Raw genomic sequence first — 72,089 nt, forward strand, 5'->3', positions numbered from 1 at the left:
GGTGTATATGTACCACATATTCTTTATTCAGTCCATCACTGATGAACATTTGGATTGATTCCATTTCTTTGCTATTGTGAAGAGTGGAGCAGTGAAAATAAGTGTGCATTCATCTTTATAAAAGAAAGATTTATATTCATTTTGGTATATATCCAGTAATGGGATTGCTGAGTCAAATGGTATTTCTGGTTCTAAATCTTTGAGGAATTGCCACACTATCTTCCACAATGATTGAACTAATTTACATTCCTGCCAACAATGTAAAAGTGCTTGTGTAAATTTGTTCTATCTGCTTGTGTAAAAGTGTTCCTTTTTATCTGCAACCTCACCAACATATGTTGTTTCTTGACTTTTCAAAAAATTTTTTTATTGTACTTTTGGTTCTGCGGTACATGTACAGGTCATGCAGGATTGTTGCATAGGTACAAACATGGCAATGTGGTTTGCTGCCCCCATCCCCCTGTCACCTACATCTGGCATTTCTCCTCATGTTATCTCTCCCCGACCTCCTCACCTCCCCCCGCTGTCCTTCCCTTGGCCCCCTCCAACAGACCCCAGTGTGTGATGCTCCTCTCCCTGTGTCCATATGTTCTGATTGTTTATCACCCGCCTATGAGTGAGAACATGCAGTGTTTGAGTTTCTGTTCTTGTTTCAGTTTCCTGAGAATGATGTTTTCCAGATTCATCCATGTCTCTACAAGGACACAAACTCATCATTTTTTATGGCTGCATAGTATTCCATGGTGTATATGTGCCACATTTTCCTTGTCCAGTCTATCATCGATGGGCATTTGAGTTGGTTCCAGGTCTTTGCTATTATAAACAGTGCCACTATGAACATACGTGTGCATCTGTCTTTATAATAGAATGATTTATAATCCTTTGGGTATATACCCAGTAATGGGATTGCTGGGTCAAATGAAATTTCTATTTCTAGGTCCTTGAGGAAGTGCCAAACTGTCTTCCACAATGGTTGAACTAATTTATACTCCCACTAACAGTGTAAGAGTGTCCCTATTTCTCCACATCCTCTCCACCATCTCTTGTCTCCAGATTTTGTAATGATTGCCATTCTAACTGGCGTGAGGTGCTATCTCAATGTGGTTTTGATTTGCATTTCTCTAATAATCAGTGATGATGAGCATTTTTTCATGTTTGTTGGCCTCATATATGTCTTCTTTTTAAAAGTGTCTTTTTATATCCTTTGCCCACTTTTGGATGGGTTTGTTTGTTTTTTTCTTGTAGATCTGTTTTTTTCTTGTAAATCTGTTTTAGTTCTTTGTCGATTCTTGATATTAGCCCTTTGTCAGATGGGTAGATTGCAAAAATTTTTTCCCATTCTGTTGGTTGCTGATTCACTCTAATGATTGCTTCTTTTGCTGTACAGTAGTTCTGGAGTTTGATTATGTCCCATTTGTCTATTTTTGCTTTTATTGCAATTGCTTTTGGTGTTTTAGTCATGTAGTCCTTGCCTACGCCTATATCCTGAATGGCTTTGCCTAGGTTTTCTTCTAGGGTTTTTATGGTGTTAGGTTTTATGTCTTTAATCCATCTGGAGTTAATTTTAGTGTAAGGTGTCAGGAAGGGGTCCAGTTTCTGCTTTCTTGACTTTTTAATAATCACTATTCTGACTGACACGAGATGGTGTCTCATTGTGGTTTTTATTTGCATTTATCTAATCATCCATAATGTTGACCTTTTTTTCATATGTTTGTTGGTTGCATGTATGTCTTGTTTTAAAAAATGTGTCCATGTACTTTTGCTCATTTTTTAATGTTGTTGTTTATTTTTTTTCTGTAAATTTGCTTAAGTTCCTTGTAGATTCTGGATATTAGACCTTTGTCAGATGGATAGATTGCAAAAATGTTTTCCCAATATGCAGGTTGTCTGTTCACTCTGGTGATAGTTTCTTTTGCTGTGCAGAAGTGCTTCAGTTTAGTTAGATCCTATTTGTCCATTTTTCCTTTTGTTGCAATTGCTTTGGTGATTTCATCATACAATATTTGCTCATGCCTGTGTTCTGAATGGTATTATCTAGATTTTCTTCTAGGGTTTTTATAGTTTTGAGTTTTGCATTTAAGTCATTAGTTAATCTTGAGTTAATTTTTGTATAAGTTATAAGGAAGAGGTCTAGTTTCAATTTTCTGCATATGGCTAGCCAGTTCTTCCAGCACCATTTGTTAAAGAGGGAATCCTTTCCCCATTGGTAGTTTTTGTTAGCTTTGTCAAAGATCAGATAGAGTAGATGTGTGGTAAATTGCTTTGGTCAGTATGGCCATTTTCACAATATTGATTCTTTCCATCCATGAGCATGGCATGTTTTTCTATCTGTCTGTGTCCTCCCTGATTTCCTTGAGCAGTGGTTTATGGTTCTCCTTGAAGAGGTCCTTCACATTTCTTGTTAGCTCTATTCCTAGGTATTTTATTCTCTTTTCAGCAGTGTGAATGGGAGTTTATTCATGATTTGGCTTTCTGCTTCTCTGTTGTTGGTGTATAGAAATTCTTGTGATTTCTGCACATTGATTTTGTATCTTGAGACTTCTGGAGTTGCTTGTCAGCCTGAGAAGCTTTTGCTGAGTCAATTGGGTTTTCTAGATATAGGATTATGTCATCTATAAATAGACAATTTGGCTTCCTCTCTTCCTATTTGAATATCCTTTATTTCAGTCTCTTGCCTGATTTCCATGGCCGGAACTTCAAATACTATGTCGAATAAGTGTGTTGGGAGAGGGTATCCTTGTTTTGTGCTAGTTCTTAATGAAAATTCTTCCAGCTTTTGCACATTCAGTATGATACTGTCTGTGGGTTTGTCATAAATGGTTATCATTTTGAGGTATATTACTTAAATATCTAGTTTATTGAGAGTTTTTAACATGAAGCACTGTTGAATATTATCCATGGCTTTTTCTGCATCTATTGAGATTATCATGTAATTTTTTTTTGCCTTTAGTTCTGTTTATGTGATGAATTACATTTATTGATTTGCATGTGTAGAACCCCCCTTGCATCCTGGGGAACAAGCCAACTTGATCATGATGAACAAGCTTTTTGATGTGCTGCTGGATTCAGTTTGTCAGTATTTTATTGAGGATTTTTACATCAATGTTCTTCAGGAATATTGGCCTGAAATTTTTTTTTTTGGTGTATCTCTACCAGTTTTTAATATCAGAAATATTCTTGCTTTATAGTAATCTTTGATTGTAGTTTGTATTTCTGTGGAGTCAGTGGTGTTACCACCTTTATCATTTTCTATTGCATCTATTGGATTATTTTCCCTTTTCTTTTTTTATTAACCTGGCTAGCAGTCTGTCTATTTTGTTGATCTTTTCAAAAAACCAGCTCCTGGATTTATTGAGTTTTTGAAGGATTTCTTCGTGTCTCTGTCTCCTTCAGTTCTACTCTGATCTTAGTTATTTCTTGTCTTCTGCTAGGTTTTGAGTTTTTTTGATCTTGCTCCTCTAGCTCTTTCAATTTTGATGATAGGGTGTCAATTTTAGATCTTTCCTTGCATCTCTGGTGGGCATTTAGTGCTATAAATTTCCCTCCACACACTGGTTTAAATGGGTCCCAGAGATTCTGTTACATTTTGTCTTCGTTCTCATTGGTTTCGAAGAATGTCTTTATTTCTGCCTTCATTTCAATGTTTATCCAGCAGGCATTCAGGAGCCAGTTGTTCAGTTTCCATGAAGTTGTGTGGTTCTGAGTTAGCTTCTTACTTCTGAGATCTAATTTGATTGCATTGTAGTCTAAGAGACTGTTTGTTATGATTTCTGTTATTTTGCATTTGCTGGGGAGTGATTTACTTCCAATTATGTGGTCAGTTTTAGAGTAGGTGCCATATGGTGCTGAGAAGACTGTATAGTCAGTGGATTTGGGGTGGAGATTTCTATAGATGTCTATTAGACCTGCTTGGACCAGATCTGAGTTCAAATCCTGGATATCCTTGTTAATTTTCTGTCCCATTGATCTGTCTAATATTGACAGTGGAGTGTTAACGTCTCCCACTATTATTGTGTGGGAGTCTAAGTCTCTTTGTAGGTCATTAAGAACTTGCTTTGTGTACATGGGTGCTTCTGTTTTGGGTGCTTATGTATGTAGGATCGTTAGTTCTTCTTGGTGCAATGTGTGCTTTATAAAATGAGTTAGGGAGGGGTCCCTCATTTTCATTTTTTTTGGAAATTATTTCAGAACAAATGATACCATCTCCTCTTTTTACCTCTGGTAGAATTCAGCTGGAAATCCACCTGGCCTGAGTATTTCATGGTTGGTAGGCTATTAATTGCTGCCTCAACTTCAGCCCTTGTTATTGGTCTATTCAGAGGGTTTTGACTTCTTCCTGGTTTAGGCTAGGGAGGATTCAAGTGTCCAGGAATTTATTCATTTCTTCTAGGTTTACTGGTTTATGTGCATAGAGTTGTTTGTAGTAATCTCTGATGGTGGTTTGTAGTTCTGTGGAATCTGTGGTGATATCCCCTTTATCGTTATTTATTGCATCTATTTGATTATTTTCTTTTATATTAATCTGGCTGGTGGTCTCTCTATTCTGTTGATCTTTTCAAAAAAGTAGCTCCTGAATATATTGATTTTTTGAAGGGGTTTTTTTGGTGTTTTTATCTCCTTCGGTTCTGCCCTGATCTTATTTCTTGTATTCTGCTAGGTTTTGAATTTTTTTGATCTTGCTCCTCTAGCTCTTTCAATTTTGACAATAGGGTGTTCATTATAGATCTTTTATTGTTTCTCATGTGGGCATTTATTGCTATATATTTTCCTCTAGACACTGCTTTAAATGTGTCTCAGAGATTCTGGTATGTTGTGTCTTCATTCCGTTGATTTCAAAGAACATCTTTATTTCTTCCTTCATTTCATTGTTTATCCAGTCAACATTCAAGAGCCAGTTGTTAAGTTTCCATGAAGTTGTGCAGTTCTGAGTTAGTTTCTGATTTCTGAGTTCTAAATTGATTGCACTGCGGTCTGAGAGAGTGTTATGATTTCCATTCTTTTGCATTTGCTGAGGAGTGATTTACTTCCAATTATGTGGTCAATTTTAGAGTAGGCATGTTGTGGTACTGAGAAGAATGTATATTCTGTGGATTTGGGGTGGAGAGTTCTGTAAATGTCTATTAGATTTGCTTGGTCCAGGTCTGAGTTCAAGTCCCGGATATCCTTGTTAATTCTCTGTCGTTGATCTGTCTAATATTGACAGTGGAGTGTTAAAGTCTCCCACTATTATTGTGTGGGAGTCTAAGTCTCTTTGTAAGTCATTAAGAGCTTGCTTTATGCATCTGAGTGCTCCTATATTGGGTGGGTATATATTTAGGATAGTTAGCTCTTCTTGTGAAACTGATCCTTTAACCATTATGTAATATCCTTTTTTGTCTCTTTTGATCTTTGTTGGTTTAAAGTTTATTTTATCAGAGACTAGGATTGCAACTGCTGCTTTTTTTTTGCTCTCCATTTGCTTGGTAAATCTTCCTCCATCCCTTTATTTTGAGCCTATGTGTATCCTTGCATATGAGATGGGTTTCCTGGACACAGCACACTGATGGGTTTTGACTTTTTATCCAATTTGCCAGTCGGTGTCTTTTGATTGGGGCATTTAACCCATTTACATTGAGGGTTAATATTATCATGTGTGAATTTGATCCTGCCATTTTGATGCTAGCTGGTTATTTTGCCTGTTAGTTGATGCGGTTTCTTCATTGTGTTGATGCTCTTTACCATTTGGCATGTTTTTGGAGTGGTTGATATTGATTGTTCCTTTCTATGTTTAGTACTTCTTTCAGGAGCTCTTATAAAGCAGGCCTGGTGGTGATGAAATCTCTGAGTAATTGCTTGTTCTGCTTGTTTGTAAAAGATTTTATTTCTCCTAGTTTGGCTGGTTATGAAATTCTAGGTTGAAAGTTCTTTCCTTTAAGGAGGTTCAATATTGGTCTCCACTCTCTTCTGGCTTGTAGGGTTTCTGCTGAGAGAGATCCACTGTGAATCTGATGGGCTTCCCTTTGTGCATAACCTGACCTTTCTCTCCGGTTGCCCTTAGCATTTTCTCCTTCATTTCAAACCTGGTGAATCTGACGATTATGTGCCTTGGGGTTGCTCTTCCTGAGGAATATCTTTGTGGTGTTCTCTGTATTTCCTGGACTTGAATATTGGCCTGCCTTGCTAGATTGGGGAAGTTTTCCTGCATAATATCCTGAAGAGTGTTTTCTTGCTTGGATTCATTCTCTCTGTCACGTTCAGGTACACCTATCAAACGTAGACTAGGTCTTTTCAAATAACCCCATATTTCTTGGAGGCTTCGTTCATTTCTTTTTACTCTTTTTTTCTCTGATCTTGAATTCTCATTTTATTTCATTGAGGTGATCTTCAATCTCTGATATTCTTTCTTCTGCTTGGTCAGCTGTTGAAACTTGTGTATGCTTCGCGAAGTTCTCCTGTTGTGTTTCTCAGCTCCATCAATTCATTTATATTCCTCTCTAAGCTGTTTATTCTCGTTAGCATTTCATCAAACCTTTTTTCAAGGTTCTTAGTTTCTTTGCATTGGGTTAGAACATCTTCTTTTAGCTCAGAGAAGTTTCTTATTACCCACCTTCTGAAGCCTGTTTCTGTCAATTTATCAGACTCGTTCTCCATTTAGCCTTGTTCCCTTGCTGGTGAGGAGTTGTGATTTCTTGGAGGAGGAGAGGCATTCTGATTTTGCTTGTTTTCATTCTTTTTGCACTGGTTTCTTCCTGTCTTTGTGCATTTATTTACCTGTGGTCTTTGTATTTGGTGAATTTCAGATGGGGTCTCTGAGTGGACGTCCTGTTTGTTGATGATGAAGTTATTTCTTTCTGTTTCTTAGTTTTCCTTCTAACAGTCAGGCCTCTCTTCTGTAGGACTGCTGAGGTCCACTCCAGACCCTGCTTGCTTGGGGATCACCTGCAGTGGCTACAGAACAGTAAGGATTGCTGCCAGTTTCTTCTTCTGCTATTTTTGCCCCAAAAGAATACCCACCAGATGTCAGCCTGTGCTCTCCTTTATGAGGTGTCTCTGGATATATGGTGGTCAGGGAGCTGCTTGAGGAGACAGTCTCTTCCTTATAGGAGCTCAAGTGCTGAGCTGTGATCTCCTTTTTTCTGTTCAGAGCTGCTGGGCAGGTACTTTTAAGTCTGCTGCAGTGGAATTCATAACTGCCATTTTTCCCCCAGGTGCTCTGTCCCAGGAAGGTACGGCTTTACTTATAAGTTTCTGTCATGCTGCTGCCTTTTTTCAGGGATGCCCTGCCCAGCAAGGAGGTAGCCTAGTCACAGTTAACCAGCAGAGGTGTTGCTGAGCTACCATGGGCTCTGCCCAGCTGCTCTGTGAACTTCCTTGCAGTTTTGTTTATAGGAATATAGTTAGAGCTGCCTTGGTAATGGCAGTCTGCCTCTGTAATGGCAGAGTCTTTCTAATGGCGGACTGTCTTGGCAATGGCAGACTGCCTCAGTAATGGTGGACTGCCTCAGTAATGGTGGACTACCTCGGTAGTGGTGGACTACCTTGGTAATGATGGATGCCCTTCCTCCACAAAGGTGGACCTTCCTAGGTTCAGCCTTGCTTGCTGTGAAACTCTCAATCCAGAGTGTTTCAGATTGCTGTACTTGTGGGGGTGGGACTGGCCAAGCCAGGTCACCTGGTTTCCTGTTTCAGTCCCCATTTTTTTCCATCGAATAGGCGACTCTCTCTCCGTGGTGTTCCAGTCATCAGTTGAAACGGCCCCCAGATTTGTGTGAGTTTATGTGTGGAGACCCACTGCTATCCCTGAAACAGTTGCTCTGGAGACTCGTGGTATGTTTTTGCCCAGGAATCTCCTGGCCTGGCTCCCTGTTTCAGCCTTCTTTTTTTTAGTTGAATGGGTGAGTTTGTCTCCCAGGCGTTCCAGTCACCAATTGAAAAGGCACCAGGATTTGTGTGAGTTTTTGTGCAGAGACCTGCTGCACTGGCTGAAACAGCCACACTGGAGACTTGTGGTGCTTTTCCGCTGGGCATCTCCTGGCCTCGCTCCCCATTTCAGTCCCCATTTTATCAATTGAATGGCAACTCTGTCTCCCAGGCATTCCAGTCGCCTCTTGAAATGGTGCCTGGATTTGTGTGAGTTTTTGTGTGGACACTCACCGCACAGCTGAAACAGCCTCACTGGAGACTTGTGGCACTTTTCCACCTGGGAATCTCCTGGTCTGTGGGCAATAAAAATTTATTTGAAAATGTGGTGACCACTCATCCTCTGCATTTTCACTGGGAGCTGCAATCCAGAGCTGTTCCTATTTGGCCATCTTGGATCCCTCCTTCCTCACATTCGATGAATGTTCTTTTTAATGTGTTGTTGAATTCAGTTTGTTACTATTTTTTTGAGAATCCTTACATCAATGGTCATCAGAGATTTTGGCTTGTTTTCTTTTTTTTGAAAAGTCTTTGGATTTTTGTAAATCAAGATAATACTGATCTTGTAGAATGAGTTTGGAATCATCCTACTCACCTCTATTTTATGGAATAATTTGAGTAGAATTGGTATTATTTATTTAATTGTTTGGTAAATTTCAGCAGTGATAACATTGTGTCCCAGGCTTTTGTTTGCTGGGGGACTTTATATTGTAATTTCAATCTTGTTACTTGTTACTGGTCTGTTTATGTTTTGGATTTCTTTATGGTTCAGTCTTGGCAGATTTTATGTGTCTAGAAATTTACCCATTTCTTCTAGGCTTTCCAATGTATTGGCATATAGTTGCTCATAGTAACCTCTAATAATCTTTGAGTTTCTGCAGTATTGGTTGCAAAATCTCTTTTTATCTCTGATTTTATTTATTTTGGTCTTCTCTATCATTTTCTTAGTCTCATTAAACTTTTTTATTATTTTCATCTTTTGAAAATACTAAATTTTTGTTTTGTTAATCTTTGTATTATTTTCTCTATTTTAATTTTCTTTATTTCTGCTTTGATCTTTTTTATTTGTTTTCTCCTATGAATTTTCCCTTTCTGTTTTCATTGACCCACTGATCATTTAGGGGAATAATGTTTAAATTCCATGTGATTATATAGTTTTCAAAATTATTTTAGATTTCTTATATATATAGTTTTTTTCTATATATATATTTCTACTATATATATTTCATATATCTTTCTCTATATATAGTTGTATTCCATTGTGATCAGGGTAGATGTTAGTATTATTTAATTTTTTGGATGTTTTAAGACTTGTTTTATGGCCTAACATAATGATTTATCTTTGAAAATAATCCATGTGTTGAAGATAATGTGTATTCAACACCCATTAGATGAAATGTAAGTCTTTCTACATCTATCTCTTTCTTTACCTTCTCTTTAAGTCCAATAACTCTTAGATTTGCCCTTTTAAAAATCTTTTAGGTGTGCTTCATTCTGTTTTGTTTGTCTTATTGTGTATTTTGAAACAGCCTGTCTTAAAGCTTACTATTATTCTGCTTGATCCTTTCTGCTATTACTAGACCCCAATATGTCTTTCAGCATGACACTCACATTTTTCACCTCCAGAATTTTTGCTTGATTCTTTTAAATTATTTAAATTTCATTGTTCAATTTATCTCATGGAATTCTTTTTTTTGTTTGTTTGTTTTTGTTTACATCACAACATCATTTATTATGTGAAGTTTTTACAATACAAACAAAAAATACAGAAATGCAATATATGAATACAGCTAAATGCAAAATGGTGACTTTTTTTCTTCAAGAGGACATGATTCCCATTTCTAGTAAAATAAAGAGACTCTATATAGGTAGAAACAGGTTGGTCATTAGCTATCTCATGGAATTCTAAATTTCTTCTCTGTATTATCTTGAATTTCTTTGAGTTTCCAGAAGACAGCTATTTTGAATTCTCTATATGAAGAGTTGCATATCTGTGTCTCCCCAAGGTTTGTCCCTGGTACTTTATTTAGTTTATTTTCTGAGATTATGTTTTTCTGGATGGTCTTGATGCTGATAAAATTTTGGTGATGTTTGGGCATTGAATAATTACGTATTTATTGTAGTCTTCACAGTCTAGGCTTGTATGTATCCATTCTTGGGAAGGCTTTCCAGGTATTTGAAGGGACTTAGCTGTTGTGATTAAGTTTGGGGGCACTATAGCTGTATTTCCATTAGTGGCACTCTAAGCCCAGTAACATCATATTTCTTGCAGATTTGTAGAGTACCACCTTGATGGTCTTAGATAAGATCTGGAATAATTTTCTGGATTTCCAAGAACAGACTCATTCTCTTTCCTTTCTTTATCCCAAACAGTCAGAGTCTCTCTCTCTCTCTTTTCTGAGCTTCCTGAAGCTGGGGGAGGGGTAACACAAACATCCCTGTGGCCACCGCCACTTGGACTGTGCTGGGCCTGATTTGAAGCCTACACAGTACTGGGCCTTGCCCAAGGCTAGCCGTAACTACTACCTGGGTACTACCTATGTTTGTCCAAGAACATAGGACTCTATAGATACCAGGTGGTTAAGCCAGATAATCTTGTGTCCTTCCCACAAGGAAAGCAAGTTCTTCTAGGCCCCGACAGGTCTAGAAATGCCATCCAGGAGCCAGTGCCTGGAGGCAGGAAACTTTGATTTTACCTGGTGCTGTATTCTATTTTGGCTAAGATGGCACTGAGAACACAAGACAAAGTCTTTCCCACTCTTTCTTCCATTTCCTCAGGCAGAGGTGTTTCTCCCTTCTTCCACCACCAATACCAGTCCAGAAGCAGTACTGTCAATGTTTCCTTAAAGTGCAAGAACTCATCAATCAGTTTTTGCTAGGTCTGTGACTCACCTTCACAGCAGTGGTCTCCTCTCTTGCTCAGGGAAGGTCCAGAAATGTCATCCAAGATCCAAGACCTGGAATTGAGTACCCCAAGAGTACACTTGGTGCTCTCTTCCAGTGTGGCAATGCTAGTGCCCAAATTGTAAGAAAAAGTTGCCTTTATTCTTACCTCTCGTTTTCTCAAGCAGAAGGAATCTATCTATCTTCATAGCCATCAAAGCTGTGAACATGCTGGGTTAATCCTTATTCCAGCATGTCTCCTAGTCTCACCCAAGGCTCATGATATGTGTTCTCTTGTTATTGGTACTGATTATTCAAGGCCCAATCAGGGTTTTAATCATCAGGTAACAAATCTGGTCAGGACACGGTTCCTACTTGTAAGAGAGCAGATTCCCTTCAATTTCAAAGTGTGTCTAGAAATGTCATCCAGGAGTTAGGGCTGGGAATTTGGACCTCTTGCCTCTGCCTAGTGCCCTATTCTATTGTGGCTGAACTGGAATCCAAGTTGCAAAACAATGTCCTTTTTATTCTTCCTTGTCCTCTCAAGCAGAAGAAAGGGGTTGCTTTTGGATCTGGTGGCTGCATTGCCTGGGGTTGATGTAAGCACTCCCTTAGCTGCCCCAGCTAGTATCCCACTAGGCCATGTGACCCCCAAGTCCGTTGGCTTCTAGTCCAGCACAGCACTACAAATTGCTTAGAAATTGCAGTCCTTCTGGTCTAGACAGCTTTTGAACTTTATTTAGGATCCTAGAGCACTTTAGCCCACAGTGGTGAGTCTTACCAAAACTCAGGTTCCAACTGCTAGGATGAGCAATTCCCTTTTGTCTAGGGCTGGTCTACATGCTCCCTTCACAGGCATCAGCTAAGTTCTTCCCAATGTTGGCAGCACTGCATTGCAATGTTAATTCCACATTCACTGTGCTCACTGTCTCTCAAATGCACAGATTCCCTCTCCATGCCGTGAGGCCACTGACACTGGGTGGGGGAAGGATGGTGTTGGCAATTCAAGACTCTCCTTCCTACCATCTTCTGGCCTCTTTCACTAATATGAAGTTAAATAAGGTGCTGAAATCTCATCTGATTTTTGGTTTTTATGAAGATGGTTTTTGAATAGGTAGTTATAAAAAAATTGTATTCTTGCAGGGAGGATGATCAGTGGAGGCTTCTATTTGGCCATCTTGCTTTACCTCATTCTGCATTTTTTTGTATGTACATTTTACCACTCAGCAATTTGCCCCCATATATTCTGCCTGAAAGAGGCTCTATGTCTTCCTTTCTTCAGTCAGGTCTCTGAGTAACCTAATTTCTCTCAGATGCCAGCATTTTTTTTGTCCTCTTCTCTCAGCAGTGCTGCTCTCTGAGGCTATCATGTACCACCTGTTTTGACAGCTGGGGACTAAGATTAACCGAGGGGAGTGTGATGTTGTTGGAAGGGGCTGAGTACACATAGAGCTCTGGCCTAAGTCCAGTTAGCATGGCTGTATCTGACCAGATACTGCAAACCCAACGCCTTGTAGCTTAAGTTTACTCGAAGGTAAATAACAACATGAGAGCCTGGCAATGTAATCCAGAGGAAGAAACATTGGAATGGCCTTAATCTCTTAAGTCTTTTTTCTCCAAGCTTCAGTTAAGACAAAGATTTTATATGTGACTTTTGGCAAATCACTTTTCTTTCTGTACTTCAGTTTTCTCATCATGCTTACAGAATTTTTAAAACTTGTAGTCAATTTCACCTGATGTCAAATTGGCTCTTCGATAAGCTCTGTGATCTTAGCTCCAACATTCTATAATTAAGTGCTGACAACAAAAAGCAAGGCCCAGGGGTACTGATACTAACAAGAATTCCTAGGGTTGACAGCAGGTCAGTTTCAAGAAAGAAAAAGAAACCTGGGACAAACATCACCAGAAAATACGTGGTGAAATGACAGTAGATATGGGAGAATAGAGGGCTTTGGATAGGAATGGACTAGGGCAACCTGACACCTAAACAAGCATTTTAATGCTTTGCAGTATTGTTCTGGCCTATAGTAACACTTTATTATTCAGAGCCTTGCAACATCTCACCAGACTTCTTGCTGCTGTCTTCCCTGCCCAACCACCACCCAGTTCTCTGTGCACATGACCTCAAGGTTGGATTTCCTGAAGTACAACCTCATTCATATCAACCACTTTCTTAATAATATCAACCACTGGCTTTTTATGGCCTACAGAAAAAAAAATACACTTTTTCACCTTGCATTCAAAGTCCTTCATAATCTGCTCTCAACTAGTTTCTAAATTTTAGACACTTCTACCCTGCAGGTACTGAATTAACAAGTCACATTGGATTCTTTTTCCTTCAGCATGTAGTGTCTATACTCATTTTAGTAAAAAATCCTGTCCACCCTTTGTGGTCCATTTTAAATGGTCTCATGGTGCTGTACTCTCCTCTGCATCTTTGGAGTACTCTGTTAGTGGTCCTTAATAGGCACTTTCCATATTTTGACTTGTGTATTTTGATATTTCTATTTTAGACTTCTCTTGCTTTGGTGTACCTTTCCAGAGGGTAGTAGCTTTATGTAATTTATATCTGCATTTATTTCCTCCACTCGGCCCCTACCACTGTTCCTACTATGATGCTGTGTACATTGTGACTCAATAAATATTTTTTGAATAAAATTCACTGATTTAAATATCTGTTCCCTTCCAACTCAATTCTTATTTGTTCTGTTTTCTAAGTAATAGAGATGGATTTTGAGCTATAAGTCTTTTAGAAAGCTATTATCTGGAAGGGTACTTGGATACCAATTTTAAGAGTATATTCCAGCTTTAGCCTGATTTTGACCCCTATTAAAACCTGCAAATCCTTTAATATGCTGTGAATAGCTAAGAGTAGAGTTGGAAAACAACTGAAATAGGGTCTATTGAGTTACAGCAAAGTCTATTGGAATTGAAATTAGGACAATAACCATAATGACTTGCTTTCAGATGTTTTATATATTTCCCTCTTCTATTTTTCCCATACCAAGTTTATAGGATCTCCACACAACAAGCCAGCCTATTGAAAGATGACAGGCAGACAGGGTTCCAGAAGTCTTGTCTATGCCATACATTTCATTGTGCCAATATCCCAAGGAAAATCATAGTACATGCTATTCATAAACTTTTATTCTAGAGCAGACTAAATAGTTTTTTGATGGGACAACTGATAACATTTTCTAAAATATAAAGAGGTAAAAGAACATGTGTGATCACCTCTATAGGGCCCATTATCTACTTAATACAGAATTAAGTTGTGTGTCAAGAAAAGCAGATGAATCTTGGGAAGAATAGTGAGTTTTGTGGCTCTATAACTTGTCCTATTTCAACTCTCTGCTTCCATCTCTCCAGCAGCCATGAAAATCAGAAACTCAAAATTAGGGTAAAACCCAGCAGCCTGGCAGCCACGAGAAGTGGACATTTGGAGATGGAGCTCTTTAACTTTCATTTTCAGAGAATTTTTACTATTTGACTTGTGTGATGGTTTGCTGGAGGACACCCCTTTGGAAGACTATATTTGACTTGAATCAGAGTTTATCCAGTAGAAAAAGCCCTTCTCCTCAGGGGCATTTGTTGAAAACAATTACAGACAATGGTTTAACTTCACAGGTGCATACGGCAGTGGATAACAGATGGAAAAGCCAATAAGATAACCAAACATCTTGAAAAGAAAATATGTAGAATTATGTGTCTGTAGAGGCTTTGAAAAATTCTAACATATTTCTGAGAATCTAGGAGGGTACAGGCCTCTTTTGGGCTGTGTGCATCACAAGGATGTGTGAATGCTCAGAGAAGACCCAAGGAGATTCTACTTTAACACTTACAGAACTTTTACACTTTGTGCAAGCAGGAAGTAAAGAAGTTGTTCCAACACACACACACACATACACACACACACACACACACACACACACAGACACACATACACACCCCCCCCCCCAACACACAAAGAATCTTTTGAAAAGACTGTGGGACTTATTGGTTTAACATGTTTGGGGAAATCTGTTTTTAGTAATTAGCTGATTATTAAGCTAATTGAGCAGAGACTTCAGTGACAATTCAAGACAAAGAATACAGGCCTTTCAAAATTAGTTTCAAAAAGACAGAAAACAAACTAACACAAACAACAATAATCTCCAGGGAAGTGGGAGGAGAATCTAACATCCAAAAATTACACATAATATTATTTGAAATGTTCATTTTCTCAGATGAGACATGCAGAGATATAAGAAAGTATGGCTTATACGGAGTTAAAAAAGATATTTCCCCTGAGGAAGTCCAGATGTTGGACTCACATGACAAAGATTTTAATTTAGCTATTATAAACATGTTCAAAGAATTTAAGGAAAATATGTTTAAAGAACTAACGAAAATAATTATAATGTTATTTTACCACACAGAAAAGATAAAGCAGAAATCATCTATCAACAAGTAGAAATTCTGGAATTGAAAAGTACAATGACTGAAATGAAAAATTCATTACAATGGCTGAGCAGCAGATTTGAGCAGCAAGAAGGAAGAATCAGCATACTTGAAGATAGGTCAAAGAGAATTATTCAGATCAAAGAATAGAAAGAATAAAGAATTTAAAGAATGAAGAAAAATGAACAGAGTCCCAGAGACCCATTGGACATGATCAAATGCACCAACATATGTATAATGTGAATTCCAGATGGAGAGGAAGGAGACAAAGAATACAGAATATTTGAGTGGTTTATGGTAAACGCTCTAAACTTTGATGAAAAACATTGATCTGTACATTCAAGAAGAACAATGAACTCCAAGTAGAATGAACTCAAAGACAGCCACACCTAGATATAGCACAATAAAAGTGTTGAAATTCAATGATAACAATAATACTGAAAGCAGCTTATGAGAAGATGTTTATTATGTATAAAAGGATCTTCAAAAAAAGATTATGAGAAATTATAGAGGCCAGAAGGCAATGAAGTAACATTTAAAGTGCTGAAATAAAGCAATTATAAACCAATAATTTTATATCAAGAAAAACAGCCCTTCAGAAATATAAGAGAAAATAAGACATTCACCAATTAACAAAAATAAAATCTCTAGAAAGTCTTACCTACAATAACTACAAAAAGAGTCTTTAGGTTAAGATGAATCAGTGCTATACAATGACTTGAATCCCCATGTAGAAATAAATAGCACGGATAATAGTAACTAAATTGTAAGTGATGGTATAAATGTATTATAAGACAGCTGTATAAAGCAATAATTTTAAATCTGTTTAATGGGGACATAATGTATATAGATGCAATTTACATTACAATAATGGCATAAAGGAAGGGTAAATAATGGAATTCCATATGATAAAAATGTTTTGTATACTATTGAATTAAATTGGAATTAATATGGACTAGATTCTGATAATATATAAAATTGAATCCCTATGCATATCACAGAGAAAACAAATTTAAAAATATGGTAGGAGAGGCAGAGCAAGATGGCAGAAGAGAGGGCTCCATTGATTGTCCCCCTACACAAGGACACCAATTTAACAACTATCTACAGAGTAAAAACACCTTTATAAGAACTAAAAATTACATGAGGCCTCAAATTACATGGTTTTAATTTTGTATCACTGAAAGAGGCACTGAAAAGCTAGAAATAACTGCATTGAATTGCTGATGTCACTCTTCCCTACCCTTCGGCAGTGGCACCCTGGTGCAGAGTGTCTCTGGATGCTGAGGAAGGGAGAACACAGTAATTGTGAGTCATTGAATATAGTGCTGTCTTGTTAGAGTAGAAAGGAAATCTGGACCAAACTTAGCTGATGCCTACCCATAGAGGGAGCATGTAAACCAGCCCTAGCCAGAGGAAAATCGCTGATCCCAGCCCTCTCAACTTGAGTTCCTGCAAACCTTGTCACTGAAGGCTAAAGCCCTCTGTGTCTCTAAGCAAACTTGAAAGGCAGTCTAAGCTATAGGGACTGCAACTTTTAAATGAATTCTAAGGACAGTGGATATAGGAGGTGGGGCATGTGATCTAATGAGATATCAGCTGAGGTAGCTAAGAGAGTGCTGGCATCACTCCTTCCTTAACCCCAGACTTCACAGCTCATAGCTCCAAGAGACATCTTTCTTCTGCTTGAGGACAGGAGAGGGAAGAGTGGAAAGGACTTTGTCTTGCATTTTGGTTACCAGCTCAGCCACAGCAGAATATATCCTGGGTCATAAGGGAACCTGCTGCCTTGAAGGAAATAGACTATTCCTGGCAGCACTAATAACCTGCTAATTGAAGAGCCTTTGCAAACTGAATAACCAGCAGCTATATTAAGGTACTACATTGTAGGCCTTTGGTAAGCCTCTGAATCTTACTGGCTTTAGGTGATACTCAGCACATTACCAGCTGTGGTGGCTACCGCACAAAACTCCTCCTTGAGAAAAGCAGAGGGAAAAGTAAAGAAAACTTTGTCTTGCACTGTAGGTAACAGCATGGCCACAGTAGTGTAGAGCACCAAGTGAGGTTTTGTGGTTTCTGACTTCAGGACTTGACTTTTGAGTGGCATTTCTGAGCCTGCTCTGGGTAAAAGTGAAGCCCCTTGCCCTGAAGCATGAGTCTTAGGCTAGGCAGAATTCACCACAAGCTGACGTAAGAGAATTTGGGTCTTAAGGGAAAATCACCAAGTAGTCTGGTGCCAGCCGTCTGGCAGTACTTTTGTGGCCTCTGATGTCAGTGGCTATGGAGTGAGGCTTCTCTGCCTTTGAAAATAGGAAGAAGAGTGAGAATAACTGTGTCATGTGATTTGAGTGCCAGCTTAGCCACAGTTCCATAGAACACTGGGTAGTCTTCTAAGGTTTTTGACTCTAGTCCCTGAATCCTGGCTGGCTCCTCTGGGCCCACTCAGGGCCTGGAGGATCTTGCTGCCCTGAGGGGAAAAACACAGGCCTACCTGGCTTTGCCACCTATGGATTGTAGATCCTCCAGCTGGTAACTTAGTACAATGTAGTGCTAAAAATGAATAAATAATGTATCAAAAATAGTGAAACACAGCAAAAACATCTCTCAAAGTGACATTTATGGCTGTGAATGCCTACATTTAAAATAGAAAGATCTTAAATTAATAACCTCTTAAGTGGGAGTTGAACAATGAGAACACACGAACACAGGAAGGGGAACATCACACACCAGGGCCTGTTGGGGGCAAGGGGAGGGAGAGCATTAGGACAAATACTTAATGTATGCAGGGCTTAAAACCTAGATGCTGGGTTGATAGGTGCAGCAAACTACCATGGCATAGGTATACCTATGTAACAAATCTGCCTGTTCTACAAATGTATTCTAGAACCTAAAGTAAAATTTTAAAAAAGAAATAGGCTATTGTATAAACAGTAATACACTAACAAATTATATAACTTATGAAAATGGAAAAGAGCCCTACTGAAACTGACTCAAGAAGCAATAGAAGCTTGTAACAAGTAAAGAAATTCGATTGATTGTGAAAAACCTCTCCATAATAAGAAGTCCATGAAAAGATGACCTTGATACAGTTTGGTTATTTGTCTTCATCAAATTTCATGTTGAAATTTAATCCCCAAATTTTGATGTTGGGTCTGGGGGAAGATAATTGGATCCTGAAGGTGAGTTTTTCATTTAGCACCATCTTCTGGATGCTGTGCTCGAGATACCAAATAATTTCTCTTGAGATCTGACTGTTTAAAACGGTGTGGCACCATCTCCTTCTCTCTTGTTCCTGTTCTTTCCATGTGATAAGCTGGCTTCCCCTTTGCTTTGTTACACGTAGAAGAATCTTAGGTTTATAGCTTAACATATGAAAAGGGTCTCGGTTTACAGTCTCAGGAATTACATATGAAAACGATCTCGGTTTACAGTCTCAGGAATTACATATGAAAACTATCTCGGTTTACAGTCTTAGGAATGAAAAGGGGAAGTTTACAGTCTTCGGAATGAAAAGGGAACATTGATCTGAGATGCCTGGGTGTCCCTCTTCACCCAGCCCTTTGAGGCTCTCACCATTTTATAATATTAGTGAGAGGTCTCACTTTCATTCTCACTTTCCAGATTTTCTGAAGAAACCGACTGATAATATTTTATATAATACATTTATGATGTCATTCTTTGGCTAACTACAGTAGTGATGAATCCCCTAATCATCTGAAGGAACAGGGGGAGTAGACAAGGGAGCAGTAAACAAACACCTATTATTATTATAACACTTATGACGAGGGTTTTGAATCCTCCCAAGGATGAGAACCAACCTCCAAAGAAGGACTCAGGGTTAAATCCGTGCCACACCTGTACAGGCACGTGTGCCAGTTTGGTAGTGTCTCGCACAATATCCTCTAATGCATGCCCCTGGTCATCTATGTGCAGACAGCAGTTGGTTAGTTTGAATTTTCCACAGACTCCCCCTTCGGCTGCTAGCAAATAATCTAGGGTCAACTGGTTCTGATAAATTGCGTTTCTCATTTGAGTTTCTTTTTGGGCCAAGAGGGACAAGCTATGCACGTTTCATTAGTATTTCCAAAACAGCCTACGACAGGATGATCTGGTTGAGCATGTAAATAGGGGTCTGGTATCCCTATGAGCCATCCTCAGCCCATGTGGCTGGTCCATAGTACTCAATAATTCTCTCCGGTAGCCACTCATCATCTGTCCAATCCCCTATTTTTAGGTCTCTCTTCTGCCTAGCGGAGTAGACTTGGTACCCTAACAGCTCACCTGTCTTAACAGATAATAGGAAGAAAGAGGGCTTAATGATGCCTATGACACAGCTACCTGTCCATCTCATGGATTGCACACCTTATATTGAGTACCATTATATAAACAGGTTCCTTTTTGTGTCCCTGTACATTTATATGAACTGCAGGACAGAAGAATGGCAGTAAATTTTACATCCTACCTGGTGTACATACTGAAGGCATTCTTCAAAATTAGTTAATGTTCCTACTGTGCAAGTCCAAATATTAAGAAGAACAAGTCCCACGATGAATTTCCTCATGCTTCAGCCATGCGTGGACCAGCCAGCTTCCGGGATGTGGCTGGAGCAAGGCTTGTTGTCCTTTTTAAGGTGATTCTGCAGTCCTTGCCTTGGTCTAAGTCTCAGCTGTTGCTGGTTTTTACATGGCTGTGGTGGATTCAGGCTGGGATTCCCTCTACCTTCATGGCTGTGGGATTGGTCAGGTCTGAGGTCCTTTCCATTGTGGCTTTAGAGGGGCTGTACTCACGTCCTTTATCCACACATGATTACCTAGTGAGAAAGGGTGAATTGGGAAGAAAAAGGCTTACAGGACATTTGTTATTTACTTAGGTTGAAGTATCCTAAGCGATTCTCCTTAGCGCTGGTAACTAGCATCCTAACTCAATTATCTCCCCACTCCCGAGGAGTTCCTAGGAGTGCCCAAAGTAGGGGAGGGGGCCTATGGTATAAGACTTAATAGGGGAATATCCTGTTTTTCCTAAAGGGGGTGCCTCTAATTTTGAATAACCCCAAGGGAAGTGCCTGCACCCACTCTAATCTTGTTTCCTGACACACATTCCCTAAGCTGTTTTTGATGGTCCGGTTCATTTTTTCCACTTTTCCGGAACTCTGGGGTTGGTAGGCAGTGTGCAGTTTCCAGGTAATACCCAAGGCCATTGCTGTTTTCCAGACTAAAACTGCCACAAATGCTGGTCCATTGTCTGCTCCGATGTGCAGTGGCAGTCCAAACCTAGGGATAAGATCTCAAAGCAGCAAATGAGTTACTTCATGGGCTCTTTCAGTCCCACCCAGAGTATCTGCACACAAGGACCAACAAATACTTATGTCCCCCACACTTGGACATTTCAATAAAGTCTACCTGGAGATCTTCAAATGGAGCTGCTCCATAAGCTTGAATTCAAGGGGGAATAGTTGGTCCCTGCCTCGTGTTGTGTTGCCAACATGTAATGCATCGCTGTGCCACAGTTTTGGTCAAGGCTGCTAAGTGTGAGATGTAAAAGTACCAGCTCAACATCTTTTCAAATGACTCTTGACCTAAATGAGTGGTCTCATGTATGGCTTGTACAACTGCTGCCCCCAGCAACTGTGGTACTGCTATTCTTCCATTCGGCAGTTGGATCCATCCTTCTTTAATCAGTTGTCCCCTTCTGTCTGGAGAAAGTCTCTTTCCTCTTTAGAGTAAGTAGGTATTAGATCAGGGATCTGGGGAATCAGCAGGGCTGTAACTGCTATTCGATAGGGGGCAGATGCTGCCCTACGAGCTGCTGAATCTGCTCGAGAATTTCCCAGGGCCACAGAGGTGTGGGCCCATTGATGTCCTTAGCAATGCACGACTGTCACCCTCCAGGGCTTCCAGACTGCTTCTAGCAGCTGCAAACTTTCATGCTGATACTTTATTTCTTCTCCCCCTGAAGTTAACAGGCCTCTCTCTTTGTATAGTGATCCATGTACTTGGAGAGTCAGGAAGGCATATCGAGAGTCAGTGTAAATGTTTACAACCTTATCTTTACTCAGCTCTAAGGCTTGAGTTAAAGCAATAAGTTCAGCCTCCTGAGCTGAGGTGCCCTGAGGCAGGGATTTGGCCTCGATTACAGTGTCCAGAGTTACCACAGAGTAGCCTGCACATCTTTCTTCTTGTGGATTGACAAAGCTGCTCCCATCCACATACAACTCCCAGTCTACTATGGTCCGTGGCTGATCCTGAAGATCAGGCCTGCTGGAATAGACTGTCCATTCTATAGACAGTTGTGTTCAATGGGACCCTCTGACATTGGAAGCAAAGTGGCAGGGTTTAAGGTGTTGCAGAATTCAATGGTGATACAGGGATTTTCATATAGCAGGCCCTGGTATTTGGTGGCCTAACATTTGATAACCAATGGTGCCCTCTGGTATTCATTAGAGTCACTACTGTGTGGGCTGCCTTGATATTTAAGTTCTGTTCCAGAGTTAGCTTGTCTGCTTCTTGTGCCAGCAGAGCAGTTGCTGCCAGGGCCCTTAAGCATGGGGGCCATCCTTTGGAAACTCCATCCAGCTGCTTGGAGAGGTAAGCTACAGGCTTAGGGCCAAGGTCCTACTGTTTGGACTAGGACCCCAACTGCCACTTTTTCTCTTTCTGCCGCATATAATGTGAAGGGCTTTGTTAAATCAGGCAGCCCCAAAGCTGGAGCTGACACTAGTTTCATTTTCAGTTCCTGATAGGCCTGACGCTGCTGGGATCCACATTCAAAGGTCTCCTTGTCTGCCCCCTTTGTCACATCATAGAGGAGTTTGGCTAGCACTGCGAAGTTTGGAAATCCACAATTTACAAAACCCACTGCTCCCAGGAGCTCTCTCACCTGACCTTTAGTCTCAGGTTCTGTCACTTTGCAAGCAGCTTGCTTCCTCTCTGCTTCTAGGCTGCGTTCCCCCTTCTGGATGGTGAGCCTCAGATATTGCATTTGCTTTTTGGCAAATCTGGGCTTTCCTTTTAGACACTTTATACCCACAGTCCTCCAGGTGCCGAAGTAAGGCATTTGTTTGTGCACCCAATGGCCATGGGGTGTCGCAATAGAAGGTTATCAGTATACTGGGGCAGCACTCAAGCAAGAAGCTTCTGGGGGGCAGTCACAGGCTGATGCCTCCCCAAGGATGATGAGAGAGTTTTTGAGCCCCTGGGAAGCTGGGTCCAGGTGTATTGAGTGTTTACACCTGCTTCTGGGTTTCTCTCATTGAAATGCAAATAGTTTTTGACCCTCTGAGGGCAGTCCAATGCTAAGGAAGTATTCTTTAAGTCCAATTAAGTGAACCAACTATCCTCTGCTGGCACTAATCCCAACTGCATGTATGAGTTGGGTGCAAAGCCATGCAAGCCCTGCATGGGCCGGGGAGTTAATATCAGTCTTCTGTGTCTGGCTAGGAAATCTCCACCCTCTTTCCCACGGGGACAATGAGAGCCTGGATGACCCCTGCCTGAGGCATTTTTAGCTGCAGGGAGTCTCTTTGTTGAATGGGATAGTGGCCCTTGATTTGCACAACAGGTTTTGCTGAAGAAGGGGAACAGGGGCAGTCCATTAAGTACAAGAAAGTCTGTTCTCTTAATACCTTAATAGCTCTAACAATATTGGTTCTGTTTTTTTCCATGGGGGAATACAGGGCTGTTGTCTGGATTGTGAGCTCTTTGGGGGCATATGAGTCTGGCCCCCCTCTCTTTTAGTCCAGTGGCCCTTCCATTAGATTGAACAGAGCCCCTTCACTTTTTATCTGGATCCTTGTGCTTAGGATCACCCTGTTCTCCCATTAACTGTGGGCATTTTTTTCCCAATGTCCTATTTCTCGACAAAATGCACACTGATCGCGTTGCAGGCGTGAGCGGGCAGACTGTGGGGCTTTCCAGGAACCCCCTTTTTTCCACGCTTTTGGGGGCATTCCTCTCATAGCAGCAGCTATCAAGTCAGCCTTCTGCTGAGCCTGACATTTCCTTTCCCTATGATTTTCCCTCTGGCTTACCGTCTTTTGGTTTACAAACACCTGGTTAGCTACTTCCAATAACTGGAGTATTCATGCATGCAAATCCTGCCTCTTTCTGCCACTGAATTTGCCTGGACTTGGGAGTCCACGTTTCTTAGCGGCGAGGGGGATGGTGGTTTCTAGCAGCCTGTCCCTTGGCTACTAAAACAGTTGCTGCCTGCTCTCTTAGCAACTTTGGAGGGTTTAACACTAACTGCAACCACGAGTCTATGTATGGAAATTGATCAAGGTGTTCTAGCTCACCGTATATAACCTCATGCCTTACTTTGGAGACAAGGGGCCTGTCTAGGGTCCCCTCTGGGGGCCAACCTACCCTAAATGCTTGCCAATCTTCTCTACATAAAACACTTAATTTCTCAGTTGTCATAGTTACTTTATAATTCCCACTAAATCCCTTCTTGAAATTTTTCAACATGGTTTCTAAAGAGGTGGGCTTTCTATGGTAGCGACTCATATTAACACTTCAACGAAACAATTCCAACAGTTAGGAGAATGTTAGTTCACTCACAGCAGTTCCTGCCTAGCAAGATGCAGCACAGAGCACTCTCCGATTTATATTCACTTCAATCCTTTTACAATGCCCAGAGGCTTCTTCACTCAGCCTTATGTGGCTGTCTCTAATTCTTACAAATTGCTCAAAGCTTGAGGCCCTTCCTAATGGGCCTGATACCTTTTACTACTGATGAGTCCAGTTGGACATATCTACACACACAGACACACATCCAATTGCTCTCCTTCCAATTCAAAACCATAAGCAAAAGCTTCCAAGGTTAGTTACAGAGAGAGCTACCTTCAAAAGTGCCGATCTGGCACCTGTGGGTGATCAGGCCACGCTTCCACCCAAAATGGGGTGGGCTACTTTCCCAGGTTCAATCTTACCAAATTCACAGACACACATCCAATTGCTCTCCTTCCAATTCAAAACCATACAGAGAGAGCTACCTTCAAAAGTACGGATCTGGCACCCGTGGGTGATCAGGCCATGCTACCACCCAAAATGGGGTGGGCTACTTTCCTGGGTTCAATCTTACCAAATTCAGTGGTCTGGACTTGCCCAAATACTCGTTCCTCCTCAGTGTTCAGCCACTGGGTAGAGCCACACTGCAGGACCTCACTGCTCCACTCTGGCGAGGCTTTTCCACTGGGCAAATACCTGCCCAGGAGTGCTCTTAGGATGCATCACCCTAGCGAGCAGGAGTCCCCCTGCAGGGATGCTCCACAGGGCTAGGCAAACCACCTAAGAGGCTTTTTTCCACCATCTGCTATCTGAGACTTGCTTCCTGGCCAACACACCAAAAATGTAGCAGGAGCGGCTGTGGGAAACAGATCTCTCAGACACTGAATACAGGAGGAAGGAAGGTTTATTCGGCTGGGAGCAAGGTGGCATAGTTGCCTAACAGCCAATTCTGTTTTTTGTTTTTTTTTTTAATTTTTAACAAAAGACATATCATAGTTTCATAAACTCTCATGTTTACTTCAGCATTATTCATAATAGCCAAGGAAAAAAACAACCTATGTTCATCTACAAATTTTTAAAGAAAAATTAATACCAATTCTTCCCAAAGTCTTTCATAAAGTAGAATAGGTAAGAACACATTTAAACTCAGTTTGTGAAGCCAATATTATTCTGTTATGCAAACCTTACAATAGTAAGACTAATATACTTCATGGACATAAATTCAAAAATTTGTATCATAACAATAGTAAACTGAATCCAGCAACATATAAAAAGAATTATACACCATGACAAAGTCAGATTTTATTTGTACATGCAAAGTTGGTTAAACAACTAAATATCTATAATGTAGTATACTATATTCTTAAAATAAAGAACACAAACCTCTGATCATTTCAATAGGTGTTGAGAAAACAGTTAAGAAAATTCAATATCAATTCATAACAAGAATGTTTAAGAAGTTAAGAGAAGGGAAATTCCTGACTATGATAGAGGGCATTTGAAAATTTTACAGCTAACATTATATTTAATAATAAAAGATGAATGCTTCCTCTGTAAGATTAGAAACAAACCAAGGATGTCTTATCTTGCCATTTTAATTTAACATTGTAGCAAGAGTTCTAACCAATGCAATTAGAAAGAAATAAATTAATATTCAGATTGGAGAGTAAAAGGGAATTTTTTCTATTTTTAATTTTTATGAGTACATATTAGATATATATATTTATGGGTACATGAGATAATTTGATAAAGGAATAGACTGCTTAATAATCACATCAGGGTAAATGGCATATCTATTACTTCAAGCACTTTTTTTGTGTGTGTTTAAAACATTTCTAGTATACTCCTTTAGTTACTTTAAAATATACAATAAATTATTGTTGACTGTAGTCACCCTGTTGTGCTATCAAGTACTAGGTGTTATTTTTTCTGTATAACTATAGTTTTGTACTCATTAACGATTCCCACACCCTTGTCCCCCATTATGCTTGACAGCCTCTGGTAACCATTCTTCTACTCTCTATCTTCATAAATTCAATTGTTTTAACTTTTGGCTTTCACAAATGTCTGAAAACATGTAAAATTTGTCTTTCTGTTCCATCCAAGTTGTCACAAATGGCAAGATCTCATTCGTTTTATGGCTGAATAGTACTCTATTCTATCGAGTATATGTAACACATTTTCTTTATCCATTCCTTTATTGATGGAAACTTAAGTTGCTTCCAAAACTTGGCTATTGTGAATAGTGTTGCAATAAATATGGGGTGTAAAGATCTGATTTCCTTTCCTTTGGATATGTACTTAGAAGTAAGATTGCTGGATTACATGTTCACATTGATGTTGAACTCCTGGGCTCAAGTAATCCTCTTACCTCAGGTTCCCAAATTGCTGGGATTACAGGTCTAAGCCAACACACTGAACCATATATCAGTTTTATTGTGTTGAGGTGTGTTTCTTCTATACCCAGCTCCTTGATGGTTTTTATTATGAAGGGGTGCTAACTTTCATCAAATTTCTTTTATTGTATTTTAGGTTTTAGGGTACATATGAAGAACATGCAAGATTGTTGCATAGGTACACACATGGCAGTGTGATTTGCTGCCTTCCTCCCCTTCACATATAACTGACATTTCTCCCCATGCTATCTCTCCCCACCTCCCCACCCCCCGCTGTCTCTCCCCTATTTCCACTGGACAGGCCCCAGTGTGTGATGCTCCCCTCCCTGCATCCATGTGTTCTCATTGTTCAACACCCACCTATGAGTGAGAACATGCGGTGTTTGATTTTCTGTTCTTGTGTCAGTTTGCTGAGAATGATGGTTTTCAGGTTCATCCATGTCCCTACAAGGGACAAGAACTCATTGTTTTTGATGGCTGCATAGTATTCCATGGTGTACATGTGCCACATTTTCCCTGTCCAGTCTATCATTGATGGGCATTTGGGTTGGTTCCAGGTCTTTGCTATTGTAAATAGTGCTGCAATGAACATTCATGTGCATGTGTCCTTATAGTAGAATGGTTTATAATCCTTTGGATATATACCCAGTAATGGGATTACTGGGTCAAATGGAATTTCTATTTCTAGGTCCTTGAGGAATCGCCACACTGTCTTCAAAAAGGGTTGAACTAATTTGCATTCCCACCAACAGTGTGAAAGTGTTCCTATTTCTCCGCATCCTCTCCAGCATCTGTTTTCTCCAGATTTTTTAATGATCACCATTCTAATTGGCGTGAGATGGTATCTCAATGTAGTTTTGATTTGCATTTCTCTAATGACCAGTGATGATGAGCATTTTTTCATGTTTGCTGGCCTCATGTATGTCTTTTTTTGTGGTGTCTGTTCATATCATTCACTCATTTTTGAATGGGATTGTTTGATTTTTCTTGAAAATCTGTTTTAGTTCTTTGTAGATTCTGGATATCAGCACTTTGTCAGATGGGGAGACTGCAAAATATTTTTCCCATTCTGTTGGTTGCCAATTCACTTTAATGACTGTTTCTTTTGCTGTGCAGAGGCCGTGGAGTTTGATTAGGTCCCATTTGTCCAGTTTGGCTTTTGTTGCCAATGCATTTTGTGTTTTGGTCATGAAGTCCTTGCCTACGCCTATGTCCTGAATGGTTTTGCTTAGGTTTTCTCCTAGGATTTTTATGGTGTTAAGTCTTATGTTTAAGTCTTCAATCCATCTGGAGTTAATTTTACTGTAAGGTGACAGGAAGGGGTCCAGTTTCTGCTTTCTGCACATGATCACACCTACTCTAATACTGACTACATAATTGGAAGTAAATCACTCCTCAGCAAATGCAAAAGAATGGAAATCATAACACTGTCTCAGACCGCAGTGCAATCAAGTTAGAACTCAGAATTGTGAAACTAACTCAGAACCGCATAGCCTCATGGAAACTGAACAACTGGCTCTTGAGTGTTGAATGGATAAAAAATGAAATGAAGGCAGAAATAAAGATGTTATTCAAAATCAACTTGAACAAAGACACAACATACCAGAATCTCTGGGACACATTTAAAGCAGTGTCTAGAGGAAAATATATAGGAATAAATGCCCACATGAGAAGAAAGGAAAGATCTAAACTTGACACCCTATCATTAAAATTGAAAGAGCTAGAGGAGCAAGATCAGGAAAACTGAAAACCTAGCAGAAGACAAGAAATAACTAAGATCAAAGCAGAACTGAAGGAGATAGAGACACAAAACACCCTTCAAAAAATCAATAAATAAAGGAGGTGGTTTTTTGAAAAGATCAAAAAAATGGACAGACCACTAGCTAGATTAATAAAAAAGAAAAGAGAGAATAACCAAATTGATGCAATAAAAAAATGATAAAGGGGATATCACCACAGATACCACAGAAATGCAAACCATCATCAGAGATTATTACAAACAACTCTATGCACATAAACTAATAAACCTGGAAGAAATGGATAAATTCCTGGACACTTGCATCTTCCCAAGCCTATACCAGAAAGAAGCCGAAACCCTGAATAGACCAATAACAAGGTCTGAAGTTGAGGCAGCAATTAAGAGCCTACCACCCAAAAAAAGCCCAGGTCCAGATGGGTTCACAGCTGACTTCTACCAGACATATAAAGAGCAGCTGGTATCATTCCTTCTGAAACTATTCCAAACAATACAAAAAGAGGGAATCCTTTCCAAATCATTTCACGAGACCAATATCATTCTAATACCAAAAACAACCCAGCAGTGACTCAACAATAAAAGAAAATGTCAGGCCAATAACCATGATGAACATAGATGCAAAAATCTTCAATAAAATACTGGCAAGCCGATTGCAACAGCACATCAAAAAGCTTATCCACCATGATCAAGTAGGCTTCATCCCGGGGATGCAAGGCTGGTTGAACATACGCAAGGCTATAAACTTAATTCACCACATAAACAGAACCAAAGACAAAAACCACATGATTATCTCAATTGATGCAGAGAAGGCCTTTGACAAAATTCAACAGCCCTTTATGCTAAAAATACTCAATAAGCTAGGTATCGATGGAACGTATCTCAAAATAATAAAAGCTATTTATGACAAACCAACAGCCAATATCATACTGAATGGGCAAAAACTGGAAGCATTCCCCTTGAAATCTGGCACTAGACAAGGATGCCCTCTCTCACCACTCCTATTCAATACAGTATTGGAAGTTCTAGCCAGAGCAATCAGGCAAGAAAAAGAAATAAAGCGTATTCAAATAGGAAAGGAGGAAGTAAAATTGTCTCTATTTGCAGACGACATGATTGTATATCTAGAAGAGCCCATCATCTCAGCCCAAAATCTCCTGAAACTGATAAGCAAGTTCAGCAAAGTCTCAGGATACAAAATCAATGTGCAAAAATCACAAGCCTTCCTATACACCAATAACAGATTTAAAGAGAGCCAAATCAAGAATGAACTGCCATTCACAATTGCTACAAAGAGAATAAAATAGCTAGGAATACAACTAACAAGGAACGTAAAGAACCTCTTCAAGGAGAACTACAAACCACTGCTCAATGAAATAAGAGAGGACACAAACAGATGGAGAAACATTCCGTGTTCATGGTTGAGAAGAATCAATATCCTGAAAGTGGCCATACTGCCCAAAGTAATTTACAGAGTCCACAGTATCCCCATCAAGCTACCAATGACCTTCTTCACAGAACTGAAAAAATCCATCTTAAACTTCATATGGAACAAAAAGAGAGCCCACATAGCCAATTCAATTCTAAGCAAAAAGAAGAAAGCGGGAGGCATCACACTACTGGACTTCAAACTATATTACAAGGCTACAGTAATCAAAACAGCATGGTACTGGTACCAAAACAGGGATGTAGACCAATGGAACAGAACAGAGGCCTCGGAGGCAACACAACACATCTACAGCCATCCAATCTTTGACAAGCCTGACAAAAACAAGCAATGGGGATAGGATTCCCTGTTCAATAAATGGTGTTGGGTAAACTGGCCAGTCATCAAATTTTTTATCATCAATTTTTATAATCATATGGGTTTTTTCCTCTGTGCTGTTGATATGATGTATCACATTGATTGATTACAATATATGTTAAGTCATTTTTATATTCCTGCGTTAAATCCTATTTGGTAATGATTGATGATCTTTCTAACATGTCATTTAATTTAGTTTGCTAGTATCTGTGAAGGACTTCTGTATCAATGTTCATCAGAGATATTGAAATGTGGTTTTCTTTTTTTGATGTGTCTATCTCTGGTTTTAGTATAAGGATAACGCTGGCCTCATAAAAAGAGTTTAAGAGTTCTGTCTTCCTCTGTTTTTCACAATAGTTTGAGTTTGACTCCTGGGCTTTTATCTGCTGGGAGAATTTTTTATTACAGCTTCAATTTTATTACTTGTTATTGTTCTGTTCAGGTTTTGAGTTTCTTCATTGATTAATATTGGTAGTTTGTATATGCATAGGAATTTACTTGTTTCATCCACATTTTTCAGTTTATTGGTGTATAGTTGCTCATAGTAGGCTTTAGTGATCCTTGAATTACTGCAATATCAGTTGTAATGTCTCCGTTTTCATTTCTGATTTTATTTATTTGTATATTCTCTCTTTTTCTTAGTTAAACTACAGATTTGTGATTTTTAAAAAATCTTTTTAAAAATCCAAGTTCTATTTTGTTGATCTTCTCTATTGTTATCCTTGTTTCAGTTTTACTTTTTTTTGCTCTGATTTTTATTTTTTTCGCTCTGATTTTTATTTTTTTCCCTACTAATTTTGCATTTGTTTTGCTCTTGCTATTCTGGTTCTTTTAGATGCGTTAATAAGCCATATAGTTGACATTATTCTACTTTTAAATTTTTAAAATTTTTAATTTTTGGATGTAAATAGTAGGTGTATATATTTATGGGGTACATGAGATATTTTGTCACAGGCATACAATGTCAAATAAGCACATCATAAAGAATGGGGTATACAACTCCTTAAGCATTTACCCATTGAGTAGTAAACAACCCAATTACTCTCATTATTAAGAAATGTAGAGTTATCGTTGACTGTAGTCACCCTGTTGTGCTATCAAATAGTAGGTCTTATTAATCCTTTCTATTATTTGTACCAATTAATCATCCCCATCTCCCCTCTTGAACTCCATTTCCCTGACCAGCTTCTGGTAACCATTCTTCTACCCTCTAGCTCCATGAGTTCAATTGTTTTAATTATTATATCTGACAAATAAGTGAAAACATGTAATATTTGTCTTTCTGTGCCCGGTTTGTTTCACATAACATAATGATCTCTAGTTCCATCTATGTTGCTGCAGATGACTGTGACTCACTGGTTTTATGGCTGAATAATACTCCATTGTGTATATCAACCACATTTTCTTTATCCATTCAACTAATAATAGACATGTAATTTGCTTCCAAATATTAGCTGTTGTAAACAGTGCTGCAGCAAATACAAAAGTGCAAATATTTCTTTGACATACTGATTTCTTTCTTTTGTGTATATACCCAGCAGTGGGATTGCTGGATCATATTGTAGCTATATTTTCAGTTTTTTGAGGAACCGTCAAAACGTTCTCTATAGTGGTTGTACTGAATCTGTAGATTGCCTTGGGTAGTATGAACATTTAAAAATACTGATTAATTCATAAACATAAAATATTTTCCCATTTTTGTGTCCTTTTCAATTGCTTTTATCAGCATTTTGTAGTTTCCTTTATATAAATCTTTTATTTCTTTGGTTAAGTTTATTCCTAGGTATTTAGTTTTATATGTTGCCTTGGTAAATGAGATTACCTTTCAAATTTGTTTCTTGCATTGTTCACTGTTGGTATATACAAATGCCACTGATATTTGTATGTTGATTTTGTATCCTACAACTTTACTGAATTTATTTATCAGTTCTAATAGTTTTTTGGTGGGATCTTTAGATTTTTCCAAATATAAGATTGTATTATTTGCAAACAGGGACATTTTGACTTCTTCCTTTCCATCTTGAATGCCCCTTATATGTATGTCTTGTCCAATTGTTCTAGCTAGAACTTTCAGTACCATGTTGAATAACAGTTGTGACGGTAGGCATCCTTGTCATGTTCCAGATCTTATAGAAAGGGTTTTCATGATTTCCCCATTCAGTGTAATACTAGCTGTGGGTCTGTCCTATATGACCTTTGTTATGTTAAGGTATGATTTATCTACACTCATTTTTTTGAATTTTTTTATAATAAAAGAATGCTGAATTTTAACAAATGCTTTTTCAACATCAATTGAAATAATCCTGTAGTTTTTATTTTTTATTCTATTGATATGATGTATCACATTGTTTGATTTGCATATGTTGAAATATCCTTATTTAATCCCAGGGATAAATGCACTTTGGTTTGATGAGTATTCTTTCTAACGTATTGTTGAATTTGGTTTGCTAGTGTGTTGTTGAGGATATTTGCATCAATATTAATCAGAGATATTGGCCTGCAGTTTTGTTTTTTTGATGTGGCTTTGCCTAGTTTTGGTATCAAGGTAATACTGCCCTTGTAGAATGAGTTTGAAATTATTCCCTTCTCCTCTATTCTTCAGTATAGTTTGAGTAAGATTGGTATTAGATTTTCTTTAAATTTTTGTTAGAATTCAGCAGCGAAGCCCTTAGGAACTGGACGTTATTTTACTGAAAGACTTTTTATTATGGCTTTAATTTTGCTACTTGTTATTGGTCTGTTCATGTTTTATATTTCTTCGTGTTTCAATTAGGTAGAATTTATGTATCTAGAAATTTGTCCATTTCTTCTAGATTTTTCCAATTTATTGGTATATGGTTGATCGTAGTAGCTGCTGCTGATTCTTTGAAATTCTGTAATATCAATTTTAATGTCTTCTTTTTCATTCCTGATTTTCCTTATTTGCACCTTCTCTCTCTCTCTCTCTCTCTCTCTCTCTCTCTCTCTTTTTGATATGGAGTCTCACACTGTCACCTAGGCTGTAGTGCAGTGGCATGATCTTGGCTGACTGCGATCTCCACCTCCTGGGTTCAAGCAATTTTCCTGCCTCAGCCTCCCAAGTAGCTGGGACTACAGGCATGCACCACCACGCCCAGGTAAATTTTTTGTATTTTCAGTAGAGACAGGATTTTACTATATTGGCCAGGATGGTCTTGATCTCATGACCTCGTGATTCACCTGCCTCAGCCTCCTAAAGTGCTGGGATTACAGACGTGAGCCACCGTGCCCAGCCTTCTCACTTTCTTTAAGTCTGAATAAAGGTTTATCATTATTTTTAACTTTTCAAAAAACGTATCTTTTTGTTTCATTAATTTTCTTTGTATTGTTTTTTATTTTAATTTCATTTTTATGTTCTCTGATTTTTATTTCCTTTCTTCTGGTAATTTTGGTTCGGCTTGCCCTTGGTCTTCTAGTGTTTTAAGATGCATTCTTAGATTGTTTATGTGAAGATTATTCTCTTTTTGATATAGTCACTTAAAGCTATAAGATTTCTTCTTACTACTGCTTTTGTTGTATACTATCAGTTATGGCCTATTCATGAGAATATTGTATGTGCTGAGAAAAAAATGTGTATGCTACAGCTCTTGGATAAAATATTCTATAAATAGCTATTAGATTGTTTTGGTCTATAGTGCAGGTTAAGTCTGATGTTCCTTGATTTTCTTTCTGGAAGATCTGTCCAATGCTGAAACTGGGGTGTTGAAGCCTCCAGGCATTATTTTATTGAAACCTATCTCTCTCTCTCTCTCTTTTTTTTTTTTTTTGGTGAATTTGATAAAATATTAAAAGCCTTCCTCAGGTCAACTTTTAACCTTTTTTTTTTTTGTATTGTACTTTAGGTTCTGGGGTACATGTGCAGATCATGCAGGGTTGTTGCATAGGTATATACACAGCATTGTAGTTTGCTGCCTCTATCCCCTGTCATCTATATCTGGCATTTCTCCCCATGTTATCTCTCCCCAATCTCCCCAACCCCTGCTGTCCCTCCACTAGACCCCCCCAACAGACCCCAGTGTGTGATGCTCCCCTCCCTGTGTTCATGTGCTCTTATTGTTCAACGTATGCCTATGAGTGAGAACATGTTGTGTTTGATTTTCTGTTCTTGTGTCAGTTTGCTGAGAATGATGGTTTCCACATTCATCCATGCTTCTACAAAGGACATGAACTCATTGGTTTTTATGGCTGCATAATATTCCATGGTATATATGTGCCACATTTTCCTTGTCCAGTCTATCATTGATGGGCATTTGGATTGGTTCCAGGTCTTTGTTATTGTAAACAGTGCCACAATGAACATACGTGTGCATGTGTCTTTATAATAGAATGATTTATAATCCATTGGATATATACCCAGTAATAGGATTGCTGGGTCAAATGGAATTTCTATGTCCAGATCCTTGAGGAATTGCCATGCTGTCTTCCACAATGGTTGAACTAATTTATACTCCCACCAACAATGTAAAAGTGTTCCTGTTTCTCCACATCCTCTCCAGCATCTGTTGTCCCCTTATTTTTTAATGATCACCATTCTAACTGGCATGAGATGGTATCTCAATGTGGTTTTGATTTGCATTTCTCTAATGACCAGTGATGATGAGCATTTTTTCATATGTTTGCTGGCCTCATGTATGTCTTCTTTTGAAAAGTGCCTGTTCATGTCCTTTGCCCACATTTGAATGGGTTTGTTTGTTTTTTCCTTGTAAATCTGTTTTAGTTCTTTGTAGATTCTCGATATTAGCCCTTTGTCTGATGGGTAGATTGCAAAATATTTTTCGCATTCTGTTGATTGCTGATTCACTCCAATGGTTGTTTCTTTTGCTTTACAGAAGCTCTGGAATTTAATTAGATCCCATTTGTCTATTTTGGCTTTTGTTGCCAATGCTTTTGGTGTTTTGGTCATGAAGTCCTTGCCTATGCCTATGTCCTGAATAGTTTTGTCTAGGTTTTCTTCTAGGGTTTTTATGATGTGAGGTCTTATGTTTAAGTCTTTAATACATCTGGAGTTAATTTTAGTGTAAGGTGTCAGGAAGGAGTCTCTCTTTATCTCTAACAACATGTATCAGGGTGCTCCAGTGTTTGGTGCATATATATATAAAATGATATAATTCTATATATTTAAAATTGTATAATTTTATAATGATATATAAATATATATCATATATAATAAATGATATATGTATAATTGTATAATTGTAGAATGATATATAAAATACATATTATGTATATATATATATATATATATATTTGCTGATCTGACCCTTTTATCGTTATATAGTAACCTTTGTCTCTTATAGTTTTTATCTTGAAATATATTTTGTCTGATACAATATAATGACTCATGCTTTTTTTTGGCTTTTATTAGCATAAATATCCTTTCCATCTCATTATTTTCAGTTGATGTGGGTCTTTATAAATAAAGTATATTTGTTTTAGACAAAAGATCAAGGGATATTGTTTTTTTGATATCCATTCTATGTCTTTTGAATGGAAACTTTAGTCCGTTTGCATTCAATATTATTATTGACAAGTAAGGACTTACTGCGGGCATTTTGTAATTTGTTTTCTGGTTGTTTTGTGGTCTTCTCTTCCATTTTTCTTTTATTTGTGTCATCTGCTAGTGAAGATAATTTTCTCTGGCGCTATAATTTAGTTTTTTGCTTCTTATTTTTTATGTATCCATTGTATTTTTTTTTTTTTTTTTTTTTTTTTGTTTTTTTTTTTGGTCTTCAGGTTTTTATGAGGCTTCCAGATACTATTTTAGAACCCACTATTTTAACCTCATAAAAACTTAACACTATTTGTGTAGAACAACAAACAAACAAAATAAAACTAATAAAAAACTCTTCTTACCTTTGTCCAGCTTTTGGTTATTTCTTTTATATCTTAATGTACTATGTCTTGAAAAGATGTTGTAGTTATTATTTTAGGTTGCTTTATCATTCAGTCTTTCTACACAGAGTAAGAGTAGTTTACGAACCACAGTTCAGTGTTATACTATTCTGTATTTTTTATGTACTTACTAATTCTAGTAAGATTTGTACCTACAGATGATTATTAATGGCTCATTAATGACCCCTTTTTTCTAATAGAAGTACACCCTTTCTTATTTCTTGTAGGATATCATTGATATTAATGAAATCTTTCAGCTTCTGTTTGTCTGAGAAAGTTTTTATTTCTCCTTCATGTTTGAAGAATTTTTTTCAGATATTTTATTATATGGTAAAAGGGTTTTTTTTTTGTTTGTTTTTTCTTCAGCATTTTAAATATGTCATGCTGTGTTTCTTGGCCTGTAAGGCCTCCACTGAAAAGTTTGCTGCCAACCGTATTGAAGCTCCTTTGTATTTTATTTTATTTTTCTCTTGCTGCTTTTAGGATCCTTTCTTTTTTCCTGACTTTCAAAAGGTTGATGATTAAAAGCCTTGAGGTGGTCTTATTTTAGTTATATCTGCTTCGTGTTCTATAACCTACTCATTCTTGGATATTGGTATCTTTCTCTATGTTTGGGAATTTCTCTGTTGTTAATGTTTCTTTGAATAAACTTTCTATTCCTATATCTTTATCTACCTCCTCCTTAAGGCCAATAACTCTTAAATTTACCCTGTTGAGGTATTTTCTAGATCATGTAGATCTGTTTGTTTTTTATTTTTTTTCTTTTGTCTCCTCTGACTCTGTATTTTCAAATAACCTGTCTTCAAACTCATTGATTCTTTCTTTGCTTGATTCATTTTGCAATTAAAGACTCTGATGCATTCTTCAGTATGTCAATTGAATTTTTCAGCCCCAGAATTTTTGCTAGATTTTTTTTTTAGCTATTTCAACCTCATTTTTAAATTTATCTGATAGTATTCTGTATTCCTACTCTGTGTTATCTTGAATTTCCTTGAGTTTTCTCTCAACAGAGCTATCTTGAATTCTCTGTATGAAAAATCACATATATCTCTTTCTTAAGGTTGGTTCCTGGTGCTTTTTAAAGTTTATTTGTTTTGGTCATTATTTTCTAGATTGTGTTGGTGCTTGTAGATGTTTTATGTCTAGGTCTTCAAGCATTAGGTATTTATTGTAGTATTCATTGTCTGTGCTTATTTGTAGCTGTTCTTCTTTGGAAGGCTCCCTAGATATTTGAAAAGCACTGGATGTTGTGATATAAGCTGTTTCTGGTTTAGGTGGCACCCCAAGCCCAGCAATACTTCAGTTCTTGAACACTTGTAGAGTTACCACCTTGATGGCCTTGGACAAGATTTGGGAGAATTCTCTCGACTACCAGGCAGAGACTTTTGTTCCCTTCATTTACTTTCTCTTAAATACACAAAGTTTCTATCTTTGTTCTAAGGTATCTAAAACTGGAGGTGGAGTAACACAAGCGCCCCTGTGGCCACCACCAATATGACTGTGCTGAGTCAGAACTTGTATTAGTCCATTCTAACACTGCTATGAAGAAATATCTGAGACTGGGTAATTTATAAATCAAAGAGTTTTAATTGACTCAGAGTTCTGCATTGCTGGGGTGCCCTCAGGAAACTTACAATCATGGCAGAATGCAAAGGTGAAGTAGGCACCTTCTTCACAGGGCAGCAGGATGGTGTGAGTGCAAGCAGATGAAATGCCAGATGCTTATAAATCCATAGATCTTGTGAGACTTACTCACTATCATGAAAACAGCATTGGGGAAACTGCCTCCATGGTCCAATTACCTTCTCTTGGTCCTGCCCTTGACAGGTAGGGATAATAGGGACTACAATTCACAATAAAATTTTGGGTGGTGGAATTCAACTAGTGTATGACCTTTCTCTAGTAATACTTGACTAGTAAGGAAGAACACCTCAACTGCACATGTGTACAACTTCAGTAAACAAATTGTGCTTGTGGCCCCTCCTACATGCTAACAGGCCATTGTGCATATGGACAGCCCACCCCAAGGGAAGATTCAGGGGATAATTAATGCAACCCCAGAAACATGACAATGTATAAGACCTTAAGACAAAGGTCAAACCACACACTTGACTCTCTCAAGTTGTTCCCTTGGCCCTCTTTCAAGTGTACTTTACTTCCTTTCATTTCTGCTCTAAAAGTTTTTAATAAACTTTCACTCCTACTCTAAAACTGGCTTCATTCTCTTCCCCTGTCTTATGCCCCTCGGTTGAATTTTCTTCTGAGGAGGCAATAATTGAGGTTGCTGCAGACTTGTGTGGATTTGCCACCACTAACACTAGAACTTGCCTGAGTTGCAGTCCTTATGGCCTAGATTTCTTTTTGAGTTTACTTAGAGACAGATGGCACTTTCCCTCTCAGTGGCAAGGTTTTTGAGCATTCAGGATTAGGCTGCTGGGATTAGCAGTTATTCTCTGGCTAGGGCTGGTTTAAATGTTCCCTTTGGGCAGACATCAGCTAAGTTTGTTCTGGATATCCTTTCTGCTCTAATAGAACAACAGTGAGTTTGGTGCCTCAGAATTGCTGTGTTCTCCCTCCCCCACCATCCCGAGAAGCTCTCTGTATCACACAGCTGCTGCCTGGGGTAGTAAAGAGATGGCATTGATGATTCAGGACTGTTTTTTCTACCTCTTAATGCATCTTTCAGAAATATGAAGTTAAAGCTAGGTACTATGAATCCTCACCTTATTTTTTGTTCTTATGGAGATATTATTTTTCTGTGTAGATAGCTGTTAAATTGTTCCTGCAGAGGAAACAATCAGTAGGTCTTCTATTCTGTCATCTTGCTCCACCTCTCCCTTTTCTACTTTTTTGATGTAGGCATATATTGCTATAAGTTTTCCTGTCAGAACCACTCTTGCTGTATACCATAGATTTTCATGTGTTGTGTTTTTATTTTTATTTGTTTGAAGGAATTTTTAAATTGTCTTCTTAATTTCTTCAGTTATCCACTATTCACTCAGGAAGGTTAGCAAAAATTCCGTGTGATTGTATCGTTTTCAGAAATCCTCTGGTCATTTATTTCCAGTTTTATTCCATTGTGATTGGAGAAGATACATGGTACAATTTTACTTTTTTGAATGATTAAGATTTGTTTTGTGGGTTAACAGATGGTCTGTCCTTGAGAATGATTCATGTACTGAGGACAAAAATGTGTATTCGGCAGCTGCTGTATAATTTTTTTTTTTTTTGTAAATATCTGTTAGGTCCATTTGATTTGCATTTCAGATTAAGTTAGATGTTTCTTTGTTAATTCTCTGTCTGGATAATCTGTCCAGTGCTAAAAGTGGGGTTTTGAACTCTGCAGGTTGTTATTATATTGTAGTTTATCTTTCTCTTTAGCTCTAATACTATGTGCTTTATATATCTGGTTGCTTATACATCTGGTTGTTTATACATGTGATTGCATATATTTGCAATTGTTACATTCTCTTGCTGTATTGTTACATTTTTCATTATATAATGACTTTCTTTGTCTCTTCTTATAGTTTTTCTCTTGAAATCTATTTTGTTTGAGTATAGATACTCTTGCATTTTTGGTTTCTGTTTGCGTGGAATATCTTTTTCCTTCCCTTCATTTTAATGCTATATAGGTTCTTTGGGCTTGTTTTATTTAATCCATTCAGTCATTCTATGACTTTTTATTGTAGAGTTTATTCCGTTATTAAATGTTATAAGTAAGGACTTACATCTGCCATTTTCTTATTTGTTTTCTGGTTCTCTTTTGGTATTTTCTTCCTTTTTTTTTTTTTGAGAAGATAATTTTCTCTGCTAGTATGTTTGAGTTTTTTGTTTTTTGTTTTCTTGTCTATCTGTTGTAGATTTCTTGATTAGAAGCTACCATGAGAGTTACAAATAACATATTACAACCAATTATTTTAAACTGATGACAAGTTAACACTGATTGTGAAAACAAACAACCTAAGAAACAAGAAGCAAATAACATATTACAACCAATTATTTTAAACTGATGACAAGTTAACACTGATTGTCAAAACAAACAACCTAACAAGCAAGAAGCCAACAATAATAACTTTGTACTTTACCTTTGTCTCCTTGATTTTAAACTTTTTGTTCTTTCTATTTATACCCTATTGTACTATACATATATCTTGAACAGTTGTTGTTATTATTATTTTTGATTGTTTCATTTATTCACCTTTCTACTTGAGATATGTAGAGTTTACATACCACAATTACAGTGTTATAATATTGTGTGTTTTTCTGTGTACTTATCATTATCAGTGAGTTTTGTATCTATAGACAATTTGTTATTGCTCATTAATGTCCTTTTATTTCCAAATGAAGAATTCCTTGTAGCATTTGTTATATGATTAGTCTGGGGTTGATAAAATACCTCAGCTTTTGATTGTCTGGAAACATCTTTATCTCTCCTTCAGGTTTGAAAGAGAGTTTGATTATTAAATGCCTTGAGGTGGTCTTCTTTGAGTTAAATCTGCTTGGTGTTTTATAACACTCTTATACTTGAATATTCATGTATTTCTCTATGTTTGGGATGTTATCTGTTGTTATCCCTTTAAATAATCTTTCTAGCCCAGTCTTTGTCTCTACCTCTCCTTTAAGACCAATAACTCTTAGATTTGCCCCTTTGAGACTATTTTCTAGATACTCTAGTGTACTTTTTTCTTGTTTTCTTTAATTTCTTCTCACTGTATTTTCAAATAGCCTGTCTTCAAGCTCACTAATTCTTTCTGTCGCTTGAACAATTCCCTGGTTGAGAAACTCTGACGTATTTGTAAGTATGTCAATTGCATCTTCAGCTTCAGAATGTGTGCTTGATCCTATTCTAATTAGTTTAATTTCTTTTAGCAATTTATTTGATAGAATTCTGAATTCCTTTTATGTGTAGTTTTTAAATTCATTTTTTGAATTTATTTAAGTTTCCTCAACACAGCTATTATGAATTCTCTGTCTGAAAGATCACATATGTGTCTTTCTCAGGTTTGACCCCGGGTGCCTTATTTAGCTTGCTTTGTGAGAGAAGTCATGTTTTTCTTGATGATCTTGAAGTTTGTGGATGTTCTTTATTGTCTGGGCATTAAAGAGATAAGTGTTTATTGTAGTCTTGCAGTCTAGGCTTATTCGTCGCCATTCTTCCTGAGAAGGCTTTTCAGATTTGAAAGCAATTGGGTGTTGTGATCTAAGCTGTATCTGCATTATGGGGCAGTCTAAGTCCAGTAATGTTGTGGTTCTTGCAGACCCTTAGAATACCTCTAAGGTGATCTTGGGTAAAATCTGGAAGAATTATCTGGATTACTGGCTGGAGATTCTCGTTCTTTTCCCTTACTTTTCTTCTAACAAATGGGGACTCTCTCTGTGCTGAGATCCCTGGAGCCAATATGACACTGGTTCTTACCGAGGCCTGCAGCAACCACTGCTTGGCTACCACCAATGTTTACTCAAGGCCCAAGCGGTCTTTCGTCAACAGGTGTTGAATCCAGCCAGGCTTGTGATTCTTACTTCAGTTTTTCCCTGGCCCAAGGCATGCAAGAATTGCCATTTGGAGACCAGGCTCTGCTGCTGGGAACTGTAGAAATCCACTTAGTACTCTATTCTACTACTAATGAGCTGGCCCCCAGCCGCAAGATAAAGACTTTCCCACTCTTTCCTCTTTTTTCTCAAACAGAAGGAGGCTTTCCCCATAGCTGTCACAGCTGGAAATGCTCTGGGTCACACTTGAAGCCAGCACAGACCTGGGTCTCCCACAAGTCCCACTGTGAGTACTGACTGGGTACTGCTGATATTTCTTCAAGTTCAAAGGTTCTTTAGTCAGCAGATAATGAATCCTGCCAGGACTGATTTGTTTTATTCAAGACAGAACATTTTCTTCTAGCCTTGAGTATGTCTAGAAATTTCCAGGAGCTGTGGTCTGGAATGTGGGCGTCAGGACTATATCTGGTACCCTACCTACTGTGGCTAAGTTCATATCTAAGTTGTAAGACAAAGCCCTCTTTACTCTCTTCTCTCCTTTTCTTAAGTGGGATAAACAAATCTTTCTGGATTTGCAAGCTGTGCTGCCTGGGTTTGGGAGATGTGTGATGCAAGTAGTTTTTTGATCACCCTGGCTGTTGTCTCACTAGGTCATGAGCATTCCAGGTTTACCAGATACAAGGTTGGCATAGCATCTAGACTTGCCCAAGAAGTGCATTCTTGTGGTCTATACTGCTTTTCATGTTTATTGACAAACCCAGAGTGCTTTAATCTGTGATCTTGGGGATAGCAATAACTCAGACTAAAGTCACTAGGATTAATAATTCCCCTCCAGCTAGGACTGGTCTAAATGCTCCCTCCATGGGCACTCACTGAATTCTGTCTGGTGTTGTTTTCCACTGTGACAGGACAGCACCGAGTTCTAATGCAGTCCCACAATCACTGCTCTCTCTTTTCCCCAGGCACACAAATTTTTCTTTGTGTCACATGGCCACATATGGGGGATAGAGGAAGAGTGGTGTTTGTAGTTTGAGACTGTCTTTACCACTTTCTTCTGTGTCTCTTTTCTTGATACCATGTTAAAACTAGGTACTGTGAAGCTGATCTAATTTTTATTCTTATGAAGGTACTTTTCCATGTGGATAGTTATTTAATTAGGTATTCTTATGGAAGGGGCAGTCCCTGGAGTGTTATGCTTTACAATCTTGCTCTACCTCCCCTTCTATTTGCATATAACATAATTTTATATATAGAAAGCACTTAAGAACTATCAAAAAACCTGTTAGGACAAATACACAAGTTGATTGAGATTGCAGAATACAAGATAAAGGTGTGACAATCAAATATATTTTTAGAGCAATGAACATTCCCAAATGAAGATGAGAAAACATTGCATTTATGATAGTATCAAAAGATAAAAATATTTACAAGTAAATTAAATAAAAGAAGTGCAATACCTGTACACTGAAAACTACAAAATTATTGAAAGAAATTAGAGAAAATTTTTAATAAATAAATGCAAAGTCATTTTATGTTTATGTATTCAGAAGGCTTAATATTATTAAGATGGCATTAGTGCCCAAATTTATGTACAATTTCACTGAAATTACTTTCAAATATTGAGCTGGGATATTTGCTTAAATTTATAACCAATCCTAAAATGTGTATGGACATGCAAGTTAACACAAATATCCAAAACAATCTTGACAAAGGAAAACAAAGTTAAAAGGCTCACAATTTCATATTTTAAAGCTACTATAATCAAGACTGTTGTCATGACACAGGATATAACATTTAGATCAATGGAAGCAATTTGAGAGTCTAGAAATAAATTCATATATTTATGGTCAATTAATTTTCAACAAGGGAGCCAAGAAAATTCATTGAGGGCAAGTATAGACTTTTCAATAGGTGGAGCTGGGTAACTTTGCTATTCAAATACAAAAGATCTCAAGAGAGATCCAAGATGGCTGAATAGGAGCAGCTCTGGAATGCAGTTCCCAGTGAGAAAAACACAGAGGGTAAGTGATCACATTTCCAAACAAATTTTTACAGCCCATAGACCAGGAAATTCCTGGACCAAAAAGTGCCATTCCAGCAAGGCTGTTTCAGCTGGTGCCGTGCGTTCCTGCACAAAAACTCAAACAAATCTGGGCAGCCATTTCAACTGGTATGCCTGGGATACCAGTTGAATGTCTCCTGGAATGCCTGGGAGACAGAGCTTCCTAATCAACTGAAAAAGAGGGGGCTGAAACAGGAAGCCAGGTCATCTGGCTCATCGGGTCCCACCCGCACAAAGATCAGCAATCTGAAAGGCTCTGGATTGAGAGTTTTGCAGCAAGTGCAGCTCGACCCAGGATGGTCCAGCTCAGTGAGGGGAAGGGTGTCTGCCATTAAAGAGGCCATCCACCACTACGAAGGCAGTCCACCATTACCAAGGCAGTCTGACATTACTGAGGAAGTCCACCATTACTGAGACAGTCTACCATTACTGAGTTAATCTGCCATTTCTGAAGCAGATGGCCATTACTGAGGCAGTTCTAACTGTACCTCTGTAAACAAAACCACAAGGAAGTTTATGCAGCAGCTGGGCAGAGCCCACAGCAGCTCAGCAACCCCTCTTCTGGCAGACTGTGACTAGACTAACTCCTCACTGGGCAGGGCATCTGTGAAAAAAGGCAGCAGCACATTAGGAACTTATAAATAAAACCCCACCTTCCTAGGACAGAACATCTGGGAAAAGAGGTGGTTAAGTTCTACTGCAGCAGACTTAAACCTATCTGCCCAGCAGCTCTGAATGGAACAATGGAGCTCCCATACAGCACTTGGACTCCTATAAGGGACAGACTAATTCCTCAAGCAGCTCCCTGACCACTGTATATCCGAAGAGACACCTCGTAAAGGAGAGCTCAGGTTGACATCTGGTGGGTACCCTCCTGGGACAAAGATAACAGAAGAAGAAACCAGCAGCAACTCTTACTGTTCTGCAGCCCCAGTGGGTGATTCCCAGGCAAGCAGGGTATAGAATGGACCTCCAGTAGTCCTGCAGCAGAGGGGCCTGGCTGTTAGAAGAAAAACTAAGAAACAGAAAGAAATAGCTTCAGCTTCAACAAAAAGACCCCATCCAAAAGTCATTAATTACAAAACCACAGGTATATAAAGCCACAAAGATGGGAAGAAACAGCACAAAAAAGATGAAAACATCCAAAACCAGAATGTCTCTTCTCCTCCAAGGGATCACAATACCTCACTGCAAGGGTACAACACTGGATGGAGAATGAGTTTGACGAATTGACAGAAGCAGGCTTCAGAAGGTGGGTAATAACAAACTTCTCTGAGCTAAAGGAGCATGTTCTAATCCAACGCAAAGAAACTAAGAACACTGAGAAAAGGATAGATGAAATGTTAACTCGAATAAACAGCTTAGAGAAGAAGATAAATGACTTGATGAAACTGAAAAACACAGCAAGAGAACGTAGCGAAGCGTACACAAGTTTCAACAGCTGAATCTACCAAACAGAAGAAAGGATATCAGAGATTGAAGATCAACTCAACAGAATAAAACAAGATGGCAAGATTAGAGAATATAGAGTGAAAAGAAATGAACAAAGCCTCCAATAAATATGGGATTATGTGAAAAGACCTAATCTACATTTGATAGGTGTACCTGAGTGTGATGGAGAGAATGAATCCAAGCTGGAAAATACTCTTCAGGATATTATTCAGGAGAAGTTCCCTAACCTAGAAAGGCAGGCCAACATTCAAATACAGGAAATGCGGAGAACACCACAAAGATATTCCTCAAGAAGAGCAACCCCAAGACACATAATCATCAGTTTCACCAGGGTTGAAATGGAGGAAAAAATGCTAAGGGCAGCCAGAGAGAAAGGTCGAGTTGACCACAAAGTGAAGCCCATCAGACTCACAGCGGATTTCTCGGCAGAAACACTCCAAGCCAGAAGACAGTGGCGGCTACTATTCATCATCCTTAAAGAAAATAACTTTCATTCTAGAATTTCATATCCAGCCAAACTAAGCTTCACAAGGGAAGGAGAAATAAAATCCATTATGAACAAGCAATTGCTGAGAGATTTCATCACCACCAGGTCTGCCTTACAAGAGCTCCTGAAAGAAGCACTAAACATGGAAAAAAACAACCAGTACCAGACACTCCAAAAATTTACCAAATGGTAAGGACCATAACACAATGAAGAAACTGCACCAAATAATGGACAAAACAACCAGCTAGCATCAAAATGGCAGAACCAAATTCACACATAACAATATTAACCTTAAATGTAAATGGGCTAAATGTCCCAATCAAAAGCCACAGACTGGCAAGTTTGATAAACAGTCAAAACCCATTGGTATGCTGTACTCAGGAAATTCATCTCATGTGCAAGGACACACATAAGCTCAAAATAAAGGGATGGAGAGAGATTTATTAAGGAAATGGAGAGCAAAAAAATAGCAGGAGTTGCAATCCTAGTCTCTGATAAGATGGACTTTAAGCCAACATATCAAAAGATGCAAAGAAGGGCATTACATAATGGTAAAAGGATCACTGCAACAAAAAGAGCTAACTATACTAAATATATACCCAACCAACACAGGAGTACCCAGATACGTAAAGCAAGTTCTTAACGACCTACAAGGAGGCTTAGACTCCCACACAATAATAGTGGGAGACTTTAACACTCCACTGTCAATGTTAGACAGATCAATGAGACAGAAAATAAACAAGGATACCCAGGACTGGAAGTCAGATCTGGAACTAGCGGACCTAATGGACATCTACAGAACTCTCCACTCCAAATCCACAGAATATACATTCTTCTCAGCACCACATCTCAACTACTCTATAATTGACCACATAATTGGAAGTAAATCACTCCTCAGCAAATGCAAAATAATGGAAATCATAACAAACAGTCTCTCAGACCACAGTGCAATCAAATTAGAGCTGAGGATTAAGAAAGTAACTCAGGACTGCAAAACTTCATGGAAACTGAAAAACTGGCTCCTAAATGTCGACTGGATAAATAATGAAATAAAGGCAGAAATAAAGATGTTCTTCGAAACCAATGAGAATGAAGAAACGATGTACCAGAATTTCTGGGACACATCTAAAGCAGTGTCTAGAGGGAAATTTATAGCAATAAATGCCCACATGAGAAGCAAAGAAAGATCTAAAATCGACACCCTATTATCAAAATTGAAAGAGTTAGAGGAGCAAGATCAAAAAAACTCAAAATCTAGCAGAAGACAAGAAATACCTAAAATCAGAGAAGAGCTGAAGGAGATAGAGACACAAAAACCCTTCAAAAAATCAATAAATCCAGGAGCTGTTTTTTCAAAAATATCAACAAAATAGACAGAATGCTATCCAGATTAATAAAAAAGAAAAAAAGAAGAATGTAATAGATGCAATAAAAAATGATAAAGGGTTATATGACCACCGATTCCACAGAAATATAAACTACAATCAGAGATTACTACAAACAACTCTATGCACATAAACCAGTAAACCTGGAGGAAATGAAAAAAATTCCAGGACAGTTGCACACTCCCAAGCTTAAACCAGGAAGTTGAAACCTAGAATAGACCAATAACAAGAGCTGAAGTTGAGGCAGCAATTAAGAGCCTACCAAGCAAAAAAAGTCCAGGACCGGATGGGTTCACAGCCAACTTCTACCAGACATACAAAGAGGAGCTGGTACCACTCCTTCTGAAACTATTCCAAACCATCCAAAAGAGGGAATCCTTCCCAAATCATTTTGTGAGACTAACATCATCCTGATACCAAAACCCGGCAGAGACTCAGCAAAAAAAGAAAACTTCAAGCCAATATCCATGATGAACACAGTTGCAAAAATCTTCAATAAAATAATCGCAAAACAATTACAACAGCCCATCAAAAAACTTATCCATCACGATCAAGTAGGCTTCATCCTGGGGATGCAAGGCTGGTTCAACATACAAAAGTCTACAAATGTAATCCACCACATAAAAGGAACCAAAGACAAAAACCACAGGATTATCTCAATACATGCAGAGAAAGCCTTCAATAAAATTCAATGGTTCTTTATGCTAAAAACTCTCAGTAAAATAGGAATGATGGAATATACTTCAAAATAGTAAAAGCTATTTACAACAAACTCACAGCAAATATAATGCTGAATGGGAAGAAACTGGAAGCATTCCCTTTGAAAAATGGCACTAGACAAAGATGCCCTCTGTCACCACTCCTATTCAATACAGTATTGGAAGTTCTAGCCAGAGCAATCAGGCAAAAAAAAGAAATAAAGGTTATTCAATTAGGAAAGGAGGAAGTCAAATTGTCTCTATTTGTGGATCACATGATTGTATATTCAGAAGACCCCATCGTCTCAGCCCAAAATCTGAAACTGATAAGCAACTTCAGCAAAGTCTCAGGATACAATATCAATGTGCAGAAATCACAAGCATTCCTATACACCAAAAACAGATTAAACGAGAGCCAAATCAAGAGTGAACTCACATTCACAATTGCTTCAAAGAGAATAAGATACCTAGGAATACAACTAACAAAGGAGGTAAAGGAACTCTTCAAGGAGAACTACAAACCACTGCTCAAGGAAATAAGAGAAGACACAAATAGATGGAAAAACATTCCATGCTCATGGTTAGGAAGAATCAATATTGTGAAAATGGCCATACTGCCCAAAGCAATTAGATTCAATGCTGTCCCTGTCAAGCTACCAGTGACCCTTTTCAGAGAACTGGAAAAAAAACACCTTAAACTTCATGTGGAACCAAAAGAGAGCCCACAGAGCCAAGAGAATCCTAAGTAAAGAGAACAAAGCTGGAGGTATCATGCCACCTGCCATGTTCAGAAAACAGAAACTGAATTCCTTCATGACGCCTTACACTAAAATTAACTCCAGATGGATTAAAGACTTAAACATAAGACCTAACACCATAAAAACCCTAGAAGAAAACCTAGGCAAAACCATTTAGGACGTTGGCATAGGCAAAGACTTCATGACTAAAATGCCAAAAGGAATGGCAGCAAAAGCCAAAATAGACAAATGGGACCTAATTAAACTCCAGAGCTTCTGTACAGCAAAAGAAACAATCATTAGAGGGAACCAGCCACCAACAGAATGAGGAAAGATTTTTACAATCTTCCCATCTGACAAAGGGCTATTATCCATAATGTACAAGGAACTAAAACAGATTTACAAGAAAAAAACAAACTCATTCAAAAGTGAGCAAAGTATATGAACAGACACTTTTCAAAAGAAGACATAAATGAGGTCAACAAACATGAAAAAATGCTCATCATCACTGGTCATTAGAGAAATGCAAATCAAAACTACACTGACATACTGTCTCACGCCAGTTAGAATGGTGATCATTAAACAATCTGGAGACAACAGATGCTCAAGAGGATGTGGAGGAATAAGAACACTTTTATATTGTTGGTGGTAATGTAAATTAGTTCAACCATTGTGGAAGACAGTGTGGCGATTCCTCAAGGAGTTAGAAACAGAAATTCAATTTGACCCAGCAATCCCATTACTGCGCATATACCTAAAGGGCTATAAATCATTCTATTATAAAGACACATGCACATATATGTTCATTGTGGCACTGTTTACAATAGCAACAACCTGGAACCAACCCAAATGCCCATCGATGATATACTGGACAAGGAAAATGTGGCACATATACACCATGGAATACTATGCAGCCATAAAAAATGATGAGTTCGTGTCCCTTGTAGGGACATAGATGAATCTGGAAGCCATCATTCTCAGCAAACTGTCACAAGAACAGAAAATTAAACACCACATGTTGTCACTCATAGGTGCATTTGAACAATGCAAACTCATGGACACAGGGAGGGTAGCATCTCACACTGGGGTCTGTTTGGGGGGAATCTAAGGGGGTAACAGTGGGGGGTGGGGTGTTTGGGGAGGAATAACATGGGGAGAAATGCCAGATATAAGTGACGGGGGATGGAGGCAGCAAACCACATTGCCATGTATGTACCTATGCAGCAATCCTGCACAATCTGCACATGTACCCCAGAACCTAAAATACAATAAAACAAACAAAAAACCGAAAGACTACTATCTCACCCTATATACAAAATTTAGCTCAATATGGATTAATATCCTATATATAAGAGCTAAATTGCTAAACTCTTAGAACAAAACATGAAGCATATTTTTGTGATCATGTGTTTAACAATGAATTCTTAGATATAACACTGAAAGTACAAGCAACAGAAGGAAAAAGAGATAAATTGGATTTCATTAAAATTAATCACTTTGAATCAGTGAAGTTGTTTAATTTTGATGAAATCCAATTTATGTACTTTTCAAAAGGACACTATCAAGAAAATGAAAAGTAACCCCGCAGAGTGGGTAAAAATATTTGCATAATAATATTTCTGACAGTGGTCTAGTATTCAGAATATACAAAAACTCTTAAATTTCAACAAAATATAGGCATTTCTCCAAAGAAGTTATAGAAATGGCCAAGAAGCACATAAAAAGCTGTCAGTGTTATTATGCAATAAAGAAGTACAAATCAAAACTAGAATGAGATAAAGCTTTATATGCACTTGTATGAATAAAAACAACAGCCAAAATCTAATGTTAGTGAGGATGTGGAAATATTGGAACAGTCATACAGTGCTGCAGGAACTGTAAAGTGGTGTGACCCCTTTGAAGAATAGACATTTCCTCAAAAAGTTAAATGGAAGGTTGTCATATGGTTCAACAATTCTACTGCTCAGCATAAACACAAAGGAATTGAAAATATATGTCTACACAAAGAGTCATGTGAATATTCATAGTAACATTATTCAAAATAGACAAAAAAACCCAGAAACAACCCACATGTCCACCAGCTGATGATTGAACAAACAGAATGTTCTCAATATATATCATGAAATATTATTCATCTATAAAAATAATAAACTGTGGTTTTGATTTGCATTTCTCTGATGATTCATGCTACAGCATGAACCTATGAAAACATGCTAGGTGAAAGAAGCCAGACACAAAAAGCAATCTATTATATAATTTTTTAATATAAAATGTACAGAATAGGCAAATTCATAGAGACAGCAGATTAATGGATGCTAATAGTTGGGGGAAGGAGAATAGGGAGTAATTGATGATGTGTATAGGGTTTTTTGGGGTCTGAAGTAAAAACTGTGTATTTAGATAGTGGTGGTGCTTGCCCAACATTGTGAATGCATTGCAAAATTCACTAAATTGGGTAACTTAAAATGAAGAATTTTATGATATATAAATTGTAATTCAGTAAAAATATAAATATGTGAACATACAATACATTAATTCAAGAAAAATCACACATTAGGTTGCAATTTAACTTTCTAGAAGTTTTAAATTTTTGCTAGTTACTTTTTACTAATTTTTTACTATTTTATAATAGTTTCGTTTTGATGTATTTTCACCAAAACTATTTAATTATTTTAATAGTTTTAGATTTTTAAAATTTTATTACAATTTATAAATTTAAAATAGAAATATTTTTATAGCTATAAGTAGATATTAATTGATCCTCTACAGTTCTTACCATTAAAAATACAATTTTCATGTTTCTACTTTGTGTGCTTTTATAGTGTAGTTTCAATAGGAAGTACCCTTCAACATAACTATTTAGATAATTATTCACTTTAGGATTTCTAGTCATTTTTATGTAGTTTACCTAAGTTTAACATATAAATAATTATGTTATATTTCAGCTTTGGCTTTTTCTTATTGATTTTATCATATAAACAGTGTAACTTATTTAAAATATGTATTTCCACAGAACTTTCACGTATTACTAGATAAAGGTACTTAATCATCTTTAGCTCAACATGTATGTTAAAAAGTGATACAAACATAATTTTTAAATATTTTGAATTCATTTACATAATTTCTGTCATATTATTTAAGTAACATATGCTTTTCTAGGAAAATGTCATGTGTTTACTGCTATTGAAACAGCTAATCATTATAGCATAATTATTTAAGTTTAAGACATAAGCAAATTATGTATTAGGTTCCCATACTAGTCCTCCAAAACTTTGCACTACTAAAGTAAAACATTTAATGTTTATTTTTTATATCATTTTATCATGCAGTTTTATTAAGATTTTAGTTTCAATACAAAGTAGTCAACTATTTTATTGATGTTAGCAATGCTTTTCACTTTTAGCATATTTCTACACTTGATCTTAGCCAAAAGGCTGAGAAGCGATCATTTTCAGCATATTTCTTAACAATTAATATACACTCTAGCCCAGTAATTCTGCTGTAGGGATTTATCAAAATATGTGTTTACCCAAGTCCACAAAGATATAAGGGAACACAAAGATAGGTAAAGAGTGATAATTGCAACCTTGTTTCTAAGAGCCAACAAAACAAATCCAAACAGATAATAACAGAAAAAACAAAATTTAACAAGCCCCCAAAAGGATAAATTATTTAAAAATTACAGACATCTGTTTAATAACTTTTGTGAAACTACATTAAAAATAATTTCTACATTTATCTATAATATTAAAATATTTAAGAAAAATTTAGGTGAAAAAACAACCTTGTACAATTAGTATACCTTATTTGATTTAAATAATATTATGTGTATATTATTGGTATTAAAACTATATAATATGAAATAAGCACCCATCAGTTCATACTGATTTAAGTAAATAACTGAATAAATAAATTAGCATATAAAAATACATAACTGAAATAGAGGGGACAGTTCTTCCTTGCATATGAATTCCAGTTAACACAATTAAAAGAACAGGGGCAAAATAATTACCATAAGGTAAACACCACATAATTAACAATTGTTACAGACAATATGCAGTTACAAATGCTCAAATTAGTGGATGAAATTTGAAGATTTCCCTGAAAATATTTTTGAATTACAAAGGAAAAACAAGTAAGTTTAAGATGGAGAAACTGAGCAGACACCTTAACCATATGCTTAAGGTTAACATGTCTTGTAATGAGACATTTTGACATCTTGGAGTCCTTGAAGTGATGCATTGAGGGGGCATAATATCGCTTTTGTGATATTCCTTTAAAAAATGAAAAGCTCAATCTAATCAAGAGAAAACTTTAGCCAAACGAAAACTGTAGGCTATTCTATAAATAACTGAGCAATTCAAAAGTGTCAAAAGTCAGGCATGAAAACGGTCTTAAAAAATAGTCAAAGATTGAAAAACTCTGACAGACTTAAGTATATATATATATATTTTGAGATAGAGTTTCACTTTTGTTGTTCAGGCTGGAGTGCAATGCCATGATCTCAGCTCACCGCAACCTCCACCTCCCGGGATCAAGTGATTTTCCTGCCTCAGCCTCCTGAGTAGCTGGGATTACAGGCATGTGCCACCACACCTGGCTAATTTTTGTAGTAGAGACAGGGTTTTTCCATATTGGTCAGGTTGGTCTCGAACTCTCGACCTCAGGTATCTGCCCGCCTCGGCCTCCCAAAGTGCTGGGATTACAGGCATGAGCCACCGTTCCTGGCCTAAACATAGCATGTGAAAGGTACACGAGAACTACAAGCAACTGGGGTAAGTAGAAAAACTGGTGAAGTTTGAATGAAGTCTTCTATAATGATAGTATACTACAGTACACTGGTTTTGATAATTGTACAATGGTGGTTTTGTAAGATGTTAACATAACTGAAGTTAAGTAAAGGGTATGTGGAAACTCTGCTATTTTGTCAACATTCACATAAAATTATTTCTAATGTTTATATTGTATAATTCAGTAGATTTTAATACACTTATAGTGTTGTATCATCATCATACCTAATTCTAGAACAGTTTTCTTGCTCTACAAAGAAACTCTGGATCCATTAAACAGTCAATCTCTGTTCCTTGCTCCTCCCAGCCCCTAAAAGTTATTAATCTGCTTCTTGAATTTACTTGTTCTCTTTATTTCGTATGTGGCTCTTTGTGCCTGATGTCTTTCCCTCAGCTTTTAGATATATACTCAAAAGAATTGAAAACAGATGTTCGAACAAAATTTGTGCACTGTTTATTATCTACATTATTTGTAATACCCAAAAAGTGGAAACAACCCAGATGTACAAGTGATAAATGGATAAACAAAGTATGGAATAGCCATACAATAGAACATTATCAACCCATGAAAATAAATAAAGTACATGCCACAATGTGGATAAAACATAGAAACATTGTAAGTTGATTTGTGTTTTTAAAATTATCACACACACACTTGCTTCAAGGCTTTATGTAGTAAGAAGACTTATGTGAAACTCCTGGGTTTGTAGCTTGAAATGGGATCTTAAATATAATTTAATCCTTAAAATTAAATATACTTTTATCCATTAAATACAATTTAATGGGATCTTAAATATAATTTAATTTGATTTTTGTGGGTGGAACAACTGAAAAAAAACTACATAAGATGTGTGTGTGCATTTTATATGTGTGTATATGTATCTAAAAGGGGCACTAATCTAACAGCATGAATACAAAGTATACATTTGTGCAAAATAGTTAATTTTTGTATGTATAGAAAATACACCTAAATCATAATTGCTATAAGTTTAAAATATAAGATATTACATTTAATTCTACTCCAGAGACTGATCCCAATGAGATTAACACAAGTGCAAAAATACGCAATGACATATAAAAAGTACAAGATTATTTACCTAATTTTAAAATTTACTTTAGTCAAGAGAAACCAATAAAAAGCATTTGAAAATGAAAAGAAGTTAATTTATCTCTCTTCACTGATGACTTGATACTATACCTAGAAAACCCAAAACACTATGACAAAAGGCTCCTAGAATTGAAAACAACTTTATAAAATTTCTGGATACAAAATCAGTGTACAAAATTTAGTTCTGTTTCCATATACCAATAACATTCAAGCTGAGAGGCAAATCAAGAAAGCAAATACATTTACAATAGTCACACACACACACACACACACACACACACACACACACACACACCTCTTTCCCTAGGAATACACCTAACAAAGGAGGTGATCTCTACAAGTAGAATTACAGAACACTGCTGAAAGAAATCATAGGTGACACAAACAAAGAAAACAGTAGATGTTGGTGTGGATGCAGCAATCAGGGAACACTTCTACACTACTGGTGGGAATGTTAACTAGTACAGTCGCTATGAAAAGCAGTGTTTAGATTCCTTAAAGAACAAAAGTTGAACTACCATTTGATCCAGCAGTCCCACAACAGGGTATCTACCTGGAGGAAAAGAAGTCATTATTTGAAAAAGATATTTGCATATGTATGTTTATAGCAGCACAATTCACAATAGCAAAACCATGGAACCAACCCAAATGCCCATCAATCAACGAGTAGATAAAGAAACTCTGATATATATATATATATACCAGAATTTATATACATGTATAATGGAATACTACTTAATCATGAAAAAGAATGAATGAACAGCATTTGGAATGACCTGGATGAGATTAGAGACTATCATTACAAGTGAAGTAACTCAGGAATGCAAAACCAAACAATGTATGTTCTCAATGAGATGTGGGAGCTAAGCTATGAGGATGTAAGGACATAAGAATAATACAATGGACTTTGGGGACTTGGAGGGAAGAGTGGGAGGGGAGTGAAGGATAAAAGACAACAGGTACAGTGCAGTGTATACTGCTCAGGTGATGGGTGCATCAGGTTTTCACAAATCTCCACTAAAGAATTTACTAATGTAATCAAATACCACCTGTCTCCCAATAACTTATGGAAAAATAAAATAAACGAAAACAAAAACAAACAAAAAAAGCATTCAATGTTCATGTATTGGAAGAATGAATGCTGTCAAAATGGCCATTCTGCTCGAAGTAATCTGCAGATTCAATGCTATTTCTATCAAATTACCAATATCATTTCTCACAAAATTGGAAAAAAGAAAACTATGTAAAATTTATATGGAAGCAGAAAAGAGACTGGATAGCCAAAGCAACGTTATGCAAAATAAACAAAGCTGGAGGCATCACAGTAGCTGATTCAACCTATACTATAAGTCTAAAGTAACCAAAACAGCATGGTACTGATACAAAAATGGACATATAGACCAAAGGCACAGAATAGAGAATGCAGAAGTAAAACCACACACCTATAACTACCTGATATTTGATAAAGTTGACAAAAATTAGCAATGGGGAAAGAACTCCCTATTCAGTAAATGGTCCTGGGGAGCTGGCTAGCCACATGCAGAAGAAAGAAACTGGACACCTACCTCTCACCATATACAAAAATTAATGCAGGATGGATTAAAAACTTAAATGTAAGACTTCAAACTTTAAGAATACTGGAAGAAAACGTAGTAAACACTATTCTGGATATCACCTTGACAAATAATTTATTACTAAGTTACCAAAAGCAATTGCAATAAAAGCAGAAATTGACAAATGGACTCTAACTAAACTAAAGAGCTTCTGCACTGCAAATAAAACTATCAACAGAGTGAGCAAACAACCTACAGAATGGAAGAAAGCATTAGCAAACTATGCATCTCACAAAGGCTTAATATGAAGCATCTATAAGGAGTCTTAAACAATTCAACAAGCAAAAAGCAAATAACCCCATTAAATACTGGATAAAGTACATGAACAGACATTTTCAAAGGAAGACACAAGCTATCAACAAACATATAAAAAATGCTCCACAGGGCTGGGCGCGGTGGCTCACGCCTGTAATCCCAGCACTTTGGGAGGCCGAGGCGGGTGGATCACGAGGTCAAGAGATCGAGACCATCCTGGTCAACATGGTGAAACCCCGTCTCTACTAAAAATACAAAAAATCAGCTGGGCATGGTGGCGCATGCCTGTAATCCCAGCTACTCAGGAGGCTGAGGCAGGAGAATTGCCTGAACCCAGGAGGCGGAGGTTGCGGTGAGCCGAGATCACGCCATTGCACTCCAGCCTGGGCAACAAGAGTGAAACTCCGTCTCACAAAAAAAAAAAAAAAAAAAAATGCTCCACATCACTAATCCTTGGAGAAATGCAAATTAAAACCAACCACAAGGAGATACCATATCAAATCAGTTGGAATGGATATAATGAAAAAGTCAAAAAGCAACAGATTCTGATAAGGCTGAGGATGAAAGGCAACACTTAGACACTGTTGATGGGAACATAAATTTGTTCAACTCTTGTGGAAGGCAATTTGGAGGTTTCTCAAAGAGCTTGGAACTACCATTTGACCTAGCATTCCCATTACTGGGTATATATCCAAAGAAAAATGAATCATACAACTAAGTAGACATATGCACTGATATGTTCATTGCAGCAATATTGACAATAATGACATAGAATCTAATAAGGTGCCCATAAATGGTGAATTGGAGAAAGAAAATGTGGTACACATATACTATGAAATATTATGAAGCCATAATCAAATAAAATCATGCTGTTTGCAGTAACATGGGTACAACTAGAAGCCATTATCCTAAGTGAATTAATGCAGGAGTTGTAAACCAAATACTACATGTTCTCACTTATAAGTGAGAGATAAATATTGGGAATACAAGGACATAACAATGGCAACAATAGACACTGGGGTCTATTAGAATGGGGAGCGGGACAAGGGTTGAAAATCTATTAGGTATTATGCTCACTACCAGGGTTACAGGATCAATCACACTCAAACCTCAGTATCATGTAATTTACCCATGTAACAAACCTGCACATATATTCCTTGAATATAAAATAATGTTGAAAGCATTAAAAAACAGAGCTGAGAAGAACAGTGGATTTGGTAACCACTCTCAGGGAACAGAAATGTCTTAATTAAGAAAACTTTCTAGTCCTGGACATTTTTCTTGGAGAAGGAAGTCCTAGTAATAAGTCTTTTGTGACATTTGGAATTGCTGTGGGCTAGTGACTGCTATATGCTTTCCATTTCTGCCTTTTTGTTTCTTCCTTTTTTTTTTTTGAGTAGGCATGTCTATTGTTATTCTCTGATTGTCTCACCATTTTATGTTGAGTATGGGTAAAGTATACAACCTGTCTTCATAGGTCTATGGATCAACAGTAGCTGTATCCAAGTAGTTACATCCACATTCCAAACTGATGTACATCATAAGATCAGGGAGTTAGTGCCTGATGCTGCACTGGAATGAGATTTTGGGAAGTATTTGGAAGAGAAAGAATGTGCTTTTCATGTGGGAGAGGTGTGAATCATTTGGGCTAATACTGACTATAGTAGATTTTTACAATAATTTCTCCCAATTTGTGACACCTTTTTTTGTACATGCCCTTTTGTAATGTGACTTTATGTACTTCCTATCAAAAAAGGGAGACTATTTCCCCAAATCTTGAATTTAGACTGTGACCTGCTTAGACCAATAGGATGTGGTAAACAAGGTAAGGCCTTGAAATTGCATTTATTCTCCTGGAGTTCTGAAACAACCTAATTGAAAAATACTGGAATAAAGACTGCATAGAGAGAAAGGTCCAGCTAAGCCCAGACGACAACCAACTCATAAATTGAGTGCAGCTGCATGATGGAGCCCAGGAGATAACACAGAACTACCCAGCCAACTACACAAAACCATGAGAGATAATAAATCACTATTGTTTTAAGTCACTAAGTTTTGTAGGCATGCTGCATAGCAATAGATCACTGTACAATATTATCCTAGGTTCTACTAAAGAATATAAACAAAAAGTAACTACAGCTTTTTTTAAAATAAGAAATGCACCTGTACATCCACGAATTTCTTTGTCTTCTACTAATTAAGAGATGGCAAGACCTAGAACAGACCCAGAGCTAAAAGTCATGTGTTCAGGATGGAAGAATCAACTTGTCAACTCTGAACTGCTCACCTATGGACAAGTATATGAAGAAGAATGATGTTTTTGAAAACTTGTTAAGCTTTTGTGTTTGTGAGTTTCTCTGTTACAGTACCTGGGTCTGTATCCTAACTAAAACAGATGACAAGTCAAATTCTTAAATTTCATTAAAGGTGGTAAACTCATTAACTGCCATCTACAAAGAACACTGGCAGATCAGGACAAATAAATCACTTGTAAGTTAGAAAAAGCTACTAATAAATAAATACATGAATGAAATAGAGTCTAAACTGAAAAAAATGATTTTGTATATACATTTATATTTTTCCCATTTAAAATACAAAAGAGATTACATGTATGTTCATATATATACAGAAAATATCCAAAAAGCTACACAAAGAACTGTTTTTTTTCCCCATTTATTTATTTTATTGCATTTTAGGTTTTGGGGTACATGTGAAGAACATGCAAAATTGTTGCATAGGAACACACGTGGCAGTGTGATTTGCTGCCTTCCTCCCCATCACCTATATCTGGCATTTCTCCCCTTGCTATCTCTCCCCAGCTCCCAACCCCCCACTGTCCCACCCCTATTTCCCCCCAACTGACCGCAGTGTGTAGTGCTCCCCTCCCTGTGTCCATGTGTTCTCATTGTTCAACACCCACCTATGAGTGAGAACATGCGGTGTTTGATCTTCTGCTCTTCTGTCAGTTTGCTGAGAATGATGGTTTCCAGGTTCATCCATGTCCCTACAAAGGACCCAAACTCATCGTTTTTGATGGCTGCATAATATTCCATGGTGTATATGTGCCACATTTTCCCTATCCAGTCTATCGTCGATGGGCATTTGGGTTGGTTCCAGGTCTTTACTATTGTAAACAGTGCTGCAATGAACATTCGTGTACACGTGTCCTTATAGTAGAACGATTTGTAATCCTTTGGATATATACCCAGTAATGGGATTGCTGGGTCAAATGGAATTTCTTTTCTATGTCCTTGAGGAATCGCCACACTGTCTTCTACAATGGTTGAACTAATTTACACTCCCACCAACAGTGTAAAAGTGTTCCTATTTCTCCACATCCTCTCCAGCATCTGTTGTCTCCAGATTTTTTAATGATCGCCATTCTAACCGGCGTGAGATAGTATCTCAATGTAGTTTTGATTTGCATTTCTCTGATGACCAGTGATGATGAGCATTTTTTCATATGTTTGTTGGCCTCACGTATGTCTTCTTTTGTAAAGTGTCTGTTCATATCCTTTGTCCACTTTTGAATGGGCTTGTTAGTTTTTTTCTTGTAAATCTGTTTTAGTTCTTTGTAAATTTTGGATATCAGCCCTTTGTCAGATGGGTAAACTGCAAAAATTTTTTCCCAATCTGTTGGTTGCCGATTCACTCTAATGATTGTTTCTTTTGCTGTGCAGAAGCTGTGGAGGTTGATTAGGTCCCATTTGTCTATTTTGGCTTTTGTTGTCAATGCTTTTGGTGTTTTGGTCATGAAGTCCTTGCCTACACCTACGTCCTGAATGGTTTTGCCTAGATTTTCTTCTAGGGTTTTTATGGTGTTAGGTCTTATGTTTAAGTCTTTAATCCATCTGGAGTTAATTTTAGTGTAAGGTGTCAGGAAGGGGTCCAGTTTCTGCTTTCTGCACATGGCTAGCCAGCTTTCCCAACACCATTTATTGAACAGGGAATCCTTTCCCCATTGCTTGTTTTTGTCTGGTTTGTCAAAGATCAGGTGGTTGTTGATATGTTGTGTTGCCTCCGAGACCTCTGTTCTGTTCCATTGATCTATATCTCTATTTTGGTACCAGTACCATGCTGTTTTGATTACTGTAGCCTTGTAGTATAGTTTGAAGTCTGGTAGTGTGATGCCCCCCGCTTTGTTCTTTTTGCTTAGAATTGACTTGGCTATGCGGGCTCTCTTTTGGTTCCATATGAAGTTTAAGGTGGTTTTTTCCAGTTCTGCAAAGAAGGTCATTGGTAGCTTGATGGGGATAGCATTGAATCTGTAAATTACTTTGGGCAGTATGGCCATTTTCACGATATTGATTCTTCCTAACCATGAACATGGGATGTTTCTCCATCTGTTTGTGTCCTCTCTTATTTCGTTGAGCAGTGGCTTGTAGTTCTCCTTGAAGAGGTCCTTTACATTCCTTGTTAGTTGTATTCCTAGGTATTTTATTCTCTTTGTGGCAATTGTGAATGGAAGTTTGTTCTTGATTTGGCTCTCTTTAAGTCTGTTACTGGTGTATAGGAATGCATGTGATTTTTGCACATTGATTTTGTATCCTGAGACTTTGCTGAACTTGCTTATCAGTTTCAGGAGGTTTGGGGCTGAGACGATGGGGTCTTCTAGATATACAATCATGTCGTCTGCAAATAGAGACAATTTGACTTCCTCCTTTCCTATTTGAATCCCCTTTTTTCTTTTTCTTTCCTGATTGCTCTGGCTAGAACTTCGAATACTATATTGAATGGCAGTGGTGAGAGAGGGCATCCTTGTCTGGTGCCACATTTCAAGGGGAATGCTTCCAGTTTTTGCCCATTCAGTATGATATTGGCTGTTGGTTTGTCATAAATAGCTTTTATTATTTTGAGATACGTTCCATCAATACCTAGCTTATTGAGTGTTTTTAGCATAAAGTGCTGTTGAATTTTGTCAAAGGCCTTCTCTGCATCAATTGAGATAATCATGTGGTTTTTGTCTTTGGTTCTGTTTATGTGGTGAATTACGTTTATAGGCTTCCGTATGTTGAACCAGCCTTGCATCCCCGGGATGAAGCCTACTTGATCATGGTGGATAAGCTTTTTGATGTGCTGTTGCAATCGGCTTGTCAGTATTTTATTGAAGATTTTTGCATCTATGTTCATCATGGCTACTGGCCTGAAGTTTTCTTTTCTTGTTGAGTCTCTGCCAGGTTTTGGAACCAGGATGATATTTGTCTCATAAAATGATTTGGGAAGAATTCCCACTCTTTGTATTGTTTGGAATAGTTTCAGAAGGAATGGTACCAGCTCTTCTTTTTATGTCTGCTAGAATTCGCCTGTGAATCCATCTGGACCTGGGCTTTTTTTGGGTGTTAGGCTCTTAATTGCTGCCTCAACTTCAGATGTTGTTATTGCTGTATTCAGGGTTTCAACTTCTACCTGGTTTAGGCTTGGGAGGAGGCAAGTGTCCAGGAATTTATCCATTTCTTCCAGGTTTACTACTTTATGTGCACAAAGTCGTTTGTAATAATCTCTGATGATGGTTTGAATTTCTGTGGTATCAGTGGTGATATCCCCTTTACCGTTTTTTATTGCATCAATTTGGTTATTCTCTCTTTTCTTTTTTATTAATCTGGCTAGTGGTCTATTTTATTGATCTTTTCGAAAAACCAGCTCCTGGATTTATTGATTTTTTGAAGGGTTTTTTGTGTCTCTATCTCCTTCAGTTCTGCTTTGATCTTAGCTACTTCTTGTCTTCTGCTAGACTTTGAGTTTTTTTGATCTTGTTCCTCTAGCTCTTTCAATTTTGATGCTACAGTTTCAATTTTAGATCTCTCCTTTCTTCTCATGTGGGCACTTATTGCTATATATTTTCCTCTAGAGACTGCTTTAAATGTGTCCCAGAGATTCTGGTATGTTGTGTCTTCATTCTCATTGGTTTCTAGAACATCTTTATTACTGTCATCATTCCCTTGTTTATCTAGTCAACATTCAATAGCCAGTTGTTCAGTTTCCATGAAGCTGTGCAGTTCTGAGTTAGTTTCTCCATTCTGAGTTCTAACTTGCTTGCACTGTGGTCTGAGGGACTGTTTTTTATGATTTCCGGTCTTTTGCATTTGCTGAGGAATGATTTATTTCCAATTATGTGGTCAATTTTAGAGTAGGTGTGATGTGGTGCTGAAAAGAATGTATATTTTGTGTGTTTGGGGTGGAGAGTTCTGTAAATGTCTATTAGGTTTGCTTGGTCCAGGTCTGTGTTCAAGTCCTGGATATCCTTGTTAATTTTCTGTCTGGTTGATCTGTCTAATATTGACAATGGCGTGTTAAAGTCTCCCAGTATTATTGTGTGGGAGTCTAAGTCTCTTTGTAAGTCTTTAAGAACTTGCCTTATTTATCTGGGTGCTCCTGTATTTGGTGCGCATATATTTAGGATCGTCAGCTCTTCTTGTTGCGTTGATCCTTTTACCATTATATAATGTCCTTCTTTGTTTCTTTTGATCTTTGTTGGTATAAAGTCTATTTTATCAGAAATGAGAATTGCAACTCCTGCTTTTTTTTGCTCTCCATTTGCTTGGTAAATCTTCCTCCATCCCTTTATTTTGAGCCTTTGTGTATCCTTCCATGTGAGATGGGTTTCCTGGGTACAGCATACTGATGGGTTTTGGCTTTTTATCCAATTTGCCAGTCTGTGTCTTTTGATTGGGGAATTTAGTCCATTTGCCTTTAGGGATAATATTGTTAAGGTTGAATTTGATCCTGCCATTTTGATGCTAGCTGGCTGTTTTGTTCATTAGTTGATGCAGATTCTTGATTGTGTTGATGCTCTTTACCGTTGGTATGTTTTTGGAGTGGCTGGTACTGGTTGTTCCTTTATGTGTGTAGAGCCTCTTTCAGGAGCTCTTGTAAAGTAGGTCTGGTGGTGATGAAATCTCTGAGCACTTGCTTGTTCACAAAGGATTTTATTTTTCCTTCACTTATGAAGCTTAGTTTGGCTAGACAGGAGATTCTGGGTTGAAAGTTCTTTTCTTTCAGGATGTTGAATATTGGCCCCCACTCTCTCCTGGCTTGTAGGGTTTCTGCTGAGAGATCTACTGTGAGTCTGATGGGCTTCCCTTTGTGGGTAACCTGACCTTTCTCTCTGGCTGCCCTTAGCATTTTCTCCTTCATTTCGACCCTGGTGAATCTGACGATTATGTGTCTTGCTGTTGCTCTTCTTGAGGAATATCTTTGTGGTGTTCTCTGTATTTCCTGGACTTGAATATTTGCCTGCCTTGCTAGGTTGGGGAAGTTTTCCTGGATAATATCCTGAAGAGTATTTTCCAGCTTGGATTCATTCTCTTCCTCACATTCAAGTACACCTATCAATCATAGATTAGGTCTTCTCACATACTCCCACATTTCTTGGAGACTTTGTTCATTCCTTTTTACCCTTTTTTCTCTATTCTTGCCTTCTCGTTTTATTTCATTGAGTTGATCTTCGACCTCTGATATCCTTTCTTCTGCTTGGTCAATTCACGTGTTGAAACTTGTGCATGCTTCGCAAAGTTCTCGTGTTGTGTTTTTCAGCTCCATCAATTCACTTATATTCCTCTCTATGTTGTCCATTCTCATTAGCATTTCGTCAAATCTTTTTTCAAGGTTCTTAGTTTCTTTGCATTGGGTTAGCACATGTTCTTTTAGCTCACTGTAGTTTCTTATTACCCACCTTCTGAAGTCTGATTCTGTCATTTCTTCATACTCCTTCTCCACCCAGCCTTGTTCCCTTGCTGGTGAGGAGTTATGATCCCTTGTAGGAGGAGAGTTGTTCTGGTTTCTGGTGTTTTCATGCTTTTTGCACTGGTTTCTTCCCATCTTTGTTGGTTTATCCACCTGTTGTCTTTGTCATTACTGGCTTTCAGATTGGGTCTCTGAGTGAACTTCCAGTTTGTGGATGCAGAAGTCACTTCTTTTTCTTAGCTTTCCTTCTAACAGCCTGGCCCCTCTGCTGTAGGACTACTGAGGTCCACTCCAGGCCCTGCTTGCCTGGGGATCACCTGCAGCAGCTGCAGAACAGTAAGCGTTGCTACTAGTTTCCTCTTCTGCTATCTTTGTCCCAGAAAGATGCTCACCAAGTGTCAGTCTGTTCTGTCCTTTATGAGGTGACTCTTTGGATATACGGAGGTCAGGGAGCTGCTTGAGGAGACAGTCTGTCTTTTACTGGAGCTCAAGTCCTGAGCTGTGAGCTCTGTTGTTCATTCAGAGTTGCTGGGCAGGTATGTTTAGGTCTGCAGCAGAACTCATAAACTTCCCCCATTTTTTTCCCAGGTGCTCTGTCCCAGGGAGTTAGGGCTTTATTTATGAGTTCCCATTGTGCTGCTGCCTTTTTTTTCTTTCAGGGATGCCCTGCCCAGCGAGGAGGCAGCCTAGTCACTGTCTGCCTGTAGAGGCTTTGCTGAGCTGCTGCGGACTCTGCCCAGCTGCTGTGTGATCTTCCCTGTAGTCCTGTTTATATGCATGTAGTTAGAACTGCCTTAGCAATAGTGGCCTGCCTCTGTTATGGCAGACTCTCTCTGTAGTGGCAGGTTGCCTCAGAAACGGCGGGCTGTCTCAGCGATGGTCAGACTGCCTCTGTAGTGGTAGAGTGTCTCAGTAATGGTGGACGCCCCTCCCCCAAAGAGCCTATCTGTCCCGGGTTCAGCTGTGCTTCCTGTGAAACTCTCAACCCAGAGCATTTTCAATTATTATTATTTTTTTTTTTTGGGGGGGGGTGAGGGACCATCCGAGCCTGATCACCTGGCTCCCTGACTCACAGTCCTTTTTTGTTGCTGTTGTTGAATGGTCGACTCTCTTCCAGTGTCGCCTGTTGAAAAGGCACCGGGATCTCCCGTGCTTGACTCACTGAGCTGGCTGAAACAGCGGCGCTGAGATTCCTGGTGGTTTTTTTGCCTGGGAATCTCCTGGCCTGGCTTGCTATTTCAGATGAATGGGCGACTCTGCCATTTCAGGGCTCCAATCACCAGCTAAGAGGGCACCCAGACCAGTGCCTTTTGTATGGAGAACGGGCAAAGCAGCTGCGTGGGCCAAAACAGCCACGCCTGCCAAAACAGCTGCTCTGGTGACCTGTGGGGCTCCTCTGCCTGGGAATCTCCTGGTCTGTGGGCAATAAAAATCCATCTGAAAATGCGGCGGCCACTCACCCTCTGCATTTTCACTGGGAGCTGCAATCCTGAGCTGTCCCTAGTCGGCCATCTTCCCCCGATCCTCAGTATCTTTGTTTGACTTCCCAACACTGTTGTTTACTGGCTCTGTGGTCTGAGAATGGAAACTAAACTCTCTGGGCCTCAGTGTCCTCATTTTTAAAACAGAGTTAGTAACACATCCTTTAGCTATATTCCAGAAAAGGCATGAGACAAAGTATTTTGAGAATGTCTGGAGCTCCATAAATATTTGTTGTTGAAGTCCACCCAGAGTGTGGCCAGCAGTTATTCAAGTTAACTACTATTGATTTTCGTGTTGAAAACAATGCTTGGGATAAAGAACTGCAAACTTACTATTCTACTATTAGGGTAACTCCTTTAGCTCTACTGGAATTCTCAGGGAAAATGGAGTTAGCTCTGTTAGAAAAAGCACTTGGAATCCCAATCAGGCAAATTCCATTGGAGGTGTTTTAATACATTATATCAGAAACGCAACTTTCTGAGGATGGGGCACAGAAAAGCTGCCTGCTTAAAAGGTGTAGATAGAGGATGTTAGGGTGGCCCAACGTTGTTGCCTTCATCACAGTGGTAGTCTACCAATAGAAGATTTCGTTCTAGTCCCTTTAGATTAGAGGTAAGTTAGAGTTAAGGTTAAATACAAAAAGGAACACCACCAATACATTTTAAGAGAAGTGAAATCATACAACAAAGGAACTCTGAATTAAACTGGAAAAAATAGCAGGTGCATAACTGGAAAATCCACAAAATATTTGGGAATTAAACAAGACCCCTGAACACTTTTTATCACTGAGTCAAAAAGACATCGTAAGAAATATTAAAATATTTTGAAATAAATGAAATTAAAAATACAATATATAAAAAATTGTTAGATGTGGCTGAAGCAGTGTTTAAAGTGGAATTTATAGCATCAAAATAAATATACTAAGAAAGCAATGAAGGTCTCAAATCAATTGGAGAGTAATTGGTACAAAATAAAATTATTTCCCAAACTGGATGTAATGTATCAGCATCTTATTTTTTACCTACATAAGAAGGACATCTTTATACACTATTTTGTTCAGCCAAGCAAGGAATAGTAATAGAACAATTTTTAAAATTATATTGATCATTTCTTTTAAAAATTGGTTATAACCACTTCTAAATATTCTAAATAAGTCATTCTTTACTTACAGTGATTAATGGCACCATTAAAAAGACATCACGAGGTCAGGAATTTGAGACCAGCCAGACCAACATGGTGAAACCCCATCTCTACTAAAAATACAAAAATTAGCCAGATGTGATGGCACATGCCTGTAATCCCAGCTACTTGGGAGGCTGAGCAGGATAACTGCTTGAACCTGGAAGGCGGAGGTTGCAGTGAGCTGAGATTGCACCATTGTAGTCCAGTTTGAGGAACAGAGTAAGACTCCATTTGAAATATATAAATTTTCCTAGACTGAACAAGCTAGATGAAACACATGAAAGGCAACTGTGCAAAGCAAAATTTGACCAGCTTCAGAATGAGAACATGAGAGAAAAAGAGCACTACAAATTCAATTTAAGAACAGGTATCTACTACATTTTTTAAAAAAGCCTTAGTTGTACAGTCAGCTTTCAATTATTTTTGTTGACAGAAGATATACAAGAATTATCAAAATATGTTTAGTTTTGAAATCAAATCAGAGACATCCTGCTTGCTGTCCCCAGACAACACATAGACATGCACTGAAGGATATACATGTATGCACATGCATAGCATTGTTCCATTTCTCTGCCAACATGGCTAAGAACACAGGCTGATTTTTGGAGGCTGTTAATGGTTCAAATGCTAACTTACTTTTCTGACAAGTTTGGGCAGTATTGACAGTTCTGCTATTGTTCTAATTTGCGACTCTGAACATCTGTGGTTCTGGCTTTCCTCAGGACTATTACTATGCATTGTTTCCAATGTATCTCAATTCATTTATTAATTTAGGAAATATGTATTTAGTTTCTACTTTGTATCAGAGTTTGGCATTCAGCAAGTTTACAGCCCAGCCTAATAGTGAATGCTACCATGGAGAAAATCTTTAAAATATTGTGTGAAAAAAGTGATAGAGTATTAGAGTATGCATAAGGTGCTTTCTTAGTGTAAGAGGAGAGAACTTTTAACTCTATCTAGGAGGTGGGAGGACAAAGAAGGCCCAGAGAAAGTTGCGCTTGATATGAGCATAGAAAGATACCTTAGAATTTGGCTAGGCAAAGATGAGGATTGTTCACCTTCCAAATTCAGGGAGAGGTGTGAGTATGTACAAATGTACAAGGGAATGGAGACACATGAGAGTATATCTTATTGGAGGAAAGGCTGGGAGCATAGAATGCCTGATAGAAGGGTGTGTACGAAGTGTCTGGAAGAAATACTACTACTACTAGGAACTAGTAGGTGCTTTTTATCATTCCCCTAAAGAAACAAATTAACACTATCCCCTTCAAGCTTCCACTGACTTTCTTTACAGAATTGGAAAAAAACGCCTTAAACTTCATATGGAACCAAAAAGAGTCTGCATAGCCAAGACAATCTGAAGCAAAAGAAAAAAAAATGCTGGAGGCATCACACTACCTGACTTCAAACTATACTACAAGGCTACAGTAATCAAAACAGCATGGAACTGTTACCAAAATAGAGATATAGACCAATGGAACGGAACAGAGGAATCAGAGCCAATGCCAAACATCTACAACCATCTGATCTTTGACAAACCTGATAAAAACAAGCACTGGGGAAAGGATTCCCTATTTAATTAATGATGTTGGGAAAACTGGCTAGCCATATGCAGAAAGTTGAAACTGGATCCCTTCCTTACACCTCTTATAAAAATTAACTCCAGATGGATTAAAGATTTAAACATAAGGCCTAACACCATAAAAACCCCAGACTTTCTTCTAGGCAATACCACTCAGGACATAGGCATGAGCAAGGACTTCATGACTAAAACACCAAAAGCAATGGCAACAAAAGCTGAAACGGACTAATGTAATCTAATTAAAATAAGAGCTTCTGCACAGCAAAAGAAACTATTTTTAGAGTGAACTGGCAACCAACAGAATGGGAAAAAAGTTTTTGCAATCTACCCATCTGACATTTGGCTAATATCCAGAATCTACAAGGAGGAACTTAAACAAATTTATAAGAAAAAACAAACAATTCCATCAAAAAGTGGGCAAAGGATATGAGGAGACACTTTTCAAAAGAAGATATTTATGTGGCCAACAAACATGGAAAAAAGCTCATCATCACTGGTCATTAGAGAAATGCAAATCAAAACTCCATTGAGATACCATCTCACACCAGTTAGAATGGTGATCATTAAAAAATCAGGAGACAACAGATGCTGGAGAGGATGTGGAGAAATAGGAATGCTTTTACACTGTTGGTGGGAGTGTAAATTAGTTCAACCATTGTAGAAGACAGTGTGGTGATTCCTTAAGGACCTAGAAATAGAAATTCCATTTGACCCAGCAATCCCATTACTGGGTATATACCCAAAGGATTATAAATCATTCTATTACAAAGGCACATGCACACATATGTTTATTCCAGCGCTGTTCACAATAGCAAAGACTCAGAAGCAATCCAACTGCCCATAGATGATAGACTGGATAAAGAAAATGTGGCACACATACACCATGGAATACTGTGCAGCCATAAGAAAGGATGAGTTCATGTCCTTTGCAGGGACATGGATGAAGCTGGAAACCATCATTCTCAGCAAACTGACACAGGAACAGAAATCCAAACACGACATGTTATCACACATAAGTGGATATTGAACAATGAGAACACATGGACACAGGGAGGGGACATCACACACTAGGGCCTGCTGAGGAATGGGGGAATAGGGGAGGGATAGCAGGGGGTGGGGGGATTGAGGAGGGATAGCATTGGGAGAAATACCTAATGTAGATGATGGGGTGATTGATGCAGCAAACCACTATGGCATGTGTATATATATGTAACGAACCTGCACGTTCTGCACATGTACCCTAGAACTTAAACTATAATGAATAAATAAATAAAATAAAATATAGATCAAAAGACTGAAAAATTTTATATAATGACTTATTTGCTAGTGACAGAAATAGGAGACAGCTAAGCGTCTCCAGAGAAACCCCACGTTCAAGTCTAAAATGGCCTGAAGGCTGAAAAACTGGACTGTTGGTCCTGGTTGAAGCCCTCCCTTTCCCAACTGATTCTTTCTGAATAATGTTCACCTGCACGCTGGGAGGATGGGGTGGAGCCTCAGGAAGTTCACGCCGTTTGCAGTGGGGAGGAGCCTGGCCTCTCTTGTTCCTGAGTGTGGTGACCTAGGATTCAGTCTGTGAGGTGGGAAACTTGCTAGTAGAACTCTCTCTTGCTCTGCTGAGTTATCTTTCCTGTTTCCTTTTTGCTCAGTAAAGTCCGTTTTCCTTAAAAAAAAAAATAAAAAAAGAAACAAATTAACATATTGAGAGAAACAGACTAGAGGAAATATCTTTGGAAGTTCTAAATAAGAACTGAGGAAAACATACAAAATCAAATCCAAAAGAGACTACAAAAAGAGAGAATCTAGTCAGAAAATTAGACAAGACTGAGCCTGAGGGAGAGTTGTTGATGGTTAGTTTAAACAGAAAACTGATAACATCGGGGATGAGGAATTTGGTAAAAAAGACAAGGGGAAGGTTGAGAAAATAGCTTGGGGAACTAGGTAGCTAGTCACAGAGATTAGAAACAGGAAGAGTGACCAGACACGATTGCTCACGCCTGTAATCCCAGCGCTTTGGGAAGCTGAAACTGGTGGATCACCTGAGGTCAAGAGTTCGAGACCAGCCTTGCTAACATGGTGAAACTCTGTCTCTGCTAAAAATACAAAAATTAGCTGGGCGTGGTGGCGGGCACCTGTAATTTCAGCTTTTCGTCAGGCTGAGGCTGGAGAATCGCTTGAACCCTGGAGGCAGAGGTTGCAGTGAGCTGAGATAGTGCCATTGCACTCCAGCCTGGGCAACAAGAGCAAAACTCCGTCACAAACAAACAAAAAAGAAAGAAAGAAAAAAAAAGAAAAAAGAAGGGGGATAAAGTTTTACTTGAGGTTAGGTGATTTTGTGGTATTCTTAGAGTCCGTAGACCTGGATTCAAGTTTTGATTCTGTCAATTACTGTTAAGGGGACCTTGAGCAAGTCATTTAATGTGAAGTAATTTGAGTCTATATCCTTGTCTGTTAAGCAAGAAGACTGTTAGGCTCTTACCTATAGGTAAGATTGGGCTGTTTTGATTATCAAATTAGACAATGTATGTGAGATGATTTGTGGTCTGCAAATGGTATACAACATAGGTTATATAGGTTATGTTAAGTGTGCATTGTATAGATTCAGGTGCATAGCCATATATTTAGTCTGTGGGGACTTACATTGCAAACCTAGATCAAAATTTACTTTCAGAGTATCCATGCCATAAGCAGTATTTTAGGAATCTAATTCTAATATTGAATTTTCAAATTAGAATGCATTAAGGTAAATAGCCTTTAAGTTCAACATGATCACAGAAGGCTTTACTTAGTACTAAAGTTTTAACACTTGACTTGATTTTCTTGAATTGATTTTGAGGACTAGTTATTATTTAAAAAGTTGAAAAATAATTTTCATGAGCATTGCTCTTGAATAGAAATTTTATCAGCACCATTTTTCCAACAACGTGTGCTCACTCCATGTTTCTGTGTAACATTCTGGTAATTCTCACAATATTTCAAACATTTTTATTACTGTGTCTGTTATGGTGATCTATAATCAGAGATCTTTAATGTTACTATTGTAATTGTTTGAGGGAACCATGAATTGTGAGCATATAAGGTGATGAACTTAATAAATGTTATGTGTGTTCTGACTGCTCCACTGAAAAAAAGAGAAATTTTTGCTGAGATAATTATAGATATATCTACAGTTGTAAGAACAAATATAGAAAAATACTGTTACTCTCAATGATAGCATTTTTCCAAACTGCAGTAAAATAACACAACCTGCAGTTTGATCTGTATATAGTTCATCAATCTTTTTTTGAGATCTCCAATATAACTTGAACTGCTTTTTTGTGTGTTTTGCTATGTACAATTTTATTACACATTTAGGTTTATATATCCAATCGTCAAGATACTGAACAGTTCCATCACCACAAAGATTCCTGTGTTGCACTTTTACAGCCATACCAACTTACCTCCCACCCACCCACCTCCACCCTCTGACAAACACTGATACCTCTGCCATCTCTACAGCTTTGTCATTTCAAAAATCACATATGAATAAAATCATACAGTTTGTGAAATTTAAGGAAAGACTTAAAAAACACATAATTCTCTGTAGATTAATCTAAGTTATTGCATGTTTCACCAGTTTATTCCTTTCTGTTGCTGAGTGGTACTTCATGGTGTTGGTGTAACACAATTTGTTTAACTCTTCACCCACTGAAGAGCATATAATTTGTTTTCATCTTTTGGCTTTTACAAATAAAACAGCTATGAGCACAAGCTTTTATTTATCTGGAATAAATGCCTAAGAGTGTCGTTGCTGGGTCATATGGTAAACGCATGTTTAGTTTTATAGTTAACTGAAAAAGTGTCTTCCAGAATGGCTGTACTATTTTACATTCCTACCATCAGTGTATGAGTGAACTGGTTGGTCTGCATCCTTGCCAGTATTTAATTTTGTCACTATTTTTTATTTTAGCTACTCTTACAGGATAGGTGTAATTTTAATTTCATGTACACAGTGGCTAATTACGTTGAATGAATTTCATGTGTTTGTCATCTGTCATCTGTTTACCCTCTTTACTGAAATACATTTTTATATCTTTTGCCTATTTTTAATAGCATATTTTTCTGTTGACTTTTGTGAGTTATTTATATATTCTAGATACTAGTTCTTTGTCAGATATGTTGTTTGTAAATATTTCCAAGTCTGTAACTTGTCTTATCACATGGACTTTCACAGAGTAAAAGTTTTTAATTTTGTTGAGATTGAACTTATCAACTTTTATTTATTTTATTTTAAAAAACAAAAAACCGGGATCGATCCAAGATGGCTGTTTAGGAACAACTCAGGATTGCAGCTCCCAGTGAAAGTGCAGAGGGTGAGTGGACACCTCAATTTTATTGCCCACAGACTAGGAAATTCCCAGGCAGAGGAGCTCCACGGGTCACCAATGCAGCTTTTTCAGCCAGCGTGGCTGTGCTGGCCAGGGCCGCTGCTTTGCCCCGTGTGGCTGCTTTGTT

Source organism: Sapajus apella, unplaced genomic scaffold (assembly GCF_009761245.1).
Source record: "Sapajus apella isolate SASKATOON/1434 unplaced genomic scaffold, GSC_monkey_1.0 scaffold75, whole genome shotgun sequence".
In the NCBI taxonomy this organism is placed as follows: Eukaryota; Metazoa; Chordata; class Mammalia; order Primates; family Cebidae; genus Sapajus; species Sapajus apella.